The following is a 72,089-nucleotide window of genomic DNA, read 5'->3' as shown; positions in this document are numbered from 1 at the left end:
CCAATACTCTTGAAAAGTAGAAGAAAATTAAAACTCAAATTAGCTAAATGGCCAGATACCCTTGAATTTCCATGACTATGTAAATGAAGTACTACCCTTAGTTTATATGGCTTGTGGTCTTGCCTCTGAGACACTCAGAGACTCTCTCTTTAGGACTCAGTGGCAGGCAGGCCTCTGCAACTAGACATGTGACCCTTCATACTGCATTGCAACAATTTAAATGTTTATTTATCTAACCACTGTAGAGGAATAACCAAATATAATCATTCCTATCTTTAACAAGGATAGGCTGCCTTTCTTCAAAAAACATTTAACCAGCCCCTCACATGACCTCAAATTCCAGTGAACTGGTATCCTGGAGGAGATATCAGAGGGTCATTACCCTCAGAACCTGCTAAGAAAAAGTCCTTGCTAAGGGACCTTCCTGATAAGAACTTATTAAGGACCCTATGGCAGGTACAGAAGTTAAATGTCAAGGAATTAATCCTTTGATACATATTTCTCAACTAAAATGACCACGCATCTTACAAAAATTGAAACTAACACCTGTTAAAATTAAAGTGTTGTTCTTTATAGAACTTTCAGAAGCAATTGGTGCATAGAACACAAACCCAAGATATCTGGAAAACACACACAAGCACCATATAGAGTGTGCCCATGACCGTGGGAAAAATATTCTCCAAATATGACACCCACATTTGCTGTGCTTTTAAAAAATTGTCCCCTTGGTCATACATTTCCTTTTTACTGTTTTAAGGTTATATACTTCTGACTTTGCCTTTTTTTCACATTGTATTAACTACCTTCTTTAGGTTTAAGATTTACTAGAGAAAATCACTACCCTAATTTAACTTTCCTGAAATATTATTAGGCATAAATATTAAAAATAATATTAATGTAATTTCACTAACCTTACCAACACTGAAATAATATTTTTGAGCTAACACACAAATAAAGAAATGTTCTTGGATTTCCCATTGTGGCTCAGTGGTTAACAAATCCAGCTAGGAACCATGAGGTTGTGGGTTCAATCCCTGGCCTTGCTCAGTGGGTTAAGGATGCGGCGTTGCTGTGAGCTGTGGTGTAGGTCACAGATGTGGCTCAGATCCCGAGTTGCTGTGGCTCTGGCGCAGGCCGGTGGCTACAGCTCTGATTCGACCCCTAGCCTGGGAACCTCCATATGCCGTGGGAGCAGCCCTAGAAAAGGCAAAAAGACAAAAAAAAAAAAAAAAAAAAAGTGTTCTTCAGTGAGGTCCTAGACTGTAACTATATCTAGTCTCTTGGGCTAGACCATGATGGAAGATAATATAAGAAAGGGAATATATATATAGGGGGTATATATATATATATTTACATGTATATATATATATGCGTGAATGACTGGGTCACTGTTGTACCATAGAAATTGACACAACATTGCAAATCAACTATACTTTAATAATAATAAAAAAGAAATATTCTTGTTCTAGGTATGAGGAATACACTTATTCTTGGGCTATAACAATGACAGTCATGATGAGACTAAGAAACAATACGTTACAGCTCCAGTAAAATTCATTGTATCTTTTCTGAATCTTCTGGATTATCTATGTGGGAGATTAGACTCTTCAGTATTTGGGTTTAAGAACATTTTGTGGAGCTAGTAGTTAGACCACTCCAGCACCCTCACAAAGAATCTCAAGGGAAAATGACTGGGTGAAATAAACAATACCTGGTAGACATATTTCTTAGAGTATCATTTTCATCCGTAGTAATGACCATGGGGCATTAAGAATTTAAGAGGAAGGGGAAGAACTTGTTTTTCTAAAAATCATTAGTATATTAAGACTCATAGATAAGTGCTCCATGGACCTAATCTGATTGTGGAGGCTTAGGTTAGAAACCCTGCTTTTTACCAGAGATAGTGTCTGTAGTAAATATGATCATTTGACTTCTGGGTACATTTCCAGTCTTGTTACCCATCAGATCAAAGGCTGTATTCTGGAACCTGCCTGACTGACACAAGACTTTTCAAATAAGTCAAGTATTTGACCTAAAATGTATATCTTATTCTTCCTGGTAATAGTTATCCATGTGGGCTCCTGACTTACCAAACAAAATCTTACCTCTGGCCTTATACTAGATTTTTTTTTAATTTTTTAAGTTTTATTATAGTTGGTTTATAATGTTCTATTAATTTCTACTGTACAGTATAGTGACTCAGTTAAACATATATATATATATATACATTCTTTTTTTCTAATAGTATTATGTTATATCACACAAGTGATCAGATATAGTTAGCTGTGCTATACAGCAGGACCTCATTGCTTATCCATTCTAAAATGTATTCATGTAGGGGGAAGAAAAAGTCATCATAAAAAGAGACCACAATTTTTACTTTTATGGAGATTCAGAATGTCACTGGGAAAAGAAATTTGTTTAATTACTTCCTATCAAATTTGATAGCTTAAATACTTAAATAGCAGATGCTATTTTTAAAGTATGCCAAAGTTTTCTCCTGGTGTAGTTTGCTGATCATTTTAATCTGTGAAGGAAAGCAATCATAATGAAAGAAAATTTAGTTATCCTTGTGGAAAGATTTCATTGTTACTAGTTTTACATGAAGTTTTCTCTAGATAGTATTAAACTTTTAAAGTGGAAAATCATTGCTAATAAACTATAATAATGTCTTCTACATATTTTATAACAGGGACGAGCTTTGGAGAAATAGAATGGTCACCATTTCAGTGGTATCAATTATACATGCATGGCCATCCATGCATGTTAAAAGCTAAATTGTGACATTTACTGTAGGGCTTCATGGGACCATGAGATGCTTAGATATAAAGATTAGAAACCAGGAGTTCCCGTCGTGGCGCAGTGGTTAACGAATCCGACTAGGAACCATGAGGTTGCGGGTTCGGTCCCTGCCCTTGCTCAGTGGGTTAACGATCCGGCGTTGCCGTGAGCTGTGGTATAGGTTGCAGACGCGGCTCGGATCCCACGTTGCTGTGGCTCTGGCGTAGGCCGGTGGCTACAGCTCCGATTCGACCCCTAGCCTGGGAACCTCCATATGCCGTGGGAGCGGCCCAAGAAATAGCAAAAAGACAAAAAAAAAAAAAAAAAAAAAAAAAAAGATTAGAAACCATCAACTGTGTCATAATTACTTATTAAATACAAGTTAAAGAAATGAAAAAGAGGGAGTTCCCTTCATGGCTCAGTGGTTAATGAACCCAACTAGGATCCATGAGGATGTGGGGTCGATCCCTGGCCTCGCTCAGTGCGTTAAGGATCTGATGTTGCTGTGAGGTGTGGTGTAGGTCGTAGATGCAGCTTGGATTCTGCACTGCTGTGGGGTAGGCTGGCAGCTGTAGTTCTGATTTGACCCCTAGACTGGGAACCTCCATGTGCCATGGGTATGGCCCTAAAATGCAGAAAAAAAAGAAATGAAAAAGAAATTGTGCCTTATTTTCTTCTATGCAAAATGCCTTTAAAAATCTTTGATATGGTTTGCAACTTCTTTTCTCCTTTAATGAAACTCAGTAATATATTTAAAAATTTAGAGTATATTTCATGGTGTAAAAAAAAAAAAAAAAAAAAAAAGTCCCTGGCTCTTTCAGGGTCCAGTAGCATGTCAGGAGCTATTTTTTCAAAAGGTATATAATTATGTCTTGCACTTGGCATATTCTAGATCAGAAAATTCACATGGTCAATTCTGTGATCATTCCATTAGATCTTACTACATATGGTGTCTTTTCTCATCATGATAACATTACACATGGAATTAGCCATACAGTCGAAGGAGCTCCTTGAACCTGCCCAGGAGAACATCTGGGTCTGTGTTCCATTTAAAGCCAGCAGCCTTTCCTGTCACCCACCATGCAGGTCAGCCAGTCTCCTAAGTTTGAAACATGATGTCTTCATACCAGAGAGAAGCCCATCAAAAGTAGTTGCTTTTCTCTTTTACTGTGGGAGCTTCAAGACACAATAACTTGTCCTCTATTCTCCTGGGTTCAAATGGTCAGATTATTCATAAGTTTTACCACCTTATAAAATTATTATTATTAGCAGAAGTCTTGAATTCCTAATGCTTTTATAGATTTCTCTAAAAATTCCTTTCTGAAATTAAAATGGTAAAATAATAAAAATATATTTAAAAAAAAAAGTTTTAAAAAAACGACAACAGTTTCTCCATAAAATTATAGGTACACATTGCTGCTTTTAATTCAATTGTTAAGTGTAATCACTTTAACTTTCTTGAAATCAGATTATAACTGATATATTTAAGGTATATGGGTTCTTCTCATTGACGTGATAGAAGGAAAGCAGAGAGAATTTTGAAGGTGATCAAAATGCCTTATGGAGGAAACTGAGTCTTAACTCCGAAGTTCTGAGGGATATTAAAATATTTGTACTATGGAATTGGACAATATAAAAAATGAGATATATAATGTGCAATCAATTAGATTCTGCATTAAACTGCTGCTGGCAAATGGTGCAAAATAAACTGGTAGATATTGTTCCAAATTATATCTTCTGCGGATTAAGGTAAATATGATTGCTTGATGTAATTTCTGAAAATGATTGCCAAGACACAAAATATTTGGGTACTCTGGAGTAGATTTAATAATACATTAAATTCATTGATGGTTAATGCAAATACTTTTTTATTTAAAAAAGCCTTGAAAACAAGACTTCAAGAAGTCTAGGCTACTGGGTTTATGGCACTTAAGCTGAAATGGAACGACAGTCATTTCATTTGACAGAATGATTTGTTCCATATTACAGTTAAGAAAAATGATTAAAGCTCTTTGATTCAGTTGGGAAAGAGATTCTGAAAGCTTTTCAAATTTAAGTAACTGCTTTTTGAAACACCATAGCTACTTCCTATAATTGCCCACTAGATTTGCATACCAACAGGAGAAAACAGTAACAACTTTCAAGTTAAATCATCCAGGCTTCTTTAGTTTTAACCCTGTCGAATTTCCTAGTGAACTTCAAATTTTTTATTGATCATTCAATATTGATAATGTTATTGCTGTTTTCTTCTTCTACTTTTTTTTTTTTTTTTTGGTCTTTTTGTCTTTTCCAGGGCTGTACCCGTGGCACACGGAGGTTCCCAGGCTAGGGGTCTGATCAGAGCTGTAGCCGCCGGCCTACACCACAGCCACAGCAATGCCAGATCCCCAACCGACTGAACAAGGCCAAGGATCAAATCCACAACCTCACGGTTTCTAGTTGGATTCATTTCCACTGCACCATGACAGGAACTCCCCAGCTGTCTTCTTCTTAAGATAAAATTAGTCATGTATTTCAACAGACTGGTCTCCTCTTCTTGTTCTACATCGTTCTTCTCCTCCCCCTTCTTTTAAAATACCCCTGGATGCATATTTTAATGATAATTAATTAATCATAATTTTTGTTTCATAACACACTGTCATTATTAGTCTATATATAGCCCCTTTCCCTCCCTCTCTCATTCCCTCCCTCCTTCCTTCCCTCGCTCCCTACCTTCCTCTCTCCTTCCCTTTCTCCCTCCCTCTTTCTTTTTCTTTCATTGTTAAAATTAATAAGACAAATATCTGAAACCTACAATCTAACCGGCACTAGAATATTAAAATTAAATTATCCCTGGTTTCCTCCCTCTCTTTTTACTCCTTCAATTTTTTTTTTTTTTTTTTTTTTTTTTTGCTTTTTAGGGCCACACCCGCAGCTTATGGAAGTTCCCAGGCTAGGAATCAAAGCAGAGCTACAGCTGCTGGCCTACACCACAGCCACAGCAACGCAAGAATGGAGCCACATCTGCAACCTGCACCACAGCTCAGGCAACCCAGGATCCCCAACCCATGGAGCAATGCCAGGGATCAAACCAGCATCCTCTTGGATACTAGTCAGATTCCTTTTCACTGTGCTACAGTGGGAACTCCCATTACTCCTTCAATTTTTGAGGATTAGTTGAAGAGAAGGGGAGCAACTATAAATTGCTAAATTTGAGAAATTATCAAGAGTGAAAACATTAAAGAAGCAATGGATTTAGGTGAGTTAGGCAGATAAAGAAGAAATGAAAGTCAAAACAGCAAGAACAAGATGGATGGAAGAAACACAAGAAGACAGAGAAAGGAGCATCCCTTTTTTCCACCCTTATATTTCCCTTTTAGCAAGTATTTATTGAGAGTGTGAGTCCAAGAAGTAGTGAGAGCTAACAAGCCCTTTAATCTTCTGGACCTGAGGATTGGTCATTTTTAAGATCTTTTCCAGTTTAGATATTACTCTTCGCACTTCTAAATTTCTATACCTTATGAGAATGTTTATTTTGCCTTGTGTTACTTACTGATATGAAAATACTAGTGAAAGAAAGGAGTTTAAAGTAAACCTTCCTTGAATGTCAGTCTGGTATTTTCAAGATCCACCCTGAAATGGTATCTTTTAAGGCTCTTCCTGACTGAACCGTTCTTATTTTAGGACAGAATTCTGTCTTGAAGGAACACCATGGAATATTCAGCCAGGCTTGAGATAATTTAAACTTAGAATATTTTTAGAAAATTCATGAATATTGAATGAAATGGAGAGAAATGTGTGTACCTCATTTTCTTCTCCATTCATTATGGACAATCATTAATGTATGTTGAACACTATTAATTAATGCTGTCACTTCATGACATTCTTCATTCTTCATTTAAGCCTGAGGCAAATTCTATATCCTTACTTTTGAACACTGTACTTTGTTCTTCATCACCTTCAAACATACAACGTAATGCATTTCCTTGCTCTATTGCTTATTTTTCACCCCTCTAAAATCAAGGCAGAATTCTTTGTCTGATGACTAATACATCCTAAGCACTTATAACTTCTTATACATAGTGTTCCCTATATATTTGTAGAATAAGTGAATGTATTCCATTTAGAAACTATATGTATTTCCACTTTAACAAATCTAATATTGTAATAAAATAATTCATTTGGAATTTTCTCCATGAAAGAAAAATGTCCTCAGGTATTTAATAAGAGTCGAGTTGATTTACAAAGTTGTGTTAGTTTCAGTTGTACAGCAAAATGATTCAGTTATACAAACACACACACATATATTCTTTTTTAGATTCTCTTCCATTTTAGGTTATTATAAGATGTTGAATATAGTTCCTTGTGCTATAAAGTTGGTCCTTTGTGTTTATCTGTTTTATATATAGCAGTGTATATGTGTTAATTTCAACCTCTCAATTTATCCTTCCCTCATCTTCCCCCCTCCTTTGGTAACCATAAGTTTGTTTTTTATGTCTGTGAGCCTATTTCTGTTTTGTAAATAAGTACATTTGTATCACTTTTTAGATTCCATGTATAGTTTATCTCATATGATATTTGTCTTTATCTTCAGTTAATACAACAATCTCTAGGTCCATAGATGTTACTGCAAATGGCATTATTCACTCTTTTTTATGGCTAAGTAATATTCTATCGTGTATATGTGTACCACATCTTCATTATCCTTTCATCTATCGATGGGCATTAAGTTGCTTCAATGTTTTGGTTTTTGTAAATAGTGCTTCCATGAACATTGGGGTACATGTATTTTTTCAAATTAGAGTTTTCTCTGGATATACACCCAGAAGTGGAATTGCTGGATCATATGATAGTTCAATTTTAATTTTTTAAGTCACCTCCATACTGTTCTCCTTAGTAGCTGCACCAATTTACATCCTTGCCAACAGAGTAAGAGAATTCCCTTTTTTCCACACCATCTCCAGCATTTGCTATTTGTAAACATTTTGATGATGGCCATTCTGACCAATGTGCGGTGATACCTTGCCATAGTTTTGATTTGCATTTCTCTAAAAATTAGTGTATTGAGCATCTTTTCATGTGCCTGTTGGTCATCTGTATGTCTTCTTTACAAAACTGTCTATTTAGGTCTTCTGCCCACATTTGGTTGTTTGGTTTTGATATTAACCTGTATACACTGTTTGTATATTTTGGAAATTAATCTGTTATTGGCTGTATCATTTGCAAGTATTTTCTCCTATTCCAGAGGAAGTCCTTTCATTTTGTTTATTTTCTGTTTGGTTGGTTTTTGCTGTGAAAAAGCTTTTAAGTTTAATTAGGTCCATCTGTTTATTTTTGCTTTTGTTTCCATTATTCTAAGAGACAGGTCCAAAAAAAAAATATGACTGTGAGTTATGCCACAGAGTTCTGCCTATGTTTACCTCTAGAAGTTTTGTAGTATTTAGTCTTACATTTAGATTTTTAATCCATGATACTAGAAAATGTTCTAATTTCATACTTTTACATGTAGCTATTCAGTTTTCCCAGCACCAGTAATGGAAGGGACTGCCTTTTCTCCACTGTACCGTCTTGCCCCTTTGTCATAGATTAACTGACCATAGGTGTGTAGGTTTATTTCTGGGCTTTCTGCCCTGTTTCATTTATCTATGTGTTTGTTTTTGTGCCAGTACCATACTGTTTTGATGACTATAGCTTTGTATTATACTCTGAAGTCAGGGTTTATGATTCCTCCAGCTCTGTTCTTCTTTCTCAAGATCGTTTTAGCTATCCATGTCTTTTATGTTTCCATGAAATTTTTAGGGTTTTTTTAGTTATAGTTTTGTGAAAAATGCCATTGTTAATTTGATAGGGATTGTATTGAATCTGTAAATTGCCTTGGGTAGTACAGTCATCTTGACATTATTGATTCTTCCAGCCCAAGAACATAATATATCTTTCCCTCCTATTGTGTCATATTCCATTTTTCTTTCATCAGCTTTTTCAGCTATGTCTTAAGAATAAATTCTCCCAATCTTTTATTACCCATCATTCATTAATCAAAAACTGACTGATGAGGTCAAGCAGAGAATTCTGAATCATGTAACTTTTAGGAGACATGCCTTAAACAGAGTGACATTAAATAGGAGAGGTAACATTGTAGGCCAGTTACATCAGGCAAGTACAAATAATATTTAGGGCAAAAATCAGTGGTACAGACTTCAGACTTAGTCGTTTCCGAAAAGTAGAAAGAAATTTCATATATAATCAAATTTATTCTGAAAGTCTTTCTGATAAATGAAAGAGAGAAACATATAAATCCCAGCCTATTCTAAATTTAAATAAGGCATTGACGTAAATTCAGAAGTCATGGATCACGGATTGACTTCTGTCAAGTAGGCTAACGTGTAAGACATACAAAAGTCTAAATATTAATCTTATGTTATTTGGATTATGTCTGTGTTATTTAAGAATTTGTGTGTGTTAACAAAATGCATTTGTGAACTTTTATAACAGGAAACTAAAAGGAAATATTTTACTAAATGATCTCTAGCTCCCTGAGAGGGAACTGGAATCATTTTTTTCTTCTACATTCCCAAACTGATGCATCAGTTGGTAAGTTACTCCCTGAATGCACATGAGTATTTTTCTTTTTGTCCTCTTTTTGAAACTGCATCATGTCTTTCAGGCCACTAGAGTAACATACGAAAAATTATCACTTCAGTGGTTCCTCATAGAATGTATTTTTGAGTCTACTTCCTATATTATATTCTGGGCAACTGCCAGAAAATTATAAGACACTTTCCTTGTAGTATTTTGTCATTTTAGGCATCTAGTCTCAGCTGAAAATCCAAAGAGAAAATGAGAAAAAGGTCAAATCTCTTAACAATGAGGAATTTATAAAACTCTAGGTAAAATTGATTCCCAAAACTCTTGTAAGAGAAGAAGAACAGCAATGACATCTTGATATATAGGTTGCTGATGAAATAAATATGTTTATGTTGAGCTTAATTTTAATTAGCAGCCAGATTTTATAGACATAAATTGTCCATTAAATGTGATGCATTAGAAAAACTACTGTAAATCTTAACAAAAATCACTTTATAAAAATGTACATTTTCATTATCTACAAAACTCCCATTACCACTTACTTCCTAGGCATCTTATACTGTATATTATAACAAATAATATTTAATCTCTGGTCCTCAATTCCTGAAATTACCCCTGAGACTTAAAGGTAAAATGAGAATTTTGTTATTCATAACTAGCCCCTTTCCACCACAGCTGAATTTATGTTAATGAGGTGACTTTTGCAGCCACCCCTAAATAAAGGGTAGGAGCTATCAGTCCTATCGCTGATTTCTGGGAAGGGGAGAGAACATGGAGGCGACTTGGTCACCTTTGGTCAGGGAGTTAATCATCCATGTCTGTATGATGAAACCTCCATTTAAAAAAAAAAAGAAAGAAAAGAAAAGAAAAAAGAAGAAGAAGAATTGTTCGGAGAGAGTTTCCAGGTTGGTTAGGTTGGGAAACCAGAACCTTTTCACATGCTCCCATGCTGGGCCCAAACTCTAAGAGGACACAGCTCTATTGTTCATCATTCAGTGTTTCGGCCTCTATAATCTCTTCATCTGGCTGTTGATTCCTCATCTTTAATGTCTTTTGAAATAAACTGGTAAACTAATGAGTAAATAGGATTCCTGAGTTCTCTGAGCTTCTCTAGCAAATTAAGCCCAAGCAGGAGGTTATGGGAATCTCTGATTTATAGCCAGTTAGCCAGAAGTACAGGGAATAAATAGCCTGGACTTTGAATTGGCACCCTGGGTTGGAGGAGCTGTTTGAGCCTCCAGTTTGAAGCATTTGGTCTGAAGCACAGGTGACAACATAGGCTTCTGATTGGCAACTGAAATAGAGGTGGTTGGATCAGGCCCTTTTTCTATGGAGTCTGATGTTCTCTCTGGGTAGATAGTGTTGGAATTGAGTTGAATTGAGTTTCTTTGGGGTATGGGGAAATCCTTCCCACATCCGTTGGAAATTGGGTCCAGAACTTATATAACATCAGAAACATAATATTGACTAAAAAAAGAAGAGAAAATTATTTCTCAATTCATACTAGTAATTGCTTATGAGAAAATGGATGAGTCAGAAAATGAAACTAGTGTATAAGACAGATATTAGCTTGTGAAATTTTAAATCTTAATAAATTAGAAAAGGATGTAACAGGAGTTCCCGTCGTGGCGCAGTGGTTAACGAATCTGACTAGTAACCATGAGCTTGCGGGTTCGGTCCCTGCCCTTGCTCAGTGGGTTAAGGATCCGGCGTTGCCGTGAGCTGTGGTGTAGGTTGCAGACGCGGCTCAGATCCCGCGTTGCTGTGGCTCTGGTGTAAGCCGGTGGCTACAGCTCCGATTCAACTCCTAGCCTGGGAACCTCCATATGCCGCGGGAGCGGCCCAAGAAATAGCAACAACAACAACAACAAAAGACAAAAAGACAAAAAAAAAAAAAAGAAAGAAAAGGATGTAACAAAAAATTCAATTTTAACATTTAGATGGGAGAATACAAATGCTTATTTAAATGTATACATACACACACATAAATATATACAATTACTTTTCTTTATATACTTTGAATATGATCCTGTTCTGTCATGGGACTATGAAAGATCCAAACTCCTCTTATTTGGGGCTATAAATCAAGTGAGCAAATAAATTACTTCTTTCTGTATTCAAGATTTCAGGATTAAATGGAACTATCTTTGGATGAAAGCAGGCATAGATCATATAAGTTTTAAGTGCTGAGGAAGCATGTACAATTTGTTTTAACAGCCCAATGTAGAGAGCAGACAGCACTGCTTAAAGAAAATCGGGAATCAGAAATGCTTCAGGCAGAAGATTACAGTTATTCTGGGACCCGGAGGCTAATTAGGAAATCTCCAGGTGTTAAAAGGGAGAAAAAACATTTGTTCTTTTAACAAAACTGTGAAATTAAAAAGGGAACAAGTAAGAAACCTGGAAATCCCAAGTATGACAATTTAAAGGTAGTAGCCTTAGCTCGGTGGCGAGGAAGAATTCACTTTGCTCTGGGTTGCACTACCTCCAAAGGAATTGTTGCTATGGCAGAACTCAGTTTCTATCAGATCGGACTATCTGAGATGATAGATTGATCTTTTTTCATTTGATTAACAGTCTTAAAATAATATTTACTTCTCGATTATGTAAAGACAATGTTGTTAAATCTATTGACAATTACCAGACACTCTGATGTATTGTGTCTAGTGATTGTAAAAGGAGATTTTTACTTCCTTCTCTAATTAAAAAAAAAAAAAAAACTGTCTAATCTTGGTGGTTACCAAGTTATTTAAGAGGTTTGCCTACCTACTTGTTAAATTGTAACCTCCTGAGGAGTCCTTATAAACACATTAATTATATCATAAAAGCTGTATTCAATTTTAATTATATCAGCACATATTTCTTCACCTGTTATTTTGCTGATAATAATCCCCTAATAACAAGCAATCGTCAAGTTATCTGGACATTAAGGAAAAACTAAACATGAGAATGCACCATTTATATTAAATAGCATAAGTAACACCAGCTGCTGGAACAAGTACCCCTCAGATTGTGGCTTTTCTAGCTCACATCACAGATGAGTGCAGGTCAGCAGCTCTCTCCCAGTGACAGAGATTCTATGCCCTTACAGTCTTTCACTCTGCCATCTTGAAGTTCTGCACTCCCAGTTTCAAGGGTGAGAGAAAGAGAGGGGATTTTTCATGAGGATTTTTCAGGACATTATTTCTCTCCAAATTGTATGGTCCAAAACCTAGTCATATTGCTCACACCATATTCTATGGGAAGTTGGGGATGTTGAGGGATGTAATCTGATCAGTTAAAGGAAATAGAATTGGTGAACATCTAGCCTAAATGATGAAAAGGAGTAATATCTCTCTCTCTCTCTTTCTCTTACAGACGCGCGCACACACACACACACGCACACACACACACAAACGCAGTGTTGATTTTGAAAGTGGAGAGAATGGAATGGGGACATCAGTGGTGGGTCCAGACCTTATATTAGAAGGGTTTGGAATATGCACATTGCTTGGAAATAAGTGTCAGAGCTTTTGTTCATGCTATTTATTCAACAAACTTACTTTAAAAAAAACTGTTAATGTGTCTTGAGGTTGGGGGTGGGTGCTAAGGTAAACATTTTTGGCTGGCTAATCTTGTATCCTCTCTTAATCCTTTTTCTCCTCGCCTACCTCTCTAAGGAGATAAAAATAACAAATTCTCCTATTTCTAGACTCTCATAGCTAAGAACTGTCAGATACTACATTTCTGTCCAATGAGACATAATAAAAATCCTGCTATAATTTTTCTGGGAAAGATTTTGCTTTCCTGGTAAAGAAATTGATCCATCTATTGCCAACACTTCCTTTATCCCTTCTGTCCTGGGGGTGAATGTAATGTCTTGGTACTGGCAGCCATTTTGTTACCATGAGACTATGACCTGCCACCCTCACCTCACAGAATCATTGAATCACTACTAGCATCTGCCTACCTCAAGATTTTTTTATTATCTTAGAAAAAATAAATCCATATTGTAATAGAGTAATAGTAAGTAATAGACTGCTTGGAATGTCTATTACTTGAAGCTGGAAGCATTCCTAGCTCTAGAAAGCTCATTTCTGGCTGAGAAAACAAAACTTGAGAATTTCAATTCTGCTTTGGGGTCTTCTGTTAGTTAGGGAAAGAAAGGGTGGCATTGACCTGAGGCCTGATCCTGAGAAGTTCTGAGAGAATCAGCATGGGCTTAAAAACATTTTTTTTTAATAAAATAGAAATGTTCTTTGTTTTTCCACTTTCTCTCTTCCTACACAAATGTGTGTATATAGCGTTGTGATTTTGGATATTTGAGTGGTCTACATTCTGGAGTATTAAAAATAGTTTACAAATAATGGATGTTAAAATTTAATTCATCTATTTGAAAACATTCCTGAAACATAGTGAATATATTGGGATTTCTGCCATCCAGTGTTAATTTACATGTAAAACATTTACAAGTGTGCATCAATTTTGATCTTCGGTAACTAATTTTATGTTTATCTCTAAATTATCTTAATTGACTGACCCCAAAACAACTGTCAGGACTGTCAGCAGAGGCTCTTCTTTTCTCCTTAGTTATCCCTGGGAGCCCCTCAAAGAGGGAAATTGACACAGAGATACTTGCTACTGCGTCCTAACCATACACCTTCTTCTGGTTTGTATGCCACTCTCCCTATTCCCCTTGGCAACATCCTTCTGCCATTTTCTTCATTGGTTTGTAATTTCAAAGAGGACAAAACCACTCTGCTGAGGCCAGCAATCCTATGTCACTGGGCCCTTTTTAATGTCCATCGGTGAATTTGCTTGGTTCACCATTGTTGTCTCTAACTGACATTAATTATTTCTCTCAAATCATCCAGCCTCCAGAATTCAGGTGTTTACTTCCTTCAAAAATTAATGGGAAACATGTTTCCATTTCCATACCCAACTCTTCTATGAAGAAAAACCCAGACCAGAAATGTTGGGCCTTAAAGATATAATTAATTGTTCATAGCCTTCTTTTTCTCAGATGACTCAGAAAAAATAAGCTTTATTCCAGGATAAATTATACCCATAAAACAGTGATTTCCCCCTCCCTGCAGTATTTCACACACTCGTACCATGCTGATTGGGCTGTCTCTTGGGGCTCTGTTGTCTTTTCCTAGAAAATGACTTCCTTCAGCAACTTGTCTCTTCTCTGTCCCACCCCATACATCAGGCCTTCAGACATGTGGGCCATGTTGCTCCCTTACTTGGAGAGTGATTATTGTGTTTCTCATGGCCTATCTGGGATCCATATTTCTTAAGGATTCAGTTAGATTTTAGAGGAGATGTTACCAGATTCTGCCCAGTAATGTACCCAATTCTTAGTTCTGATCAAGGGGAAAGAATTACTTTACCTACCTAACTTTTTAGAATCACAGAAGTCCAAAATGAGTTTAATTATCTCCATTTTAGGATAATGAAACAAATTCATAAAAGTTCCTTGTCTAGATCAAGATGGCATAACTAAATGAGTAGAAGATCCCATATCTGGCTTTCTGGCTCAAATCCCTTCTTCAACCAGTCATATTCTTTCTTTTTCTCTCCTTTCTCCTCTCTCCCTACCCTTTTCTCTGTCTCTCTTTCTTTCTTTCCTCTGTCCACCTCTCCCTCTTTCTCCCCTTCATTCCTTCTTCATATACATAAGCTGGCACCAAACTGTTACCAATAAACTCAAAACCTGTAGATCAAATGCACAGATATGCATCTTTTCAACTCTAGAAATTTAATTGCTTTATATCCTTATATCTTCAAGAATATCCTTTTATTAAAATATAATCTTTCATCCTTAATAAGTTGTTACTATCATACAAGTATATATATATATATATATATATATATATATATATATAGAGAGAGAGAGAGAGAGAGAGAGAGAGAGAGAGAGAGAGAGTGTGTTACTACCATACTATATATACATATGTGTAAGAGTAACTACCATACTATATATATGTGTGTGTATTTGCTTAACCATACATATGGAAAAATTAAGAATTAACCTTAACAAAGACTAGTTGAAATTTCAGGAGAAATATAATTGTTATTTTAGGAGTCACTTGATTATAAGTTAAATAAATAGAATTGCAATATATTTATTTCACCGTACAATGGGTGTCATATTGACTTGTGGTTATATGCTGGTACTTGATGCATGTGATTACTCTTGCCAGCATATTCTTAATCATAAACAAACAAATTCCATTAGCTCAGACTTAACTTCTTCAGAATATGTAATACAAAACAAACCTTACCTAGCCAAAATTTAATTTATCACCACCAGTAAATAAGAGATACTTAATTAACTAGTGGAAAATAAGTTTCAAAGAATGATTCTCAAGAACTATATAAATTCAGTGTCTAAGACATGGAATTTTAACATAAGCAAACTCTGATTATACTGATGATTTGAAATCCTCACTACAGATGTCTTCATCAAACATCGAAATTGCTTAACCTAATTCAAATTACTACCATGGTTCCCTCTTTTTGCTTCAAAATTCACCGCAAACAGCAGAGAAAAGCAGATGTTGGACGGGAGGGGGAGGTTGAAGGGAGTCTCCCCTGCAGTGTTCTGTGTGGTCTGATTTTATTGTCGTGTGGTACCAGATGGTGTTCCTTCACTGATAAAAGGAAATTTGGAGGACCAAAGGAATCACTACTAATGATTGAATTAAGGTGGGAAAAGTGAACCATAGGCTCCTCTGAAGCACTTTTACATAAAGACAATTGGCACGAAAGAAGCTGTTTTCTGTGTGGCATTCAAAATTGTCTTGCTAAAGACCATTTTTCTGCTAGAAAAAAATTACCATGCTTTTAAAGACTTGCTTTGAAGAGAAAAAAATCAATACACATTTACAAAGAAAATACAGATATATTATGGTACCAAAATGTGTATTTGCGAATTAGAACACTGAATTTTTAGGAGTTCAGAAAAGGTGAGCTTCAATGAAAGAAATGTTTATGGAAGAGAGAAAGATCATGCATATGTTGGATGCTAGAAAGTGACTTGGTCTTGGAACAAAGACTAAATATTGAAAATATGTAACTACTGTGCACTTGAAGTTGATAATATTAAGCTTAATTTGACGTATTTTGTATTTTTACTTTCTAAGTAATTTAGCCTGGCTTGCTTCATCATGTCCTGTTTCTAAGCGGAGTAGTATTGGCAAAATTATGTTTTAAAAATCAAGTATAATAGCAATTGCTTATTGAATTGCACAGAGGGGACAAAAAACAAGTATATATATGGAAATGATAAAAATTTGTGGATGTCATTAAAATAAATCATAAAAGTACACATTTTTAAACACATGGAAACATACACACTATATAACATGTCCTTAGAAGAAAACTGCAGACTAGGATGATATTCTCATTTTACAGATGAAACTATGGCTCAAAATGTCCAGGCCACTTGCCCCAAGTCATACTACAAGTAAACTAAGTATTAAAATTGAAGGATACCCCATTTCTAACACCCAGACTACACAGTGCTGCTCAAATATCACCCTCACAGACTGATTATATAGACCTCCATGTTAACCACAGCCTTTCCTTTGTACTCAGAACCATTGTAGTATTACAGCGCCCACCTTAGCCATGTAGCCTCACCAGACTGTGAGGTCTTTGTGTCTTCCCGAAAAATCTGTGCATAGAATGTAGCATCTCAGTAAATATATCAATGATGGTCTTAAAAAAAACAAAGCCAAGTGTTGTAGCAAAAGGATCTTGATTTTGAGCCAGAACAACTTGGGCTTCTATCCCTGCTGACAGCTCTTTGGCTTTAGGAGACAGTGTAAATTATTTAGATTTTCTGAGGCTCCCTCCTAATATTTGAAGACAGGTTAACAATATATACCTCACTAAACTTAGAAAGCTCAAATCATCCAATATATGCAAAACTCCACACCCATAAATGTGCCAACAAGCATGATTTTGGTGCTATGATCGCCCCTTGCCCCAGGCCAGAAGAGACCTGAGGTCTGCGAAACCCTTAGTTCACATGAAAATAGCTATGAGAATTTTTTGTCTGGTTAGACTTGAATAATATCATGTTAATTCACAATTCAATGAAATTATAATTACGAGTTTAGGGAAGCAGGTTAGCTTTCACATGTATGTGTGTGCATGTGTGTGTGTATTTAGTGCTGTTAGAGGCGGGTAGAGAATGTCTCCAATCCAAATTAAAAAAAAAAAAAAATTTGAGAAGAAAGGTGATTTATGGCAGAAACTTTCATGGAAATTACAATGTTTCCATATATTTATAAATATATAGCTATAACTTACAGTCTCCTATTCCCACATTCTTATTGGACCCTATTTGTCCATTGGTAAGTCAAATCACCATGGACATAAATTGCTCTTAGGTTCAACATTCTGGCCTCAAGTTTCGGACAGATAATTGTCTCTTGTCTTCAACTTGGCAGAGAAGATAAAACAATTTTATGGACCTAACTCTCAGTCCTGGAGAGATTAATTATTAAATACAAGGAATATAAAAGTAAATAAACTCATGATTTTAATTATTTACTGGTAAGATTAGGGATATGATTTAAACCATTGGATAAGAATACATACTTGTGGTATTGAAATGTCTATACAAAAAGGCATCATCTTAGAGATTCTGAAAAATCGGCCTTGAGATTTCAATTTTAAAATGTCTAGTTAAGTAACAGAAACAAAGTTGGTATCATACCATCTAGACAATGTTTTAAGGAATATTGACATGGTTTAAAGAAATCTGGACCACTAAGCTTAGATGGTTTATTTATTAGATGTACAAAATTTGTTTAAATTTTGGGAAAAAAATTGCTTTTATGTTGGTATTTTAAATATTTAAAGATAAAATTGAACATATTGTATTTTAAAAATTAACTTAAGGTATCTGAAGAAATTTAATTACTAAGTTATAAATAAAGTGAATAAAATAATGATATTTTGATTTGAATTTAAAGCTCAGTTGAAGCATTTTTAATGAAGTGTCACTTTCATAAAATAATGGTAATTTATCTCTCAAATAACTGCACATAATTTTTTTTCCACTCATAAAAGTTTCTCTCAGATGGAGAAGAATCACACTGCTGGAAATTGATAAATATTAGTTTCTTTGCATTCCTTCCTACAATAAGATCAAGATTTAACTATTTCATATTAAAGTTGTTTTATATTATTTTGTTACTAGATAGATAAATGGTCAATACCTTACAAAAATCCATGAACAGTAGAAATAATATAAATTTTAAAATTTGTTTCCATGGGGGCAAAGTCTGTCTATCATGATTATGTTTATGGCCCCAATATCTAGTTTAATTAATATAAAGTGACACTAAAAATTAATTTCTCTACTAACCCATGATGTGAGGTATCAGTTCTGAAGTTAGGTGATTTGCCTTCTGTTTGGCATGCAAAACAAAATTTGGAGCTTTCTAGTACACCAGGGAGATAGGAGATGGGAAGAAGTTTTCTATAAGGAGACAGCAAGTTGGGATCAAGAAAAATCACATACTTGGAGTGCTCCTGTGGTGTAGTGGGTTAAGGATCTGGGGTTGTCAGTGCAGCAGCTTGGGTCACTGCTGTGGCATGGGTTCAATATCTGACCCAGAGAGCTTCCACATGCTGCAGGTTCACCCCCCCCCAAATAACAATCTACTCAATAGTTTATAATAACACATATAGGAAAAAGAATGGATATATTTATATGTATAACTGATTCACCCTGCTATACACCTAAAACTAATACAACATTGTAAGTCAGCTATACTCCAATCAATATGTTTGAAAAAGAAAAAGACAAGAAAAATAAAAGAATCCCATATTCAATTTTAACTTATTATAGGCACCATGCTATAATTCCCCTGAAATACACCAAAAAAAAAAAAATTATTGTATCACATCATTATCTTTTATGAATGGTGCATTAGAGGATTGAGAGCAGATTCTGTCCAAGTTTATGACAAATCAAGCAGAGAGAAAATATCAGCCTGGAGACAATCAGGTCGAATTAACAATTGACCTCAGGAGAAGACAGGAGAGGTGACAAATCACAACCCAAACAACAGGTAAAAATTCCAGTGGAATCCTGTGAAATCTTGAGAATATCATCAGAAATGGTTGGAGGTCACTGAGATCATAAATGTTATATGGCATCAGAAGCAAATTATACTTTTGTGCTTAAAATAGTTGTTAACCAGAAGGCTGGATAGCTTAAGAACATTTCATGTCAGTATAGGTACATCTTCATGCAAGCCCAACAATGTAGCTTTTTTTTTTTCCCAACAATGTAGCTTTAAAAGTAGTTTCAATTCTAGAAGCATATACCTTGAAGATAGTTCTTCAGTATTAGACATAGAACTAGAGTTAAGAATCAGAATCCTGAGCTCAATTTCTAGATTTTTCTAACAATGTGACATTAAAAATCCCTGAGCCTTTCTTTATTCCACTTAGAACGTATATTATAATAGCTTACAAAATGTCAGCTGCTGTACTAAAAGCTTTACATATTCAACACAACTGACCTTATAATAACCCTTTTAGAGCTTGAGGAAACTGAGGCACAGAGATAATCAGTAATTTCCCTGAAGCCATGCATTGTAGAGGCAGGATTTGAACTTAGGAAGTTTGGCTCCAGCCAAATGGAAATGACTTTCTGCTTATCTTGGTATGAAGATTTATTTATTCTTTATCTCAAGAAACCTTTGCTTAGTTTCTGAGAAGTGGATGGTCTTATCCCTGGTCTCCAGAGGAGAAAGGTCTTCTAACGCACATTTTTGATGCTTTGTTTCATTGGGAAAGTACTTTGTAATTTATAGATTCTGGTGGAAAGGAAAAGTGGTATTAGTAACACATTTATGAATGGTATTAGTAACATATTTATGAATATTTAAATAATTACTTTTAATGATTCCTCTCAATATTTCTATAGCTTAGACCAACATTCTATTTATGTATTCCAAAAAATATGTAAGGCAGCCATTAAGAAAATAAATAGATTGAAACTGAAGACTATTTGAACAAGTGGTAGAGTAGATTATTTTGAAAATTACTTCCTAACAGTTCAGTTTACTGGTATCTGCCTTGCCTATTTTCTAACATATTTGGAGATGGTTAAAATACTATTTAATATTACCAACTTTTATAACTGACTTTAGTAGGTTTCTAAAAATGTGTATTTATAGTCAAACATAAATGCTAGCTTGTTTTCACTCACAACTGGTTTTGACGTTTTGAGTGAATAAGTTGATTTGTATTTCTAATGAAATGAGGGGTCTTTGAGAGGCTGAAGGGAATGCTTCCAACCCCCTGCGGTGGGTCCCACCAGGAGAGTCTGTCACTGTGCCTGGTCACCTGCTCCACTCTTACTTCTCCACATGGGGGTAAAATTACTCCACGGTGACTCAGAGGAGATCTGGTATGCAACCAGCACTCTGTTGCCCTAAGGGTCTGTGGTTCTCTAATCTGTACCCTCAAGCCCAGAGTACTATCAGTATAGATTCCCTTGAGAAGTTTCCAGCACCACTTGAGACTGGATGGGAAACTTTGCCTATATCTGGTCATAAGGATTAGGGAGCTCCGCCTCCCTCCCTTTCAGCCTAACTCCTCCAACCTTGTCATTCTCAGTAATAAAGTCTCCATTCCAATCTCTAGTCACCTTTTCTTCTGTTAATTCTTTTTTTGCCACTGTTTCTCTGTCTGTGTCTCTCTTTCTCTCTCAGTAGAATCAACACCTAAGCAGGGAAATGGAAAAGCAAAACATTTCCTTTCTCAAAACATACCTCATCAATAAAGCTTCCTCCATGTAGATTAAACCTCAAAGTTTTCAACAGACTTTATCAACACATTTTCATAGCTATATACATCATAAACACATATTTTCATGGGGAATAGCAACAAAACTTCCATAAACATTTTCCTAGCTACCAGTGAGGCTTCTGCCTATTAGAACAAAATGACCGAAGGGTCCCTACTAGCAAGAATCTAATAATTCTTCAGCAGTGTCAGTGCTTGTGTGGGTATTACAACCAAAGTAAAATGCATGGTAATTAGAAGGACAACGCCCACCTAAGATATCCACATTAACTCTAGAACCTGTGAATATGTTAAGCTATATGTTAAAGGAGAACTAGGATTTCCTATAGAATGTATGTATGTTGCCAATCAGCTGATGTTGGGATGGGAGGATTATTAACAATTATCTGGTTGGGCCCAATGTAATCACAAGGGTCCTCAAAAGAAGAGGCTGACAGAGGAAAGAGTGAATTAGAAAGATGGCAGTGTGAAAAAGACATGACCCAGTGATAATGTCAGAAAGACAAATAAATGGGCATATGAATCAAAGAATATATTGATCTCCAGAAGCTTGAAAAGACATAGGAACAGATTCTCTCCTAGAGAACCCAGGAAGAAACACAGCTCTACCAACACCTTTATTTTAGCCCAGGGAGACCCAGGTCAGACTTCTGACCTCTGTAATTGAAAAATAATAAATGCATGTGATTTTTAAGCCACAAAATTGATGGTAATTTGCTACAGCAGCAACAGTAACCTTATATATACATATATGGTCAAACTTGTATGAAAGCACAGAAAAGTGTCTGCCCAGTCCTGATTGGATTCTTAATGAATACTGACCATAATCAAAAGTCAATCACAAGCAGAAATTTTCCATTTTAGGTATAATTTTATTAAAATTGTGACAATTATAATAAGCCTCATTGCCATGATAGATTAAAAGATTTAAATTCAAATGGCAAGAATTTATAGATACGAGGAATTTGTATAACTCATGTATCCTCTGGTTTTCTACATGAGATGATTTTATGTATAAACTACATGAAAATAAAAGCATTTTGGGCACATCTTTAAAAAATGTTTAAACAAACATTATGATTTAAAAGACTCTGCTAAGAACTGTCAAAAGAAGCAAGAAACATGAATACTTTTTAATGCCAGATGTGAAGTAGTTTCTCCTAGTGTGAAGCCAAAATATATTAGTGACTCAGCACTGTGACAGCTAGCACCCTGGAGATTAGCTCTTTAGAGTGCAGAAAGAGACTGAGAGAATTAATGATATGTTTGTCTCCGATTCAGTCTAAATGTCTGCATATAAAATACCAGAATAATATTTCCTAGCAGATAGTCACACTTTAAATTTGGTAAGATAATATGGTAAGAAATGCTAATTTTACTTTAAAATCTCCTGTCTAGCATTGCTAACTGATCAGGGCATCAAATATAGTTTTGCCCGGTACCAGAGTATTTGAATTTTTAAAATCATCTTAATACTTCCATGCCTAGAAGAAAGTATACACACACTTACTTCAGGGAATCTTGATTTTGCACATTTGTGAAAACTTACCACCAAATACAAATGTAATAGGATAATTTTAATTTAACCAGAAAAAAAAAGATGAAATCCTTTTACTTTATCAAAGTGTAACTTCAATTAAATTTATGAGATTAATGGTTGGAACCCAATACTGATTTTTTTTTTTTTTTTAGTTTAAAAAATACAAAGGCACTTTGTCAAATAAAAATGAATTTTACTTCAAATTCTTGTCTTCCTGTCCAGTCAGCATACCTCTCTCTGAGACTGGATATGAAATCAAATCATTGAGGTTAAGACAGACATTAATCTCTATGAGTGGCGATGCCATTTATCTGATCTAAATTATATAAATTAACAAGCAAAATGCAAATAGATCTGTCACACTAAACATATTATTGACAAACACAGAATTGACTTAAAATGTTCATATTGGAGTTTAATATGGGGATTGTTACTTTAATAATAACCTTCAGTTAAAGTTAGAGAAAAACAAAAATTTATAATAATAATTCCTATATTAAATACCTATTTGCACAGTTTCAATGAATAATGTGTATAGTTTTGGGCAACAATTATTTTTTTCCTATTATATATTTGATCTCAATTTTGAAATTTGTTTTTTTTTTTTTGTCTGCTGAGTCTAATAATAAAATGGTTCTGGTTTAATTTATCTTTTATATATCAGTTTTCTAACAATTTTATTTTTTTACATTTCATTTTTATTGTATTTTATACAACAGAGATCACTCACTGAGAACCAGAAATTAAAAAGCAAAACTGCCCATTACCACAAATGGTTTGAGAAACACTGCTATAAAATCCATCCCATATTAAAGATAAGAACAAGATGCCAAAAGAAAAGTAATAGGTTTTCACAGAAAAATCAAGTTGTGTTGTAGCTAGATGCCTAAAGAATATTAATAAATATCAAACTACAAAGTGGAGTAGTCTTTAGCAAAGTCCTCGAGTGTGTGTTTGTCTTAGCCCTATCTTGTTAAAAATGTAATCAAAAACTAGGAGGAAGACAGATAAAAAGCCCAGCTTTAAGATTTGTAGATGGCAGCAAGCTGGAAGTAGTAACTACAGCAGTATAAACAAAATAAAAGAGGAAAAAAATGGTTTTGACCATCTGGTATTCTGTGTAGAAACCGAGACAAAAATTTATAGAAATTGAGCAGAAGTCTGGTACTTTTCAAAATTCAGTGGTATAATTTCAAAAAAAAGGAAATCTCTTTTGTGGTAATTCCTTTAAAAAAAAAATCTGGTGATTTGAATTGGATGTATATGTACATTTTGATTAGCAGGATGAAGTTCCTAAAAATTCTAACAGAGAGATGCTTGGTTTGCAAAATAGAATTTAGTCGCTCTTCTGGTTTAAAGGGCATTTTCAAACCATATTTTCATTTCTGCCTTTGTTAGTTGAAAAGGATATCTCTTCCCATCATGATCAATTCTCAATTCTCAACTTGTCCAAATCCTAAATCTCATGGCTGAGGGGCAGCTTGTAAAGTCACACAAGCAAGCTCCATTTCTTGCTCCTCGATTTTCAGTTGGAGAAATTGTCTCATAATCGTGTTAATATTAACAATAATTTAATAATTTCACTCTTAAAACATACCTGTCTGTATCATGGAACAGGCTATGACACTTTCACTTCTTTTTGGAATGGTGCTTTAAAGAAATTGGGAGTATGTAATACTCAATTCCAAGTAACATCCTCTTCCCTGCCTCCACGTCCCCACTTCTCAGATGAGATTAATCACAGAATCACACTCCTTTTTTAATGTTCCTGTTATTGCCTTTGTTTTCATTCCTTCTTGAATACACTAGTTTCCATCTGTTTCATTACTTCTCAGCCTAAAAAAAAAATCCATTAGCCCTTCTTACAGCTCAGATGGGTTGATGATACATTTTCTCAGTTTTAGTGCATAACACAATGCCTTTGTTTCTTTTTTCTGTGGACATCTGTTAATTGTATATAGAATTCTGGGCGGACATGTTACTTTTTCAGTCAGCACTATAAAGATGTTGGTCCAATATCCCCTAAATTCCATTGTGTCATGAGTTCTTTGAAATATTATCCAGTATATACATGGTACCACTTCGCTCTCATTGCATTTAGATATTTTGTTCATCATTAATTTACGGTTTTTGAGTATGGTGTGTCTTGGCATAGTTTTATTCATATTTGATCTACTTGAGGTTTCCAGAGCTCACTGAAAATAAATTTGTATCTATTAACAAATTTGAGGAAATTTCCGTGATTATTCTTTGAACATATTTTTGTCTCATTCTTTCTCTCCTTGTAGGACATGTATTACTATTGCACCCAAATATTACTAATATTCTGTTTTGTTTTTAATAATTTCTGTGGGTCTATCTTCAAGTTCATGGTCTTTGTTTTCTCCACTTTGCTGTATCACCATTGAGCATTTTTATTGGCCTTTTAAGACTTTGAATATCGCATTTTTTAGCTATGGTGTTTCCTTTTTATTTTTTATTTCTCAATTTAAATTCTCTTTCAGGTATTATAAATTAAACTTCCTTTATGTCATGGAGCAAATCCTAGTCTGCTATTTCAAAAATCCAGATCTCCATATAGTCAGTCTCAAAAAATATCTTTAATTTTAAGAATGGGTCACATTTCTGTTTCTTTATATATTATGCAATTTTAGATTGTATCCTGTATGTTATGAAATATATTTTTGTTGAATCTGGAGTCTGTTATTTTACCCTAAAGAGATTTTAATTTTGTTTTGTTTTTAGTAGGCAACCCGTTTAGTTATTCTCAAATTGAAAACTCAATCTTTTGAGTAGCAGGTATGAAAAATAAATGCAAAAGGGAGACCAGACTTGAGAATTCCCTGAGAAGATAAAAGCATTTAAACCACATAAGCAAAACTAAACCTAGCTTATGAACATAAGGGAAAAAACTTTGGTTATTTCTTGTAAATGCCTCTGACAATCACAAAAGAAACTTAAGTCATCTTCCTAAAAAACTTTTAACTAAAAGTTTGGACACCCCCACTGTAATAACTAATCTCAGTTAAGGGTAAATAATTTCCTTCTTTTCACTTTGTAAGCCATCCTGTAACCTAATGAAGCCTTTGAGCTTCATATCAGTTTTTACTTTTGAAAGCTGTTAGGTGGCAAACTGTTCTTATATGCATGATAAACTTTTACAAAAGACTACTGATGGTTTTAATTTTACTTTTTCTGCATTTTTGACACAGGTCAAATCTTAGTTCAGTTATGTATCCAGCCAAGACTCTGCCCTTAGCACTTGTGGTTTAGTAAGAGGCCAGATATTTAGGCAGAATTTATGCATGGAATTTGTGCCTCCAATCTCTGGCACTTCCCTCTTTCCAGTTTCCACTTTCACTTTCCAGTGACATTTTTCTAGTCTATTGGTGTTTTAGCTGCCTTGTAAAGTGCAGAAGAGCCTGCTTTCAGGCTAGAAATGGTGAAAATGAGAAATCACTACTGCCATTTCCTTTTTCCAATGGTGCATTTCTTTCAAGTTTCTGCTACTTTTAGATCACTCTTCAGTGTATTCCAATAAGTGTGTGTGTGCGTTTGTTGATTTACTATTTAGTTCTAAAAATTTACTCTAGAGTTAATAGCTGCTGTCTGTGGAAAGGTTGAATCAATGAGAGCTTCCTTGGCCCTTATCAAATATGTAAATGTAAAGTCACAGTTAGAAAACCTTTTCTTGTGCCCAGGTTGAAGAAGAGATTATAAAGTAATCAGATAATTCTAATTAGAAGACAGTTATCCTAATGCTTTCTCAAATTTTTCTTTTCTCCAGTGATCATTACATTTTAATTTTTGAAAAAATATTTACAAACTATGCTCTTACATTTTCCCATATTTACTGAGATGCAATTGGCATATAGCACTGTACAATTTTAAGCTGGACAACATGATGTACATATCGAGAATATGTACATATTGAGAACCACAATAAATTTAACTTACACACCCATCACCTCACATAGGATCATTTTGTTTTTTGCGGTGAGGCTAAAGTTGCTCAGCATGAGAAGGTACTGAATTCCCTGAAGCAGTAGGCTCCAGCAGCTCTGTTGACTGAGCAACACTGGAGACAGAGCCAAAACACCTGGTTTTCGTGTTGCAGCTGCCACCAAAGGCCACCATATTCTCTTATTAACTTTTGATACAAATCCAGTTTCATTTAATTATGGGGAAAAAAGCATGAATAATTTTGTTGATAGTTGCAAAAGTTCAATCTCATTTTAATAGCCTTATGTTAATATCTAAAAAATAAGTTATCTACTACAATGCCTTATAAAATAATATTTCAGTGACTCTAGAAGATATCATAATCACCAATAGCAAATAACCCAGGTTCATGTTTATTAAAAAATTTGGGCAAAATATTATTTGTCAATAATAATCTGTGCTCAGGAGGGTATGCATACATCATGAAGCCTCTAAATTATTCAATTTGAGAGTGACTTTGTCATTTATGTGAAAGATTAACAACAACAACAAAAAAAAACCTAGGAAACATTAGGGGCAAAATTGATGATGGGACCTAGGATTCATCCCCTTCTTTTGCATCAAGTGTCCCAGTTCTTTACTGAAGGTGAGAGAGTACTTTCAAGGATGCTTGTTTAACTGGAGTCTGTTTGAATAGATATGAGCCTCCTTGATGAATGGTCCCTATATGCTGTGAATAGTTATCCTAGCATATCAAAAACCTCCCAAAGTGTTTGGAAGATTTTTTTTTTCTCTTTTATCTTCAGGTTTCCTCAGGAACAGGCTATAAGGAGGGTATCCTGGGATATGATTTTTATTTCAAGGTTCTTAAAGTATCACTAGAGTGCAGTCAAATGAAAAACTGTTGAATAATATCCAGAGGGCACTGCTCACAAGATGACTCTATAGTTTCAGGAAACTTGAGAAATGGTGATAAAGAAACACTTTATATCTAGTTTGTTGATTGTGAGAATAAAAATATAGTTCAATAGACAACCAACATTTTTGTCCGAGTTTATAAGTTGTGGCTTTGTAACTGTTCAGTTCACAGTGAACACATAACATTTTGCCGTAATAAAGTCTCAGGCTCAAGAGATATTTACTAGCACAGGTTTGTTGCCTAAAATAAAATAAATGCATTCAAGGCCATTTAGAATATTCATGTATTTTTCTTTGATAGTAAGTATTGGGGTAAATTTCAGGATGTTTTCACTACCAGTTTTATTGTTAATGATGAGCCAATTACGAGGATCACTTATGTTACCTAGATATTATTTTTCTGCAGAGCCAGACTAGTTGATCATAAAGATTCCTCTCAACTCTAAAATTCTTTCCTTCTAATTTAAGATTGTCTTCTGTTGGGGAGTTCCCGTGTGGCTCAGGGATAATGAACCAACTAGTATCCATGGGGACAAAGGTTTGATCCCTGGCCTCACTTAATGGATTAAGGATTCGGCATTGCCATGAGCTGTGGTGTAAGCTGACACTTGCAGCTCTGATTCAACCCCCTAGCCTGGGAACCTCCACATGCTGCAGGTGCAGCCCTAAAAAGACTGTCTATATTTACTCTTATATAGCGAATACAATAATTAATAAATAATCACAGAAGAAAATAAATGAAAAAGTGAACACACACACATCACACAACTTAGGAAAGTAAATATTATTTTATCTTTAGAAACCCCTGTGTGACTCTAAGCAAGGTAGTCTCCTATTCAGTAAGAAGTAGCCAGAAGCCTTTATAAATTCTGTGAAGAGGAGCAGCATTTAAAGGCCCTATTTGACCCATAATAATCCAGATTGTGTATGTATCTATGTATATAAAATGTCACTATATATAGATGATATGTGTATATATAGTAGATAGAAACTCCAGATTGAATAATTTGGTTTTTGTTTTGTTTTGTTTAGGGTTGCATCCTCGGAATATGGAAGTTCCTAGGCTAGGGATCAAACTGGAGCTGCAGCTGCTGGCCACCACAGCCATAGCAATGCCAAATCTGAGCTGCATCTGTGACTTACACTACAGCTCATGGCAACCCTGGATCTTTTAGCCCCCTGAGTGAGGTCAGGGATCAAACCCACATCCTCATGGATACTAGTCGAGTTCTTAACCTGCTGAGCCACAATGAGAACTCCTTGATTGAATAATTTTAAACAGCTGGTATTTGATCTCTGTTGACATATTAGGAACACCATTTGACATAGTTCAGTGTCCTAGGTAGATTTAAATTTTATTTAATATAAAAATAGGATCATTCTATAATTGTTTTGTGATCAATTAATTTTAAAAATTGTATCATGGATTTTTTCTAAGTTATTACACATCTCCACTGATATTTTTGCACCTTTAAGTTTTCATGTTCTGATACTATAAATGATGCTGTAATGGACATCTCTTTATATACATCTTTTTCACATTGTCTCTTTTGTTCTCTTTTGTTTTCCTATGAGATAAGATGCTTGAAGTGGAAGTGCTGGGCCAAAAGGCAAGTTTGCTGGTGGAAGAGGAGATTTTAAAATATCTCAGAAACAGTCAATTTGCTTTTAATAAAGAATATATGTGTATATTACCAAAGCAATAGCCAGTAATTTACTTTCATGTATATTTACCAAAACTGATTTTATTGATTTATAAACTAAGACACAATACTGATCTTTTTTAAATTTGAATATATGTAATTAATAATGAGATTGATAGTGTTTATATTTCTTGGTCAATTACATTTTTTTTGACTTTCCAAATTGCTTTCTATCTAGGCAGATGCGCTTTCTATGCCCATACTGTGTAAGCTAAGATGTAAACAAATGAAACACTGTTTTGACATAACCTTAAGCATAAACATAAATTGCTGCCTATTGGCTTGAGAGAAAGAAACTTTAGTGGGTTGAAATAAGTAAGTTCCTCACCTATGGCTTGGTACCAAGCTGGTCACTGTGATGACTGCTGATTTCTTTCTTTCCTAAGGGAGCCCATGACATTTGTGAAAGTGAAGTGACCTATAACCAAGCCCTCTTTTTCAAAATAAGAAGTAGACAGCCCTTGAAAGTTGGTTCAGCATGACTCCAAAAACAATTATGTGTGCAAGAGAGGATAAGAAAATACCTGAAATAACATTACCCTGAGAGGGGATTTTAGGCTGGTAATTCTGGCTCAACAGAAGCGTCTAATGGTTTTTGCAAGGGATAGGGTGTAGGGTGGGTGATTTGTGCATAATATATACCTAAGATAGGCAACTTTTCTAGACCCAGTAACAGTGGTTCAGTGGGTTGTGCTTTTGAGAACAAAATAAGTAAAAAATAGATAAATAAAAGGGGAGAGGAAGGACCAAAAAGAACTGGCCTTTTGTGCACAGGCCACCAATTTCAACTATGCAGAAATTGTATAAGCATGTGATTCTAGCCCCCACATAAAAGTGTCATTTGTTGAGTTTGAGTTGGGCATGACAGGTCACCTACAGTGACACTTTATACCAGTGAGAAACAGAGAAAGTTCTGGTCACAGAGGACTATAGCTCTTTCTTCATTTATGTTTAGAAGTACTCCTAAACCTTTTGATTAAATCCCAAGGAATTTTTTCCCTCTATATTTCTCCCCCCCCACCCCATTTATTTAGTAGTGGGAGGACAGGGTTTAAGCAGAAATAATTTGGAGGCTAAGATATGAATTGTAAAATAAAAGTGATAGTACTTGGAATTGGTAAAACAGATTATCTGCTTTATGAATGTGTATCACTTTCAACTTCTCTTTTAAAGTTGTCATCATTATTTTGCTTAGAGATTCATAGTTTTTTCTACATTAAACATATTAAATCTTTACCTGTTTATACTAAAATCATGTTTTCTAATTTTCTAATTGGTGCTCCTTTTTAATGCTGTTATTGTTATTATTTTGTTTTTTGATAGCAGAGCAAAGCTATACTGTTTAAATCCTTCTTGCAGTAACAAACAAAAAATCCAGTTCATTCCTCATGGTTTTTGGCCAGTAGAAATTGACAAAAAAAAAAAGGAGGGCTGTCATATAATTAAGTATAAAAAAGAAAAACAACAGAAGTTAGAGAAAATAAAATAAAATGAAGGAAATATGTAAGATCACGAGTCAGTTATGCAGTAGCAAATAAACATAAAATAGTAGGAAGGAGCAAAAAAAGTCCCTTAAAATTAGTATTTGAAAAGGCAATTTATATAGATGGCAATTTAACTATATGACCTATTATTGTCAGTATCCACTGGCTGGAAACCACCAGGAACAAAGAAAATATGGCAGACATATTCAATATTAGGGATGGCAAAAAAATGTGTGTGGGGGATCTGATAATTAGGCAGCAGAATGCATTTTTAGTGAATTTAGGTCAATAAAAAATTTAAAGAACAGGGCAAAATCCTTAAAAACATAACTTGCCTAAATAGGCTTCAAAATAAACACATGATATAAATAAAATAAGCCTATAACCACCAAGTAAATTTTATATTTAGTTAAAATGTTTCCACAAAGAAAACAGAATGGCCAGATGATTTTACAAATGAGTTCTAACAAATATTTTGACATTATATCCTTTCACTCCTATGCAGACTCTTCTAGGGAATATAAAAATAGAACATTCTCAACTTATTTTGTGTGACAAGTATGTTGACTTCAAAATTAGACATGTATATTATGAGAAAATCACAATTACAAGTATTGCTATACATATCTTAAATTATTAACAAAACTCAATCCAGCAACAAATATAAATATAATGAATCATTCCCAGTCTGGTTTAATCATAGCAAGCCAAGTTTGGTTTAATCTCTAAAGAAAAAAAAAACAATTTCACCTAAAATACTACATTAACAGATAAAAGCAAAAAAACATACATATGATTATCACAATAAATGCAGCAAAAGCATTGACTAAATCTCATCATGCACTGATGATAAAAAGTCACTTATTGACTGGGAGTGGAAGCGACTACCACATCCTGATTAGGTGAATCTCTGAAATACACACAGCATCCATCCATTTGCTCAGTGGTAAAATACAGAAGCACTCCATTCGCATTAGGAACAGTACACAGACATTCACATTATCAAATCCATTCAGTATTTTACAGAATGTCCTAACAAATCCAGTAAGAACATTACAAAGTTGTAAGATTAAAAGTTGTAAGATTACAAAACTACCTATATAAGTATTTCGGGAAAGAATTTATAGGTAAATTATTAAATTAGAGGGTAAGTTCCCTGATACAATATAAATACACAAAAGTTAATTGTATTTTCTATATACTAGCATCAGTTAGAACATGTAATTAAAAATAAATATCATCCACTGTAATAATAATATATAAAGTGCTCATACTTGTCTATCAAAGGATTAACACATGTAAAAGGTGAGACATATCATGCTTAGTAATAGGCATTAATTAATGTAAAGAGGTCGATTCTCTCAAAAATTGATGTAGTGCATTTACAGTTAACATGTATTTTTCTGGAGTTCTCTTGTGGTGCATTGGGTTAAAGATCTTGTATTGTCATTGCAACAGCTTGGGTCGCTGCCATGGCACAGGTTCTTCCCCTAGCTGGGGAACATCCCTGGCCTGGGAACTTCCATATGCCGTGGGTGCAGCAAAAAAAAAACAAAAAAAACCCAAGTATTGTTCTTTGTTTACTCCAAGGAACTGTGCAAACTAATTCTGAAATGCATATGGAGGAAGAAAAGCTTAAGAAATGAGGAAAAAGAAAATCAAAACACTTGCTTTGCCAGATTTCAAGGCTAATGAAAGGACTACAGTAATTAAGATAGTGCAGGATTGTCATTGGGTTACCAAATTTGCCAGTGGAATACAGTAGAGCTCAGAAATCAACTCATACAAAATATAAGGACTTGCTATATGGTAGAGATGGCATTAAAGGGTAGTGGAAAAGAAAAGGTTACTGAGTCTTTTTAGTCTAGAATAGCAGGTTATTCATACAGGAAAAAAAAAAGATTTCAGAATAGACAGCATTAATGTAAAGCAGATTAAGTATTTAAATATAAAAGAATCTGTGGCATGTAGACTCTAAAAGAACTGAGGCTTTTAGTCCAACAACCCTCAAGGAACTAAGTCTTGCCAACAACCCCATGAGCTTGGAAGGGATGCTTCTCTAGCTGAGTATCAAGACAGATCCCAGTCCTTGCCAGCAACTTCACTGCAGCCACATATAAGACTCTGAGCAAAGGACCCAGTTCAGCCATGCCTGGATTCCTGACCAACAGAAATGGTGAGATAATAAATGTGTGCTGTTCTAGACCATTACACTTGAGATAATATTGTTTTGCAGCAATAGATAATGAGAAGAAAATTAAAATGCTTAGAAGGAAATAGAGGAGAACATTTTCAGTGCCAAAACCTTAAGAAAGATTCTTTAATAATATGCAAAAAAGTATAAATAATAAAGCAAAACACTAACATATTTGTTTACATTCAAATTAAGAACACCTGTGTATCAAAGTATATCACAAAAGTCATAATACAAAGATCATGAAAATATAAGCCAAGAAGTTATTCTCAACAAATATAACCAAAAAAAGATTAGTATTAATATACTGTAAACTTCAACGAATCAATGAGAAAAAAAGAACACAATGGAAAAATGGATAAAAGACATGAATGTGGATTTTGTTTCACCAAAGAAGAAACATAAATGGAAAAAATAAGGACTACATACTGTGTGTGCTCTATGTCATTAATAATCAGAGGAATGCAGGAAAAAAAAAAAAAAGGAAAAAGGTAACATCCTTTTACCCCCACCAGACAAGAAAATATTTAAAAGTATGAAGAAGGTCAAATTCAGGAGAAATTCTGGAGCAACAAAAAATTTTGATAATGGCTGGAAAGTCAATTTGTACAGACAATCTGTAAAAATAATTTGGTAGCATCTAGAACAGTTGAGGATGTGCTTTGAGCCCAAATATATATTCTAGGCTAGAGTGGGGCTGGGTGGAAACATTCTGGGACAAACAAAACACAATGACAAAATTCATGTATATGTGCATTATATGACATATACTTGAAGTTTTATATATAATGGTTGAATTTGTAAAAATTAAAAATGTACCCCAAATCTACCAAGATACAAGACAAAGTATGGTATTTCAGATAATAGCATACTCATATAAGGGAACACTGTCATGTTGAAAATAAATGATCTCCACCTACAGACATCAACATGCATTAGATAAAATTCTGAGCAAAGAAAAGCAAATTGCACAAGAATATATCCAGAATGTTACTGTTTACATAAAGTATAAAAACATGCAAAAATATACAGTATGTTGGTAAGATAGAGACATATGTGGTGGAACTATAAGGAAAAGCAAGGCGATGGTAAACATAAAATCCAGGGTAGACGTTACCTCTGGGAGAGCTGGTCGGAGCAAGAGGACATGGTCATGAAAGGTCAGATATGTATGCTTTGTACCATATTGTAGTGTGTGAGCATAGGAATTCTGACTCTAGGTCCCAGCTTTGGCCACGGAAATTTATCATAGGGGAGGGCTTCCGATGGGGTCAGCACATCTTTTCAGTGTCAACAAATTAGCGTAATCTGTCTTGCATATCTATAATACCTACAGCTTGATAAATGGGGGGGTAGGGGTGGGGGCAGCAGAGCTGGCATAGGCAAGGATCAACAAAAGAGTGTCTTGTAATCTGCATACAGTAAACCTTAGCAAGAGTGTTGACAGCAATATCCAAGGAAAATCAATCGCAGGAAAGGAATCCCTCTCTTCAATGTTATGAACGCTATTATCAAAGGTCTGTGGCACTTGGTCCCAATGCAGAGGTGCATTCTCTCTTGCACTCCTTGCTGGAAAGCTGAGTTTCTGGCTGGAGGCTCTGGAATTTACTCCTGGGTTGTAATCTACAGCCATGGAAGAGAAAAAGTATCCAAACTTACAAAGACCAAGCAGAGGATAAAGTACTGTAAGATTTTACCCTTACACAAAGAATATATATGAATGACGAGAATTAACAGAAACAATTATTCTATAGAGATGAGATCATTCTCTATTGATATAATAATTTGTTATATACGGTATGAAGGTATATAAATATTAAATGTGTAATGCGGCTACGCTACTTCAGATTGGTTTTTTCCAACATAGCCAGCAGAGTAAATGATAATGTTCACACATAGTCTTAGACACCCCCAGCTTTTATGAATATTTCATAATAAATAAATGGAAAATTTTAATGGGAAAAATACAGTGATTACAATTACAATGTAGATTGCAATTATGTATTTACTGAAAGAAGGTATGAACATAAAGTTATGATTAATGCTATATGAACAGCACTTGTAAAATGAAATAAAATTTCAGAAATAGCATCATAGTTAAATTCAAAAGTCTCTACTTCAGTAAAACTCAGAAGGAAATAAATTCTTTGGAAAAACTCAAAACTTGACTCTAGAAATGATGAAGACATTGAAGCTGAAGTGAAAATTTGAATAAATTCTTTCTTAAAATGTGAATATGAAAAAAGGATTTTCAAATCAATATATTATTTGCATAATTGTGATTTTACATGCTTGTGCAATTCGCTTGATATAGGAAAGACTAAAATAGGTGTATATTTGGCCTATATACCAATTATGTATGCTCGAAATCTCTGAAAACATTTTAATATTTCCTTATTAGGAAAATGGTGCATCACATTATATATGGGTTTGATATATAATGAATTGGAAGTAATCAGAAAGAGGAAAGAAATAGTGTTCTATTAATTCCCACATGTGGTTTTATTTAATTCTTACATCAACTCTGGAGGAGTTTTACAGATGAAATGGAGATTTAAAATTAAGGAAGTTGCCCAAGACCTCACAGCTCTTCACTGTTTACTGACCTAGGGATCTGTATTGGCTTTTATCTAATTTGAAAATTCATATAGTATATAAAAGGGTTGTGAATATAACATTCTTAATAGAAGTATCCCTCTTCAAGTTAAGCAAGGAAATGGGAGAAAGGTACGAACAAAGTTTATGAAAAACCTACCAGTGCAATCTGTTGGTTACACACAGGAAAGCTTATAGCCTCTTCTAGTAATGGAATCCTGCCAAGTTTTCATGTGTGTATTCAAGTAAGTACCTTTCTACTTAGGTTTTCAATAATGGGACTTTCTGAGACTTTTATCATTTATGTTGAGTAAGATGCAAAGTATAACTGAATGTATGCACATTTCAGTTTATTTTGGTAAATCTAGAGAAATAACAGTTCCAGCAAGTTAGCATCGAATTAACCAAAGCACCCAGGTTAATGTCTGAAAATGGAGAGTAAAACCCACCTATTTTGTATATGGTTATCTTTTTATTAACCACATTTTTATAGGCATTTGTCTCTTCATGGGTATTTTATGGAAGCAGTTCCATCACTTCTTGGTTGTATTATGTTCTTACAAATCCCATGTTAAACTTTTGTGAAATATTGCATTAAGGCATCAAATTAAAATGGCTCAATATATTTTAAAAAGCCTTATTTTAAAATTCCAAGAACTTTAAGCAAATCTACCACAAAATTAATCTTTTGGAACAAGGCAAAGGGATAAATGAACACAATTAAAACAATAAATAAGTACCAATAAAATTGGGCAGTAATCTTTCACTGCAAGATGACAAAGGTAGACAGCATTATTTACATTATGCAATGAATAAAGTAAGATGTGCACAATACATTGTTCATAGAAGTGTGTCAGATTTTAATTCAGGGATTAGAGATTTCATATTGTTCATTTATTAGTTGAGAAAAGTGCCAGTGATGGGAGCTGAATTGATTTCCAAAGGGAGGAATGGACAGTATCATGGATGTCATGTGTGCATGAACTTCTGCTTCCTTATATCAAGACCAACATGTATACCGTACACATGGAAATAGAGGAAGACAGTATATGAGAAAAGCACATATCCAGGACATTTGGAAACCTCAGTTACTTAATTGATATTCAACATGAGTGTTAATACACTAGAAAGAAAATTTTCATCTCAAGAGAGTCAGAGCAATACAGAAATATTTTAAAGAAATAAAACAGAGCAACTGCAATGTACTACAGAAAAGATTTGCTCAGATTACAATTTATCTTCCTCTTTTTTGAAGTTTTAGCTACAACAAGATTTCAAAGAGATTCTTAAATAGTTCACACAATATTGAACACAGCTGTTACAGGATGATTCTCCTTGTGCATGTTACTTTCTCTGGTGATTTAGGTTTAGCCTTCCTTCCTTCAATCCCTCCTTCCTTCCCTTCCTTCCTTCTGCTGTTATTTACATGAAAGGGAAAAGAATAGCTTGTTTTTATCTTCCTAAAGTGAGTTCTTTTAAAATGTATTTGACTGTCAGCTCCATAGGTTTTGTTCACTACTGCATTCCCAGAATTGGTAGCTGTGTCTGATAATGTGGATCTGAAGGTATTTAGATGGGAGGGAGAAGAAAAGAAGATGCCCACTGGCCAGCTGGAGCCTAAATGAAACAGAATTATTCATCTTAATATTATTAGTAGCACCTCAGTCAGATTGCATTCACACATCCTTTTCAGGGTATCCCTCGATATACAATAATAGACCACATTTCTCTGTGACAAACATATTGGGGTAGTTAAGTGAGCCCCCTCCCCAAGGGGAGAGGGTAAGGGTCAGCACTTTTGTTGTTTGTGCTTCTCTTTGGAAAGGCTACTCAGTGATGGGACATCCTATGATAACTATAGTCAAACCTAAGACCATCTCTGTCCAAATTTACCAATAACTTGGTAACCACTCCCTTTCCTCATAACCACCACTTCAGAAATATGTCTACTACAGAACAGGCAACACTTTCTGTGCCTTTCCTTGGGTGGTAATCACTACCTGGCATGCTCCTGCTCTCCTCTTCTTGATGAATACCTACTAGTTCTGAAGTCTCTGGAGAGACCACCAATTATTCACAGGGCAGAGTCAATATCAAGCAATTTTTGTTCTTCCCTCATGCTAATCAATACCTTGACAGTAAACAGGCAAAAAGTACAATGAATACTTGAGTTGATAAACAAATTGTAAACCTGCTCCAAATTCCTTAACAAAAATAGATCCCCTATAGACACCACAGGGGCTTCAGATTTATCTGTAACAAAAGTACCAGCAAGTTGTTGTGAGGATTGTAATGCATGCATGGAAACCTTATGGTTCTGTGGATCCTTATCTTTAAAACAAAAACAAACAAACAAACAAAAAAAGCCATCACCGTGCCAACCTAGTGTACCACCTACTTAGAATCTCAAGGGACCTGCTAGAAACTTCCTTTTGGAGGTCTCATGCCTGAATGAAGATCCTCCCAATGGCAGGCGGGGCAGATGTAGAGCACAGGTGCATAGTACTAGGATGTTCTCACTGCTTAGTAAGTTAGGATAATGTATGGAGAAGCAAGAAATGGATTGAGAGCAAGTCAAAGGCAGGACTTGGAATTAAGTTAAGGGAGTAGAGGCAAGACTTGCCCGTCACTGAAGGGTGAAAGTTTTAGTGGCTGAAAATGTGGGTCTGCATTTCCCAGCTTCTACCTTCTTAGCTCCACACAAAGTCCTAAGTTAGCCAAAAACCTAAAAAAGAGGGCTACTACAAATTATCCCAATCATAGCCAATGTGGTTTTAGCTTTTATTTATTTATTTATAGGAGTGTTTTATATATACACAGTTCAAACCAACTTGTCTGCGATCTTCAGCATAGGTTTTTGTTTGTTTTTTTGCTGCATAACTGGATAGGTGTGAAAAAAAATGAAAATCAAAACCAAAAAATCCCATGGTTTGGAAGACCTAGCTGAACCTATCTTTAAAAATAGAATTAATTCAACATTTTACTTGGGCTTAATACAACATAAGCTCATATAAATTACAGCTCAAGCTTCTACAAGTTAACTATAGAGAATGTGAGAATCTATTGTTTGAAGTTCCTACCATCCTTTGTACCAAAAAAAAAATCTGTCTAGTTCTTAAAATACTATATGGATTTTTTCTGCCAACATGAAGGGAAATGATACTAGCCAAGTGCTGAAAAAAACTGCCTTAACAGCTGGTTTTAGACACACTTTAGTCTACATTTAAATAAGCAGTAGGTAGGCCACATGTTAAATTCCTGGCTCTAAGAATATTAGATCCCTTACCTCTATAAGTGCTGTTACACTTACATTGCCTTTTATTCACATTTTCTTCTATATCAGTGATCTTTTTCTAATTATGACCAAAGTTAAGTCAAACATAGCAACTTTAAAACCAGTTACTATTTATAGATAACTAAATGTGATAGACTTTTTATCAAGAACATCTAGGATCTATGATGATGTACCAAAAGCTCTGCTGATAAATGATGCCAATCAAACATCAGTGGCAGACATGAGATGGTGTTTCCATAAAAGGAAAAAAAAAAATTAAACATAACTAGTTTATGTTTGAAGAAGAGAGGTTCTTCTTCAAACATATTTGTGGCAGATTCTCTGCCATGTCTGAGAATTGGACATAAATAATTATCTCGTTCTTACTAGGCATTTACTGATTCTTCCATTTGTCTAAAAAGCCAGCCAATCGAATGTCTAATATTTGGGGTCTAAGTTGAGTATGTATGTGTTGTTGTGTCATCTGCCTAAAACTTGTGCCTCTTTAGGTTTCTGTAGAATACATTTAAGCATAATCATAGATTTATCTTCTTTCTCCTGAACAGATTCTCCCATTTCCTTCCTTTCTGGAATTTCCATTACAGTAAATTCAACTGTGGATACAGCCTGTGTCATCCAAAGTGAGAAATTTGCAATATTTCAGAACGTCTGAAAACCAGATCAACATTACCACCAGATGCATGTTACTTTTGTCAGAAAAATTAACACATTTTTTTCAGAATTTCAATATTTAAGTTGCATTATTTTAATGAATGCTTTTATCCCAACTAGGCCTAAGTTTGGGGAAGTTAAGGAAGAAAGGAATTGATTTTATGGAAAGGATATCTTTTTAATCGTTTTCTTTGGAAGTGTCACATGATAATCACTGCATTATTTTCATGATAAGAATAAAAATGAGTGGTGAATCTATTCATGCTTTTCCTAGGAAAACTCCCTAGAAGTACAGGACCTAGACGTCTGAGATTATAAAGCAGGGAGTCCCAAGCATCAACAAATACACATGTATCCAATGGCTGGGCCATCCCTCACCTGTGAAAATCATTTTGTTAAGCATGTTCCTTTTTGAAGCTATAAATAACATATTCCCATGTTGTTCCCATATCCATTCACAGAACTGCTCTTTCTGTTTCATTTTTTCCATCTCTCTCCCTTCCCCTTCACGTACTCAACCTGGCTCTCTTCTGCCTGTCGGCCTGTTTCTGTGCAATGTAAAGGAAAAGGCATGGTAAAGCTTCTGCTTTCCCTGCTGTTACCTGCACATGTTTGTAATTCTTACCTTGATGGGACCTAACATTACCACCAATCCCAAAGCCTTTTTATTTGATCTAAAATCACACATCCTGAGAGTTGAAATCAAGCAAACACTGAGACTCTGATCAATAACAGAACTAGTGTTGCCATGCATGTAGCAATGTTACATGCTTGGTGATAACCTTGAGGTAGGAAGAATAACCTTTCTTGAGAATAACAGTGTGGACTCAGGTCCTCAGTCAGGGTTGAGGGTCCTCTCAACCCTGTATTAATACAATATGATTTTCATTCATTTTGACACTGTAGAGAGAAGGCAGGGAGGGATTCCCAAGGAAGTAGATGGGGTGGGGGGGGAGTGGTCTGCTTTCACACTGTAGTGTAAGAAAAATGACGGTCCAGTTAGCTTTAGCTGGAATGTAACATATCCACAGCTTTATCACCTTGGAGGCACATTTTGACATAATAACAAACTACTGAGAAAGAACCACTTTTATCTAGGTCAGAATGACAGACTCCCAAGTGTTAAAGCCTAGAGGAGGGGGGATGGGGACTACAGTCTGAAACATCAGGAAGAAGACTGCAATCTGTACAGAGATTTTCATCAAGTCTCCACACCGCCTAACGTTTTTTATCCAACCCATTATAATTACTCCACTGGCTTCTAATGGCATAGCACTCTGATTTCAGAGCCTACTGAAATAAAACGAACCACATTTTATGACGACTACATTTATAATAAGATGCAGATGGTAAAGGAAACAGATGCCTCTGACATCATCTCCCATTCGCCTTTAACTTATGCAGACACTGGCAGTCTGTAGACTCATTCAAAGGGATGCAAGCTAAGTCAGGCAGTTTTCCAATTCTGTTTCCAGTCCGAAAAAACACTGGCAGCAGTGGCACTGTTTTCTTTGAGTCATACAGTGATAAATCCACAGGGAGAAATCTGATTCTAAGGCTGTGTCAGGCTTTGATGCAAAATTAATCATCAGGACAGAGGAAAAAAAAAAATCCCCACAAATATCAGGAGTTTAGCCATTAGTAACTACTGATTGTTTCGCATGACAATGAGAGAAAGGATAGAGTGGGAGTGGTGATGGTGAACAGGAGGCAAAAAGAGCATTTTAAACAGGTAAACAGGTCTAAAGATACTCTACCAGTCCTGGGCGCCCACTGTTCGAAGGCTGACTCCTTATTACTTCCAAGTAAAAAATGTTAAGGAGGATTTTCAGGTCACTTTCTGACCACCAAAAAATAAAAAGGTAAAAGAAAAAGAAATCTATTCTGTATTCCCATCTGTATTTTCCAGAAAGGAGCCTACAATTCTCCCAGGAACTTCCACTATACCCAGTGATATCACTTAACATTATACACAGTAAAAGGATTGTGTGTGTGTGTGTGTGTGTGTATGCGAGCAAGATAAGTGTGTTAGGACACACCTTTTAAAAAAGATAAAGAACTTTTGTGGTCCATCTTGAAAGCCAGAGACGCTTCAGTAAAGCAGCAACTGCAAGGTCTTTTGCAGTGTGTGAGGTTCCTAGACAGATCGGCCAGTTACAGATAAAGGAAAGAGTTAGAAAAAATCCTTTAAAATCTTCCTGTCTCCCCTGGCCACTGTAATATAACTTCATCTACACCTCTGCAGCAGAAACATTTTAGAAGAAAACATTCAAAAACAAAGGCAAGGAAAGTAGTGACATAAAAAATAAATCCTGCTAGGCCAAATACAGTGCCTATTTTTAAAATAATCTCTCTGTGCGTAGTAACAAACTGATCACACACACACACACACACACACACACACACACACACACACACACACTACAAGAATAAACAAACTCTTCTAATTCCACAAATTGGGTTGGAAAGTATTAGTGCAAATTTCTGCTGACCTGCAGCATTTAGTCCATAAACTTTGGATATCCTAGACGTTCCATCAGTGTCCAGCAGATGTTTTCTATCAGTTTAATTTCCTCTCTAGGCAAGTTCTGTTTCCAAACATTAGTATTAGTTGGTGATATTTCCCCTTCGTAGGGAAGATAGAAAAGGTTTGTGGAGGTGGCAAACAATATTTGGTTTAAACTAGCAGGAGACAAAGGAATTCCAAGAAAGGCAAAAATCCTTTCTGCGATTTTCTGAGGAAAATGCACGATATCTTCAAACTTGACCAGCTGGTAGCTGGTAGGCAGCAGGTCGGCGTTTATCCTCAGGGCTGCAGCGGTGTTTGCCAGCCACACGTGAGCCAGCAGGGAGACTGCGTGTGGCTTGGGTTTTGATAATTCTTTCCTCAAGGCTTCATACTCGGAAGCGTAGCCTGAGTTTAAGTTACATTGGCCTTTGCCTCCCTCTATTTTCAACAGTTTAGCTAAGTGCTCTGGTACATTCTTCAAAGAGTAAAGGCTCGGTTTACTACTATACAGCATGGAATAAATCCAAGCCCGAGGGTCCCTCACTATGTACAAGGCCCTCATCGAAGCTCCTAACACTTCTTGAAAGAAATGCAGCTTTAAGGTCCAGCTCCCACTGCTTAAGCTGAGCACAGGCCGAGCGCTGGGGTAATGGACCAGGTGTCTCCTCAGGGCCCTGATGTATTCAGCGTCTCTATCAAAGGCGCCTTTCATCCTACTTCTTTGTTCCAGCAAAGACTCTCTCCTTTTCAATTTTCTTTTTTTGTCCTTATTCGTGGTAAAATATTGGGCCAGTTTACCCCTACTGGATTCATGCAGATGGATGTTTTGCAAATGGAGTTTGGTGTCTTGAACCAAGGACTGCAGCCAGCCTCGGAGTAAGCGGAAATGCACGCTGTGGACATCTGGCGCTTTCCATTCACAGGCGTCTACAAAGGAATCAATTTCAAATTCAGTTTCAGGGATGTCAATGTAGGCTGTGGGAACCCTGATGTAGAGAAAGTCACTGCTGTTAAAGAAAAGTTGTTTGAGAATTTCGGCTCCGGAACCCGGAAGTGAGGTAATGACGACATCAGGAAGATGGACGTGGTGCCCATTGGGAGACAAAGCCTTGGCGCTCGCCTCGGCCCCCATCCTTGCCCACTTTGCACAGATGGGCTGCGTGCAAGTGCTCCACACATCCAGCAACTCGATGAACCACAAGGCAATCACAAGTATGAGGATCCACCGCATCAGCTTTCGAAAGGAAAGGTAAAACCGCCACTGAAAAGTTAAGACCACCAAGCTGATGCACAAAACCAATCCAACTGCTACATTGAATTTAAATCCAAAGGGGAAAATCACTCTATCACGTCTTATGGGCTTTGCTATTGCCTGAGTGCCCAAACCAAATCGGGTTATTTGGACCTGATCAGCCACACTGGCAAAGCCACCAAATCCCAGGTAATCGAACCTTGTCTTCAAGTTGTTGTAGTCAGTTACAATGGAAACAGTATGTTCAGTATTATTGACATTGAGAGAAATCTGAAGTCCAGAATTGGAATTATCAATAAATCTGCAGCTGGATACATTGACATATGGCCCATAAAAGATATAGGCAATTCTTGTGATTGTGGAGTCCATCTGAAATGTAACATTAACAAACTGAGTCCACCGTTTCTTAAATTCAGCGGCTTGCTCTGCTTCCTGTATACTAGCAATGGGGCTGCTGCCACCATGATCAAACCAAAACATTTTGTAATGAGCATCCCACACGTCCATCATGGCGCCATTGTACCTGTTCATAAACCTATATGGGATGTACTTAAAATCAATGTCCAGATTATGAAAGAAGGCACTGACAGATTTTATTGGGGAACTGTTTTGCCTCTCGACATGGTCAACAACTAGCAGAGTTTGAGAATTTAAGAGAAGTAGAGCACGATAAACACTTTTCAGCTTCATTGCTGAAGAGTAAGCAGACACTGCCTCCCCACTGACAAATATCATTTCCCCATGTTGAGAGGCAGTAATGATCTCCCCTGCTGCATCACCCACCTCCTCACCTGTCCACTTGAGCCACTGGGCACATTCTCCCAGCTGACCCTCCCAGGGCTTATTACACTGGCTTGTGGGTGATGGGGCAAACACCAATACGTTGTTAAGGTGGCTCAACTTGGGCCCGTAGAGAGCTTCAGAAACAAACACCTGCCCGTTGGGGGCAAAAGTAAATGAGTTCTGATCTGGATGTTCATGTCCTGGGTTAAAGCTTCTCCACCCATCAATCCATGAGTATGGCTGGAAGTGAACTATGTCATACACAGCTCGCCCTCCCAACTTCCCAGATTTAAAAGACACAAAGGTATTGGTCTGTGTATTTGGCAACCCAGCCCCATAGGTGACAACACCCCAGTTAGGAAACGTGTGCAATTTTGCAGTACCATATTCCGCAGGAGGCTGTGGGGTGAGCTGGGGGTCGTACCAGATGTATTCAGTGTGAAGAGTACTCCACCTTTGGGCAGTAGAGGGTACCATGGGTCCATCTTTAGGTCGGTGCCTTCTGATCTGCTGAGCTAACCAATTTCCAGCTCCATTCTTTAAGATGAACTTATCCAGAAAAACTAATTGGCTCTCTGGACCATAAAACCAATTATAATTGGAATCTGCTATACCCACAGTTCTTTGGAAGCCTGGCAAAAGGGTAGCATAATAGAACCAAAAGTGCATTTTTAACCAATTATTATCTAAGTTGTTGATATTAAAATGGCGCTGGGCCAGAAAGACATACTGTGTGACTGATTTAGCTGTGTAGCTTCCATAGGCCACACCTTCATCCAGAGAACCATCGACAATATGATTCAACAGAAACATTGTCTTTTCCATCACATCTACTACCACCTGTTTCCAGAGATTTACTTGAGAGCCTTTATCAACCCCAGTCACCAAGGCCCCGGTGAGTAATGCTATCATATTAGTAGCTTGGTGGTTATGAAGAAGTTGTTTGCCCCATGAGCGGACCTTGGAATACTCATACATTTCTTCAGTAATAGCCCATATTTTTCCTAGGTATTTTTGTCTTCGATGATCATCTAATAAGTTATATAAAAAGTCAAAGGCAGTGGCAAAACCTGTTAAGGAATGGCCAACTGGAACCTCATCTCCTGGTGCATTCTCCACCAGCCAGTCCTTGTAGCCAACCATCCTGTCCATATATTCCAAGACAAATTCAAAGGCAACTTTGTCTTCTGGGCACAACAAACAGTACAAAGCTAAAGGAGGCAGATTGTTACCATAAATTTCATTCCACTTGGCAGCAAAATCAGCATGCTTGGGTGGAGGTAGGTAGTATGTTGGGTTGGACAGCATAACTGTCACTGCACTTCTAATAGCTCTAAAAAGATGCACATGGCTTGTGCGAGACTTCTGTCTCATTGCTTGGATCTCTCCGGCATCAAAATATAAATGTGGATGAAGCATACTTTTCTTCAGCTTTTGGTTGGGTCTGATATCTTGCACTTTCTGTGTCTTAAACTGATCTATGTCATCTGTGAAAACTGCCCAGTCAGAGTAATTGCTCACAGATTCCTCAAAAGTAGAGAAAGCAAACATCACTAACACTAAAAATAAGAAATGTCCTGTAAACATTAACGCCATGATCCATCGGGGAGTTCCTCTCCTTAGGCGTACGTGTCACACACAGCACTCAATGTGTTTCCCATCTGGTGAGTTTAAAACATACATTTAAGGCCTTGATAAAACAAAGACTGTAAATCACATACGCTGTGAAATCCAGCTAACATTCTGCTCATTCAAAATAAGCACAGTCACCAAAAAGAAAACTTATACTGTGGGTCTGTGTCCCTGACGCAGTAGTGCTTTCAATAAAGCTTCAAGGAAGGTTAAAACCTCTAATTTTCCCATATCACACAGCAAACAGAGGTCAAACATACTATGAATTCACAATTTACTTCCTTGACATCAATCTACCTAACTTGACGAGTCAAGAAACACACGTTGTGAAAAAGAAAAAGCACTCCCAAATCCAAATTAAGAAATCATTCCTGCCGTAGGATACCACCACCTGTGATAGGATGCCTGATGCCTTTGCTTGTGTGTGTCCAGAGAAGTTGATGAAGTACTGAAATTCTTGGAGAGGATTAGGTTGTTACTCCTCTCAGCTTTTTACACTTCCTGCTTTGAGAATTTTTTCTTCCTCCATTTTTGAGATAAAAATATCCTCAACAAGTGTTCAAAGTCCTACTTGGTTTTAAAACACTCAAAATTCTTGCCCTCATTTCAGATCTGTCTTTCCAGGCTTACTTACTCATCAGCCCATTATGACCCAGAGAAAGCATTTTCCTGTCTTCGTTTATCAGCTTCATCAGTATGACTAGGAAAATCTCATCTCTTCAGCCACCTAGGTACTTCTCTTCCAATCATGAAGTAACCACCAACTGGGAAAGAAAACTCCCCTTTCACCAACAGTGAGGTCTCCTTTCTGCTCCTTTTTCATGACACTCTTTTTCTGGAGGAAAAACAAAACAAATTCTCTGAAGCTACTGGTAGGCTGGGAATGGACAAAAACGGAAGATTTAAATGCTCTACCATCCCTTCATAGAAATTTTAGAATCACAATAAAATCTGTTATTAAGTACAATCTAAGTTTGACCAAATGATTCTTTTTTCTTCTTATACTTTTCAATGCACACATTAGGATAACAATGAATAGTGGCAGAAGACAAGCGCTACAAGACAGAACTTACCCCGGAGTATTTAACTGTGTGGCTTGCTTTTAGTCTTGTAAAATGTTTTTAATTCAAGTGCAGTTAATACAAGGTGAGTCCTGCTGTCATTCTTGTTTGGATCATGAAGGACTCAGAGGCAAAAAGCGAAAGTTGAAAGGACCATTTTGATTCAGTTCGAGGGTTTAGGTTTCAAGGGATCAGAAGGTGTCTTTGCAAGGGGAACTACCAAGAACAGGCACTTTTCTCCAAGGAGAAGTCATGACAACGTGTGGGAGCTCTGCTCCAATCTCTCTCGCCTGTGCCTCGTTTTACATCCTTACAAGAAGCCACCAGAGGGAGCTCAGACCCAGACTTAAGGAGCGGCTTCGCAGCTGCCCGTCTTGGCTTCTGAAGAACCTAAGCAAGTTTCAGTCTTGGACAAGTCTCCTCTCTGTGGGAAACATTAACGCTAGGAGTTTCCTGATCCGCCCTGCCTGCCTGTTGCATTTTTTTTTATTCGCTTCCTACGAACAGGCCAACTCTATCCCCCGCTCCCCATCCCCGACCTCCGGCTGTGGACTGGGGACAAGAGACCCCTAAATGGCCGAGTCTGCTTACCTTGGTAGGTCTGGATGGGGTCTCCCGGCAGCGGTGGGCCCCAACGAGACGGAGGCGGAGAGTTCGAGAAAACTGCTCTGCACAAGGAAACGGGCCGCTTGGTCCCCGGCAGGGCTCCCCGCGCCCCCTGCCCGGCACCCCCAGCGCTCCAACAGGCTGTGGCCCCGCGCTCGTCTCCCGCCCGGCACTGGACACGCCCGCTCTCGGGAAACGCCGGACGCCCCCGGGCAGCCCCGGACCGCAGAAGGCAGATGCGCGCGCCGTGGGCGCTCTCGGGGGACGCAGTGTCCAGCGGAGCGCTGGCGTCCCCAGGTCCCAATGCCGCCGCGGCCGCCGCTCCTCAGTGCCAGCTCCGGCGGCGCGGCCCGGAGAGGGCGAGAGACGGCGACGCGGGCAGGGGGCGGGGCGGGAACGAAACGAGGGCGGGGCAGGGGCGGGGCCTCTGGGCCTGGGAGGGCGAGGGACCGCGAGTCGGGCTGTGGGCGGGGCGGGAAAAGATGGGGCGTGGCCTCAGGGCCTCGGGCCTCCGGGAGAGCGAGAGCAGGAGATCTGGGGTGCAGGTTGTGGGGCGGGGCTGGAGAGAGGCGGGGCAGGGGGGTGGGGCCAGCGGCCCCCCCCGCCCCCGAGATCCGAACCGGAGGAGTCTCTTAAGCTTGCGTGTTCCCGGCTGCAGTGGCTGCCTTGCGGTATGGGACGAGCGGGGCCCGAGCGGGCGGAAATTTGAGAGTGTGAGTGTCTGAAGACTTCTCCCGGCTGGCGGGAGGTCTCTGCTGATATTTCCCCTTTGGTTGTAAGGAAAGGACGATCAAACAGGGCTCGGAGGGAGAGGGAGATGAGAGAATGTTCTGGGTAGGATTAGAACTGTTGGGAGAAGCGGGCCGGGCAGGATGACGCTGTGGGATATCGGGAAGCACCCTTTAGGAACGACTGAGCAGTGAATGAATGTGAGTCAGCCTGGCTGAGGTTGGTGTCATTTAGAAATGCAAAATCAATGTACCAGATTAATATGACACTGACCTCCAGAGCACAGATACTAAAAATCAGAGGAAAACAAAAAAGACTAATCACCTTTATTGATTGAAATAAGTTCTCCAGCGGTATAAATATGGAAAATATGGGACAAACAGATGAAAGGAATCTCTTTCTTATTAAAGAAATGGAACCTGGAATTAAGACCCACAGGCATCGAAGAAAGTGTGGCTCAGGTACCATCATATGTGTGTGCAATTCCAGACTTTGGTACTCGTAGAGCAGCGGTGACTCCTATGTTACCGGACATAGGGAACTTCTCAGACATCTGAGATTACATTTCAGCAGGAGTCAACCTAAGGTTTGCCCTCTACCATCACAGATAACTTAGTAATAATAGGAAAACTGTGAAATATCAATTGTTTCAAATGAACAACCCCTCCCCAGTTGGGAATTGATGACACCTTCAGTTTCCTCCTATTCCATCCCATTTTGGTAAAATGGACAGATGTGCCTATTAAAAAGTGAGTGCCTTAGATCACTTAGTGGTAAAACCAAGCAGTAGATGTTGCTGGCAGAATAAATTTCAAAATAATTCACCTGGGAGGTGAAATGTGGCCTCTATCTCCTCATCGGTCTTCTCTTTTATCTCCTTGGGGACCCTCCTCCAGTCCAAATAGCCAAACTGGCTTTTGTTTTGGTGCTTTCATAACTATGCTTATCCTGTTCCTTCCTGCATAGCATTCTCTGCCCAACATCTCCATTTACTAGTTGAATTTTTTCTGACTGTTGAACTTCTCTTATCATACTTGTCTCAGCACAGATGCTTAAGTTTGTCTGTAAATACACCCTAGATTTTCCCTAACCAGAATGAATTACTCTAGCTCTCTATGATTTGTATCTATATTCAGCCTTTAGATCATTTGTTTTATGCTTAGTATTTTCCCTGGCTGACTCCTGTGTTCTGTTTAAATCTGTTTCAGGTCATGAGCAGTCTCTTAGTGCCCTTCATAAGGGCAGTATCTGTGTTTGAAATAAGTTGAACCTTCAGCAGTTGGACTCACATAGAGCATTGTCTCCTCCACTGAGGTCCATTCTGAAACAAGGATTCTCCTTGGAACTCCAGGGACAGAACTTCCTGTAAACATCTGGACTGTCCCCCCTGTGTGACCCAGATGAAAAAAGATGACCAAGGGCTTTCAGCCTCACTTATGGGAGAGAGTGGAGTTGGGGGTAAGAGGAGTCCAAACAGAGATTCTTATAATTTTCTGCAAAGAGGAAGCTTTGGAAACTGACTAAGAATCTGTGTAAACATAGTGAGTAAACATGCAGACCATTTCTCAGAACAAAATGTGTGGACAGGGTTCCTCTGTTCTGTGGATCCAAAGTGCCTCATGATGCTAAGGCAAGGTGGATGGTGGAGACTTAGAATGAACACAGACATTTTCCAGGGGAATATTTTAACTTCCAGCCAATCCTTTTCTTTTTAGGATTTAACATCAATATGATCATTTTCACTTTACAGATGAATGAATTCAGGTGCAGACATTGTGGCTCTCAGGTTTGCCCCATGCATCTGTGCTAAAGCCGGGGGATGGCCCTCACCTCTCAGCATTACCAAATGAGCTTTCAGGCTAATGCACTCTGAACTGGCATCGTCTCCCAGTTGTGAGTGCTTTGAAATAAAACAGAAGCTATGCTACAGCTGAACAATTCAAATCATTGGCAGAAAGTGTGGTAGGTAAATGGCACTATGAAAAATGAAAAGCATCTTGTTTCCTGTGAACTAAAAATGGATAGGTCCAATTATTGCCCCTTCCACACATGAAGACTGCACAAAGTTAGTTAATTATAAATAATTCATCCAACCATAGAAGGGATGAGCTATATGTTATATTACTGAGCTTTAAAAATCTTTATGAGTGTAGCAAGAGACACATATACCAACAGCTGCTAAATTCAGAATCCTGGGGCAGTATCTTATTTTAATATAAGGGAAGAACCACACAGTCTATCGCTCTAGGGATTTCCTGCTATATAAAAAGACCTTAAATCTACATGAGATTTTACTCGTGATTTCAAAGCACTTAATAAAAAGCTGTTTTGTTTTGTTTTTTAATTTGAATATCTTTTAACTCTACCCCCAGCCACACTATTTACAACACAGATAATGCTTTCTGGACTAGATTGCCCAAGGCAGAGGCTTCCTTTTTTCCTCCTGCCTATTTCCTTCTTTACTTTTTTCTTTTCTTTTCTTTTCTCATCCTTTCTTTTGTTAAATTCTTCAACACCTAGCTCAGAGCCCAGCACTTTGTGTTGTGTGTGCATTGACCGTTGAGCATGAATGATCACCCTCACTGCCAGAAGAGTAAAAAGTCATAAACATCGGAGTGGGTTGCTGAGCTCTGAGCAGAATCAGAAGCTCTAATTCTCCCAGTGGCTCTGCGGAACTTCTGCCTACTGCACAATCAGGAGTTGGAGCTGTGTCTTGGGGTGACTTAATTCAAGTAAAACCTCAGACTGGGATGTCAGCCAGCATTCTAAGGAGAACTTCTGTAAGAATGTTATGTCTTAAAATACGTAAATTCAAGTTCTGAGCCTTAGAACATAAGGCAAATAGTACCTTGCCTTACAGAAGGATAAAGTACAAGCAATAAAACAAGCCAAGTTGCTGCCTAAAGTCCCTTGACTGAAATCATATTTGTCCATGATCTCTTATTTTGGTGGACCTTTAATAACTGGGACAAGGATATTGAAGAACTAATTGCTGTGCATTCAGCAACTGACTGTGCGTGGGTCTGCAAGGCATGCAACCCATGCTTGTGCAGAACTTGGAAACTTGAATCTGGGGAAGACTTAGTTTTTCAAACTCTTGCCATAGCCCTTCCTTGATAGGGTTTTACCTATGAGAGCTCAGATGCAGATTTCTTGAGCCACTTAATCAAGGCCAGATGTATACTCTATTCATCCACTAGCACTGTTAGGATGAGTTTTGCCCCAGAGTTTGGGGAGAGATAAGCAGCTGTGATTGTACAGAAACAGACACCAAACTTAAGCTGAAAATTTTACTGCACAATTGGCCAGCAGTAGTAGGCCACACCAATAATAAAGACAAAACCACCAATTTAAAGCAGCAGTAGAATCTGGGAAATGCTCTTTCTGCAATTGCTTTGAATACAAAACATCTCAGAATTACAGGGATTTTGCCTGCAGAGTTGCTAATGAAGATGTGGCTGGCAGTGTCCCTCGAGTTTGTTTATCCAGCTGTACAAGAGTCTGTATGACAGTAACTGGATTTATAAAAATTTAAAAATACCAAAGCCAACTTCTGAAGAAAGAAGTTTCCCCTAAGTCCACTAAAACCTTGTATTTATAAATGAGAAGCTTTATTGCTACCACATCTGCTTATGTATAGGTGTGCTTTTACTTGAAAGAAAATTGTAGACAAGGTGAAACTTAAAAGGGGAGAACAAGATGGGCCCTTCTTCTTCCTCCCCCTCCCTGTACCAGAGGTCAACTATGGGGTGGGGGATAATTTTGCCCCTCAGGGGACATTTGGCAGGGTCTGTAATTTTGATTTTGATTGTTACATTGTGGGATGAGGAACTGCTGGCATCTAGAGGCCTGGAACACTCTTGAGCATCCTAGACTGCACTAGACTTCACTAGACTGCCCCTAACCCCAAACAAAGAATTTCCAGCCCAGAATGTCAGTACTACATTCTGCCCTAGCCCACTGACTCCAAAAATTGAGTATGTGCAAATTGTTGGTAGTTGTTTAAATCAGATCTTGAATTCTCCCCTGGTTTTTCAATCAGCTTTTGGCCATTAGTTCCAGAGACAGCTGTTACCAGATTTGTTCACACAGGGCCTTCTGTTTAGCAGATCTTGGGTCATTTATCTTCCCTTGACCAAAGACACCACTAAACCTAGCTATTTCACCTCAAATGAAAGCCTAGGCTAGGTTTCCAGGTACAACTGGCAATAAATCAATGACTACAAAACAGTAAGGGGAAAATGTGACTTTAGGGTTATCAGAAATCCCCTGCCAATGTTAAAAAAATCATAACCCTTCACAAACACACAAACCCCTCAAACGTTTTTTTTAATTAGCTGAGTTTTTTTCCCTTTAGGACAATGTTTTTCAAATTAAAATCCTGAACCCTCCAGTATCAGAAAGACCAAGGTGTTATTAAAAATGTCAGTTTCTCAAATCTGTCCGAACCCTCTGGATTGAGAATTCTCGAGTGTATGAATTTGGTAATCTCCGCCTTTAAAATGCACCTGAGGTACACACCAAATTTTGAGTTACTGTTCTAAGGCAAGGATTCTCATTCTTTTCTTCCCTACACAACTGTGTGTGTGACTTTGGGGGTCTCTTTGGATGTGTACCCAAAACATCCCCAGGCTGACAGGAGCACAGAGACCAACGGGATAGAAGTTGGTGTTGTAGAATAACCCAGAGACATGTGGGTAACTATTTCACAGCTAGTTTAATTATTTTATATGCTAATTGTTTATTCACACCTGAGAGGGTGAGGCAAATAGTATTTCTAAAACAAAAAGGAAAGAAAAGACAATCTAGTAACGGTGGAACTTGTATTACATGTTTTGGGGGCAAATTGATTTAAGTGAAAGGTAGCAGAGAAGTTTGTACTGGGGCCTTGAGTGGCCAACTGCAATTCTTTATGGATTCCCCAGAAAGCAGCTGGGAGCTGGGAGCAGATGTGACAGGCCATCCCTATGTGGTGTCAGCCAGTGACCTCCCCCAGGGCTGTCACCTTAGGTTTAGCCTGCACCATGTCCTCACTGAAAAGCTGCTAGGAGGTAGGGTCCCTCTTTCCATCTATCTAAGGCCAGGAGTCATCTCTTTGCTTCTGAGCACTTGCTTCATTTTTGTCTTTTCTGAGGATCAGCTTTATCAGATCCTTCATGGGGACATGACTAACCATGGCTGCTCTTCAGCTCAAGTTTATATCATCTTGATTCTACCAGTGGGCAGGAATAATTTTTTGAACTCCACATTCAAAGTCTCAGGAGACAAAGATGATTGCACAGCACGGCTAGGGTTCCATCGCAACTCGCACAGTGATGGAAAGCCGTTCAGGGTCAAGTCGATCGAACATAGCTTAGGGGCTGACGTGTGGGTTTAAGATATCAGTCATCATAAGAGAACAGAACTGGCTCACATCTAAAAAGTATCTGCTAGAAAATGACCCACCAGGGAGTTCCTGTTGTGGCGCAGCAGAAATGAATCCAACTAATAACCATGGGGATGTGTGTTCGATCCCTGGCCTTGCTCAGTGGGTGTGAGTCGCAGATGCAGTTGAGATCCCACGTTGCTGTGGCTATGGTCTAGGCCAGCAGCTGTAGCTCTGATTTGACCCCAGCCTGGGATCTTCTATGTGCCACAGGTGCAGCCCTAAAAACCAAAAGAAAAAAAAAAAATGACCCACCAAAGAGCCATGCTCCCCCTTAGAGATAAATGGAAAGGGTAGGCTGTTGAGGTGGTGATGGTTGAGGTGGGCATGGGAAGTGGAAGGCAGGGTGGAAGGTTGGCATCAGTCCTTCAATAATGCCTATACATTGCCTAATGCAAGCTGACTCCTCTTTCTTATCCCTCTTTGAAAATTATGGCTTTGATAGAATTTGTTAAATTTACCTGGTTATAAGAATCACCTAGAAGCCCTTGTTAAAAATATACAATAGGAGGAATTCCCATTGTGGCTCAGTGGTAAAGACCCCAACTAGTATCCATGAGGATTCAGGTTTGATCCCTGGCCCCACTCAGTTAAGAATTCAGAGTTGCCATGAGCTATGGTTTAAGGTCGCAGGCATGACTCAGATCCCATGTTGCCATAGTGGTTGTGTAGGCCAGCAGCTGCAGCTCCAATTAGGCCCCTAGCCTGGGAACTTCTATATGCCATTGGTAAAATCCCAAAAAGCAAAAAAAGAATATATATATATACACACACACACACACACACACACACACACACACGTGCACGCGCACACACACACACACACACACACACACAATAGGAGATCTGAGGCCCTACTCCAGAATCATGACAATAGAGTAGGGAAGGGGATCCAAGGATTCATATTTTTAAATGCGATTTTGATCATGCAAAACTGGCAGACTACCCTTAATGGTATAATACTTTTAAAATATTGCCAGGTACTTACAATAGAGCATAAATTATTTTCAGATCTAGAGAGCAGAGTTTGATAGAGACAGAGGGAAGGAAGAATAAGTTTTGTTTGAGTGGAGCTTTAAAGCTGTGCTGTCCAATATAGTAGCTGCTAGCCATGTGTGGTTAAATTAAAAAGAATTAAAGGTAAATAAAATAAAAATTTACCTCCTTAAGTGTACCATATACATTTCCAATGTTCAGTAGCCACTTGTGATTAGTGGCTATAATATTGAGTAGCACACGTATAGAACGTTCCTGCAGGAAGAAACTGCAGAAAATTATATTGGATAAGATACAGAGAAGGAGTCAAGGATGGAGAAAAATAGTCTAATATTTATTTCAGGGCTGTCATAGGCCTATGCAGTGTTGGTAGGTAAGCATTATGATGTTGATTATGTCGGTGTACTAATGCTGATGATAATAATGACACTCATTGAGCATGTGTTACTTACAAAAGACTTTCTGTTGTAATCCTCAAAATAACCTAAACGCTAACCATGGTACCACACTGTCTCACTAGGTAACATATGGCGGTAACAGTTGATTGTTGTCATGTGGAATTTAGGATCTCATATAACCAGCTAGGCTGTTTTTGCAAGGAAAGCCAGAAACCTAGATTTTTATGTGATACAACCTGATTTTTTTTTGAATGACTTAATTTTTTTTTTTTTTTTGAAAACACGGTGAAGTCCAAACAAAATATGTTTTCAAAATGGATCCAGTTCATATCATGCACGGTTTTGACTTTTTAGAAGCTGGATGCCCTGAAAATTAATTTCCTGATTTTACCTATGTTAGCCCAATTCTGCCCCAGGAATTCAACTTCCACTTTAATGCTGGAAAGAAAAGTTCCAGTCCTTCTCTCAAGTTATCTACTACTGCAGCCCCTTTCAGCCTGGAACAGTCCAACTGATGCTGTATTCAAATAATCTTATTTATATCTGCAGAAATGTATTAAGAGTTATTTTTCCATTTATTTAATAAATATTCAATAGGTGCTCTACCAGAAAGTGTTTGGGGAACCTAAACAGGAAAAAAATAATCCCAGCCAAATGGAGTTTATCTAACCTTAGGGACAGAAAAGGCATAATGGAAAGTCAAAATAGGTATGAACTGTTACTTCGTTTTCTGGATTTTTTTTTTTTTTTTAGATTTTATTTTTTCTACTATAGTTGTTTTACAATGTTTTGTCAATTTCTGCAGTACAGCAGAGTGACCCAGTCGTGTGTGTGTGTGTGTGTGTGTGTGTGTGTGTGTTGCATACATATTTTTTTTCTCACATTATCCTCCATCATGTTCCATCAAAAGTGACTAGATATAGTTCTGTGGGCTACTGAGCAGGTCATTTTCTGGATTTTAATCACTACTTCATGAGATTTAAATGTCTTTTGAAGGAGCCTCTATATCTTGCTGTCCATTATTTTGAAATGCACATTTAAATTGACAAGGAAGGAAGATTAGCAATGACTCAGGAACTGGGAAAATGGATAGAAACCTTAATTTTGTAAGAACTCTCTAGGCGGTTTGCATTTTTTTCAGAGCTGCACCCCTTCTGTTATAATACCTGGAGTCCAGCCAGGCACAAAGCTAGCTGGCTGACGACTGCAGAAAGGAATCCTGACCTGGTTCCAGACTTTCCAGCACAGCTAGCCAGGGACATCCTATAGACAATGAGGGAATTCAGAAACAATGAATGTGGTAGTTTAGCTCTTTATCCAGGGACCTTTGGGGATGAGACTGAACCATTTTCCCTGCAGCTGGCTTCAGAGCAGGCCATGGAGAAGGCTCAGTATGAAAGAATAGGGCCATGCTGTTGGCATATGTCTCATCCTGGGCTAGAGCTTTTTATCATAGGATTCAGTCAAACCCAAAATGCAAGAAGAAAATCATCTCTCTCATTGGAATGCACAATAAATAGAAAAGAGATGGACAGAACCATATTTTCCAAAGTCTTTGATGATAAGGATCACCAAAGGCACTTAGTAAGTCCCTGTGCTGGAAATGCAGATTCAAGAGCAGGGATGGAATCAGGAATTTGGTATTCTTAGGGCACATTACAATACAAATGATTGTCATCACCAGAGAAGTTTAGGAAATACCAAAGTGGAGGGATAAAGGATTCTCTCCTGAAATGGTATTATTCCCAATCATCCATCAGCTGTGTGCCAGCTTTCATTGGCTTACGGTTACATGTCTAGACTTTGTAATGATGTGGTCCTGAGTTTTAATTCAAGCTACGAGATTATTTTGTAAGTTGCTATGAGACATTGAGCCACTTATGTAACTTTTCTGAATATAGATATTCTCGTGTAAAAATGGGGTTACATTATTGCTAACTGCATGGTAGAGAGTTGGAAATTTTAAATGAGAAGAAGTAGATAAAGTCTTGAGTTTTGGGGGTGTTCAATGGGGGCTCTTCACGATTAATAAAAATTTTACATACATTGTCTCATTTAATTCTTTTAACAGTCATGTAAATGTTCTATGATTAACTCAGTCTTGTATACTAAAAACTGAGGAAGAGAAATTCCGGATGGAAAACATCATATTTTTCTATATTGTGACCAAAATAGCACACTGGTGTCTAGCAACTTGCTTTCTGAATTTGTCTAATTTTGAAGACTGAGAACATTTTTAGGAAACATTTAATTCATCTCCCTCACTTTATAGGTGAAGAATCTGAGGCTCAGTGAAATAAACTAATTCGTTCAATATGAGAGAGAGAGAATGGGGACCAGAACTCAGGTTTTTGATGTACATCTGCACCTTTGCCATTGCATTGTTGAGGATGTGATTTATCTTTAAGGATGTCCAGTGATACATATTTTAGATTTGTGTCTTTTATATTTAAAAAATAACTCCTAAATAACCATTCTATGTGCATCTTAAAATAGAGCTTTTGTTTCAAGAGATTATCTAGTGTACAGTTGTACCAAAATTCTTTCAGAAGTCTTTTAAAACTACAGGTTTCTTTGTCCACCAGAGATCCTTTTTTGAATCAGAGTCTTGATGGGGAATGAGAATTTGCATTTTTATCAAGTTTACTAATTAAAGTTTGAGAACTAGCTAATTAAACTACTATGTCCTTGAAACCAGAAATTGAGTATTTTCCTTCTTTTGTATTCCTATCAGTTACAGCCAGAATTTTAGGCAGACACTTTGCACTTGGTTAACTCTTATTGAATTGAACTGTGATAGAACCAAATTATGGTAAAATGTTTTGATTATATAAAAATCTGTGAAGCACCTATATGGATGAATCATTTCCAAAGATATTTATACAATTTGATCTAATTTAGAAGCATAAGTCTCTTTCCAGATATATTTGTTTGGAGAGATAAGTGTGTATGCTCTTTCTTTATATATACATATGAAAGAGAGAGAGAGAGATTGGAGAAAATTAGCCTTCAGACAAATGGAATCTAGTTTAGTAGAGAGAGGGAAAAAGCCCAAATATCATGCCAATTTTGAGGAATGTTACTTTGGATATTAGTTATCTATTGCTGCATAACAAATTATCCCAAAACTTGGCAGCCAAAAATAAATGTTTATTTTCTCCTGCAATTTTGGAGGATTAACAGCTGATGGCTGGCCAAGGTCTCTCAGGAAGCTGTAGTCAAGAGGTCTGTGTTTTAACGACATTATCTTGGATGAGATATAGTAAGACCAGACATGGATCCAGATCTGGACTGGAAAGAGCTTTACACTTTTGTTACGGCCATCTCCCTGGATAGAACACAGCATGACACACATCGCCCCTGGGGAGCAGCAGAGTGGGTCCCAGGGAGAGGGAGAACAACCCTGGGCCAAGGCTTTGGGGTGTTTTCAGGGGAAGGGATGGGTGAGGCTTGGATGGCTGGTTTAGGATTGTCCAGTTGAAATCATTTCAGTGGGTTCTGGGCAGAGGGGCTGTCTCCAGCTGAATAGCCTTGAGGTGATTCAGACAAATGCATCATGGCCCTAAGTGTGAGACTCCAAAAAGGCAGGTGGTTGGAAGGTGGACTTAAGCTGCTGCATAAGAGAAATCTGGCCTCCAGCCAAGACCTCAGGAGTCAAGACAGCATTTTACAAAATTGTATTCCAGTTGCCCAGAGCTTCAGTCTTCTGAGGGCTTGAATGGCACTGAAGGGTCTGATTTTAAGAAGGCTTTCCCACTTGGCTGTGGACATGAAGCTTCAATTCTGCCCTGGCTAATCCCAGGAGGTCTCAGCTATTCATGACATGGGCTTTTCCACAGGGTGCTTAAGTGTCCTCACCACAGCAGCTGAAGTCCTTCTGGATTGATGATTCCAGATTGAGAGGCGCCAGGAGGAAAGTACATTCCTTTTATGACCTAGTCTCAGAAGTCATACCCCATCCACCTTACCCTTATCCTGTCTTTCGAAGCCACACATTTAGTCTAGCACATACTATTTTATTATTTTATTTTATTTTATTTTATTTTATTTTATTTTATTTTATTTTATTTTATTTTATTTTATTTTATTTTATTTCATTTATTTTATTTATTTTTTGTCTTCTTAGGGCCACATCTGAGGCATATGGAAGTTCCCAGGCTAGGGGTTGAATCTGAGTTATAGCTGCCAGCCTACACCACAGCCATAGCAATGCCAGATCTGAGCTGTGTCTGTAACCTACACCACAGCTCACAGCAATGCCAGATCCTTAATCCATTGAGCGGGGCCATGGATCAAACGTGTGTCCTCATGGGTACTGGTTGGGTTCGTTACTACTGAGCCATAGCAGGAACTCCCAGCACACACATTTTAAACCACTATAACTCAACTGGCAGAATTCTTTTGGAAAAAAAAAAAAAAAGAAAAACTGACAAGAACATATTCTCTCATATTCTTAAGGCAGTGTTAACTGGGGGAAGAAAAATTGTTCAATTTATTCTGTAGATATTTTGGTCAATATTATGATTCCATTATTTTTCTGGTATTAAAAAGTCATGGTTGCCAAAAACAAAGGTTACTTCTTTTCAGAATTTTCATTTGTGATCATAAGGTAAACTCTAGAATAACAATGTGGATTGTCATATTAAAACAGCCATTTTAAAAAGCCATATGTGAAATGACTTACCCAAGAAAAACGTGAATACATCATTTTTATTCATTCATTTATTCAAGTATCAACTGAGTTCCTGTGATGTACTTAGCTCTGGGCTAGTGTTGGATGTGAGACAGTAAAAAGAGATCTGTGGTTCCAGTTCTCATTGAGTTTATGTTCTAGTGGAAGAGAAGCAGCTCTGTGGAAATAGACTAAAGTACATATAATCAAAAACCGAATTACAATGAAAAATATGCATGATGCTATGAAACTTGGAGTTCCCGTAGTGGCTCAGTGGAAACGAGTCTGACTAGCATCCATGAGAACGAAGGTTCAATCCCTGGGCCCCACTCAGTGGCTTAAGGATCCAGTGTTGCCATGAAGCTGTGGTGTGGGTCAAAGACACAGCTCAGATTCCACATGGCTATGGCTGTGGTATAGGCTGGCAGCTGCAGCTCCTATTTGACCCCTAACCTGGGAACTTCTATATGCCACGGGTGCCATCCTAAAAGACAAAAGAAAAAAAAAAAAAAAAAGAAAGATAGAAAAAAAGGAAAATGGACAAAGAATGTAGAACAATAATTAGAGAAGGCCTCCTCAGAAACTGGCAATTAATCCTTAACCTGGAACCTGAATAATGAGCTGTGAAGTGGATGAATTGGTTTTTACGGCATGTATTCTAAAAGGTAAATAATCTCAACCAACAAAGACATTCTGAGGGCTTATTATCTCAGACAAATGATAATACCCTTTTCAAAATCTGCAATATTTTATTCTTCTGTATCTTGTGTAATCTACTTATAAATCTAAGGACGTTACTGGAGGAGTTCCCGTTGTGGCTCAGTGGTTAATGAATCCGACTAGGAACCATGAGGTTGCGGGTTTGGTCCCTTGCCTTGCTCAGTGGGTTGGGGATCTGGTGTTGCCATGAGCTGTGGTGTAGGTTGCAGACACAGCTTGGATCCCGCGTTGCTGTGGCTCTGGTGTAGGCCAGTGGCTACAGCTCTGATTCGATCCCTAGCCTGGGAACTTCCATATGCCGCAGGAGTGGCCCAAGAAATGGCAAAAAGACAAAAAATAAAAAATAAAAAAGTAAAAAAATAAAGATGTTACTGGACAAATACCATGGCCTCTTTTCAATATATATCATACATCTCTCCTTCTCAGATTACACTATGGAAGGGATTACTGCTTTTACCCAAAGCCAATAAACCTACCTCTGATTTAGATACTGGAAATTATCCTTTTCCTCTGAACAGCATGTCTTGGCTTTCTCAACTCTCACTCACATTTTAATGCATCTTATTCTTGCTGTTTCCTGAGTTTTCTCTCTAAGGACAAGCAATGGCATCTGTAGATCTTTTCCAGGTCTCATCTTAACTTCTTTTCAGTGGCAGATGATGTTGCTGTTCACTCCCATTGTAAGTGAACAACTGGCCTAAATTTTTACTCTGTCTCTTTGTAGTCATTACATGTCAGAGGATCTCAAGGCTCCTGGACCATCTTCTTACTGGATCCCCCTCACCTCTACAATCTTGTACATGTCCATATCTTTAATAGATTTTCATAGATTGTTAATGTCTTACATTTATACATCCAGGTCATGGAAATCAAATGCCTCCTCAATTACATTGAATGTCTTTCAAGTGAAACAAACATTCATATAGCCAAGCTCAAATTTGTGATTTCCTCCTACCCTCAACCTATTCATCTTCATCACTTGTGTTTTAGGGAGTGTCACATATGTCTAGTCACATAAGTCACAATACCAGTCATCTTTTCACCCCATTATTTTTTTCCCTTTCCTCCTTTTTCTTTCTTTCTTCTTTTTCTTCTTTCTTTCTTAACTTTCTTTCTCCCTTCCTTCCTTCCTTCCTTCCTTCCTTCCTTCCTTCCTTTCTTTCTTTCTTTCTTTTTTCTTTCTTTCTTTCTTTCTTTCTTTCTTTCTTTCTTTCTTTCTTTCTTTCTTTCTTTTTTCTTTCTTTCTCTCTCTCTCTCCCTCCCTCTCTCTCTCTCTCTCCCTTCCTTCCTTCCTTCCTTCCTTCGTTATTGTTAGTAGAGTTTTTTGTTTTGGGTTTTGTTTTGCATTACATTTTTTTTTTTCATTCTTGTTGGTTCAGTGCTAGTTGTACCTTCAAGGGTATAAGAAACACTTAAACAAATAGACATATGCTGTTATGATGTAATAAGCCCTAAGAAGAATATAAAGCAGATTAAGGAGTAACAGAAGCACTAGAATGCTAATTTAGAACTATCACCCCTCTCTGAGGAGTGATATTTGATCAGAGACCAAAATAAGGGATGGAACAAGGAAAGAGAATTTCCAATGTTGGGTCAGCTGGTGCCCAGGCCTGGAGGAGGGGGAATACTGAACAAAACTGGGGTTCTGCCAGAAAGCCTGTGTGGCTGGAGGCATTTAGGGGGTGTGGGGTATGGGATCCAAAGACTGAGCACCAGATAGATCCTGTGGCTCCTGCTCAGGCCCCCGGATTGCATTCTTGGTATAATGGGAAGCAATGAGGATATTCTGAACAGGGACGGGAAAGATCTGAACTGTGCTTCAAAGGAATTTCTCTGACAACTCGGGAGAACGGGCTTTGGTGGAATAAGAGTGACATCAGGAAAACCAGAACAGGATGTGGAAATTAGTAATTCTGTATGATGAGAAGATCCAGAACATGACCATTGGTGGAGACAGTTGCTACACCATTGTTAGTACCATTTATTTAGATACTCAGAGCTGAACCACAGGTTGAAAAATAATTCCAATTATGCTACTATTTTGTCAAGTACATTTACTAAAGTTTTACATTAAATAGTCCTTTTTTTTTTAATAATCCAAATAAAGCTTTTTTTTTGGCTGCACCCATGAAAGTGACGGCACGTGGAACTTCCTGGATCAGGGATCGAACCTGAGCCTCAGTTGCAACGTGCACCACAGCTGTGACAAAGCTAGATCCTTAACCCGCTGCACCACAAGGAAACTTCTTCAACAGTCCATTTAAATGAGACTAGGTTTTGCATTTCTCTTTTTCCTTTAAAAGGGGGAAAATATTCTTTATGTAAAAGGATCTTTGATAAAGGATGTTGCAAATATTAGAAAAATTTGTCAACTGTACTCCAATACAATTAAATATAAATACATATTAGAAAAATATTAGACTTCGAATGTCAAAAATTAATTCAACTCTTTTCTCTAAAAAAGGGATAAATGTTTAGGTTTAATAACTGCTTTTCTTTTGTAATTAATGCTACTTTTAAAACGTGAAGTTCAACTTCATGTAGATTAGCATTTAGTGTTTCCCTGAACATCAGTTTTAATGCTATCCTTAATGTCATTTCAAGTCAACATTTTAACTTCTGGCACATATATTTAATATTACCCTTCTGTCATAAATTAATGCTCTGTCTAAAGGAATAGACATCACAATTTGACAGAAAACATGAAGACCACTGAAGTTTTCTTAACTTGTGAAAAGGAAGTTGCCTTGGCCTGCAGTAAATTATCATTAGAGGCATTGCCAGAACCCAGGACCCTGTGTTATGTGTTATGAGAGACAGGATGCATCCTGATTTAGAGCATATGCTGTTGAGAACCTCTCCACGCTGAGGTCAACAGCATGGAACAAAAGGTCATTCTGAATCCTAAGTTTTGAAATTTTTTTTCACATATCTCATATTTATATTCTCCTTTTGGCAACTTAAAATTTTTTGTGCTCTCTCTCTCTCTCTTTTTTTTTTTTTTTGGTAAAGGAATAAACAACAGTCATAATACCAAGAACTCTACAACAACAGAGAATTCTTTCTTTTGAACTTTTCTGTAAGTTAGAGTTTCTAACTCTCATGAAAAACAGTGCACTTCTTTGAATGAAGATATATTCTTATCCTGCTATCTTTGTTCTTCTGTGTTACAAAGTAATTTTAAATCAGAAATTAGAAACTTCTTATATACATAATTTAAAAAGAAAGTTGGGGGATTTAAAAATAAATCCAAATGGTCACTTCTTTCCTATTCATTTAGTTAACTTAATTTCTATTACTCTTTCCAGATGCCATTATCTTTGCATTTCATACTTGTGCTATGAATAGCATTGTTCAATGTGCATTTAATTTGGACTGATTTTGCTTCTTGAATGCATATTATTTTTTAAAGTATAAAACCCAATATAGTTCAATAGCTTCAAATATTTCATTTTAGTTTTTTGTAATTGCTGTTTAAAATTTTAAAGCCTTTTCTATAGTCAGAGGACTGCAACAAAAGAGAAAAGAATAATTTCCTAATTTTCTATAAATATATTGATTTTCTATATAAAAGATTTGTTAATCTGTAATCTACCTGAATCACATGTCCTTTGTATTGTTGACTTAATTACATTACTTGCCCTTGAGGGGGATCTAAGAGTTTTAGATATAATGAAATTAAATAGATTCAAAAAAATCAAGTGAGGACATTGTGGCTCAGTGGTAATGAACTAGACTAGTATTCATGAGGATGCAGGTTCAATCCCTGACCCTGCTCAGTGGGTTAAGGATCCAGTGCTGCCACAAGGTGTGGTGATTACAGACTCAGCTGGGATCTCACGTTGCTATGGCAATAGTGTAGGCCAGCAGCTGCAGCTCCAATTCAGCCCCTAACCTGGGAACTTATAGATACTGCATCTGTATCCCCTAAAAAGCAAAAAAAAAAAAAAAGGTGGAGAAAGGAAGTCAGAAAGTCAAGTGAATTAGAAACAAATCAAATAGTTCTTCAGAGACCTTGAAGAAAACTGCATTCAATAAACACACACACACAATCTATCTATCTATATACATTTTTTTTTTTTTGGTCTTTTTGTCTTTTCTAGGGCTGCACCCACGGCATATGGAGGTTCCCAGGCTAGGGGTCTAATCGGAGCTGTAGTCGCCAGCCTATACCATAGTCATAGCAATGCCAGATTCGAGCCGTGTCTGAGAACTACACCACAGTTCAAAGCAACACCGGATCCTTAACCCACTGAGCAAAGCCAGGCATCAAACCCGCAACCTCATGGTTCCTAGTCAGATTTGTTAACCTCTGAGCTACGATGGGAACTCCGTAATCTATATATTTTTAATTAAACAAAACTCTTTACTTGTAAGAGTATGAGCTGATTCTGCAACCATATAGATTATTTGGAAGCTGAAGGAAAGAGCTTTGTGTAAATAGATTTAATTTTTTAGGGGCTATGTATAATTCCATGCTTTGGTTGGCATTATATGATTACTGTTTTCAAAACTTTGCACAGACAGTGAACTAATGGTTTAAAATTAAAGTAGTTAAAAATTAAATTTACAATGAATCATGCTAATGTTATAGTTTACCTATCAAAAATGAAAGAAACTTCTATATATATTTGGTATTCAACCAGTTGTTAAATAACATAAGGATATGTTTAAAATAGTTTTGTATCATTATTGAGAAACTTTTACTTTGCAAAAAAAAAAAAAAAAAAAAAGTTGTCTTATTCACATTACCTGAAGTGCTGAGACCCTAGTTCTAGGGTATATATAAATGTATAGAAGTATAAAAAGCATTATGTGAGCCCCATAGGAAACTAGACTTTTGTTCAAGATCCTGTGATGATCTGGAACTTAACTACAGTAATAATTCTGATCTCCATTTACTGGTTTTCTGCCATTGTTTTCCTATGATTCTGCTTCTATGATTCTTGACTCTCGAAGCTAACTCAATCCCCTATAGAGGCTCCTACTTAATGAACTCCCAGCCGCTGGATTTCACTGAGTCATTCTGTATAGAGACCCCTGTAGCCAATGCTCTCACCAGAGTCTTACTCTAACTATACTGGCCAGACTGCTGTGACTGGGTGGACAGAGTTCTGTGGTCCAAACGATGAAGAGTTGTTTGAGGGCCCCTTGAACGGAATCTGTGTATGCAAGCTTCTTACATGATTGTGTCATATAGTAGCCCTCTCACTTTTGCTGATTCCAGATTCCCCAAATTTTAGAACAGAAAGAGACTGTCGTGATAACATAAGTTAACCCCTTATTTTCACTGTTCCACTTGCCCATCTTACCATCTTTGCAGAAGTCAAAAATTCTGAACTATCATTATTTCAGAGGCTACTCTTGCGATATAAAGAATGAAAGAGTTTATAAAAATAGAGAATTTAGGAATAATAACAACAGTAACTTTTAACCTGGCAATTGTTAGTGATTAAGGGGAATCAGTACCTGTGATGTAAACAGCACAGCACAGTTAGACATTGGGGGAAGAAGAGCAGCAAAGAAAGGAAGGACCTAGACCCCTGGATACCCTTGGATTCAGCTGAATGCATTGTGCTTCTGGACAAAACACTAGACTTGCTCAAAATCCCATTTATATCCTTGCCCAGTTAATATTGTTAGGAATAATAGAGGTCAATCTATTATAGAAATGTGTTCCTTTGGAGCTAATTCAATTACAAAGGGAGGTCATGCTAATTATTGCAATTTATGAGGTTCCAGAATCATTGTGAAGTTGGTAATATTTTTATAGCAGATCCATTTCTGAGCAAGGCAAATTCATTTGCTGAGTGAGATTAAAGAAGGAAGGGGAAAGGAGACAAACTGCCATCTTACTTGCATAGCAGCACTTCTTTCTTTTTTTTTTATAATGTCCATTTAAGAGGAAGAAAAAAAGTGGAGAACACATAGGCAGTTTTGCATCAACAGTGTCAACTTGTGTTGTTGTTTTTTTCTTTTCCCCCACCAAATTGACCAGATGTTTTTGTATTCTGGAGAAACTATCTCTATAACAATATACATTCTAGTTGGATTTGTTCAAACAAAACTATATCCATGCAGATGTTTGATGTGGGGGCAAAAGGGTGTGTGACTAAATTGATTTAACAAATATTTATTGCATGGCTAAGATTCTAAGCAATGAAGTATATTTGTTAAGTGTAGAATAAGAGCAGAGAATCCTAAAATGAATAAATCATAGCTTCTGTCCTTGACAAATTCACTGTTTAGTCAAGGAAGTGAAATATAAACAAATAATTACAATTGTGGTTTTGGCTTTTTTTTTGTTTGTTTTTTGTTTTTTGTTACACCCAAGGCATATGGAAGTTCCAGGCCTGGGGCTGAACCCACACCTATACCAGCAGCAACCTGAGCCTCTGTAGTTACAGTGCTGGATCGTTAACCCACTGCCACCACAAGGGAACTCCTAATTACATTTGTGGAAGTGTTATGTTACCAAGCTAGACCCAAAGTGCTGAGTTAACCATTGAGTTTGGGGATTGAATATATGATACATGAAGAAGGAGGATGCAAAGATAGTAAATGCAAACACTGGAATTAATAATGGCTTTTCAGAATTTATAAGCATAGTAATATATTCTATTAAGTAAGAATTCATTGATAGAATCTATAATTCCTGATGGAGTTAGAAAACACAGCCCTAAACTGAAAATCATTCTGAGGGAAAGAATATTGATCAGCCAAAGAAATGTACAAATAAAAGAAGAAATAACTAAAAATTATTATTTGGGGACAGAAAGAAATTAAACATGATTTAGTCACTCATTTACTCATTCACACTTCGTTGATTTAATGTTAATAAAATGCTTTAGAGACTTCATATACTTTCAGGGGTCAAATAATTAAAAGTTCTAAGAACTCATACTTCATAAAATTGTATTATTTTTCAAGTTCTCTGCTGGCCAGTCTGAACAAACAATATTTGATCGGTCGGGTAGCAAGTTTTATCCTCAGATGCAGAATCAAATGTTTAAATACTATAAATGCTATACACATATAAATCTAACAAAAGTCCATATGCTAAGATTCTATTTGGTTTTATCAATGACAATAAGGAATGGGAAGACATGATTTAGGTTAGTATAAGGAGTTTCAGAAAAAAATTAAAATCTAAAGTCCTTACCTGTTTACAGTGATGTCATATTGAGTGCTGAAAAATATCCTGGGGGAAGCAGATAAGGGTATAAGATTTAATACAAATGCCTAAATTGTTCCCTCTTGATAGTTTATTGAAGTTTAGAAATGAAAATTTTTTTACAACACAAGATTGGGGGGACTAGAGAAAAGATAAGAACAACAAAATACTGGAATCTGGAAAAAAAAAAAAAAAAGATGACTTATCAGGCCTGAAAAAGCCGACACTTAAAGGGCAGTAGAAAAGCTGAGAGCAAGTGATGTTTACACAGCAGAGTGCAGAAAATGCCAAGAATTCAAGTCACTGGGGACCTGAGGGAGTGGGTGTAAGGGTTTTAGCAAGAGAAGAGTCTGTTATTTAAGGTGTTAGTTAGCTGTGTAAGAAAGAGTCAGTTAAAACCTGTGTTCAACAAACTACCTTAGCCAATGAGGAATTGGTGTTTTGACCAAGAGACTTCTTTATTATAAAGCAAAAACCAGTTCATCAGTTCTGTAGGGAGTCAGGCTTCTTTTTGGCTCCAACAAAGACAAACTGGTTAACGAGATTTAAACGAAAATATTTTAAATGGTAATATTAAACATGATTCCTGTCGTGTTAAAAATAGCATGTTATTTTTATCTGTGATAAAATTTGTTAAAGTTTCAACAATTTTACATCTACTAATAATTGGGTCATTTGTGAATTTGCTTTGCATGCATTCCCAGTAGTAGAAATAGATAATAATGACTTTCTTACTTATTGAACTTTGAAAGCACATTTATTCACATATCCAATGAATGCATGTTTGCTATCCAACACACAGGAAATGGGGTGACTTTTGGAGAGATGGAGATATGTAATAAAACATGGGCCAAATTTTCAAATTGCTCTCAGTCTAAACAGAAAGGCAGAGTTCCAACAATAACTACTATGAAATATTGGAAAAAATGATTTTAGGTGCATATGTCTACTTCAAGAACGCTGGGGAGGACGGATAATTAACTCTGCTTGGGAAGAAATTTACAACAGTGACTTTCCTTGTGCTCCAGTCTCCACCCACATCTGCCCACACACCCAATGTTTCCAACCACACCAGCGATTTACCCTATAGTTTGCTTTTGATTATCCTATTTCTATGCTTGGAATGTGGTTTTCACTCACTTAGTGGAATGATGCCCCAGTTCTCTTTCAAAGCTCAGATTAAGTATGTCCTGAAAAAGAAAAGTAAATGAACTCAGGGACACATCTGTATTGGGACAAGGTGGGTTTCTTGCAGCTCACAGCAAGAGGGAACCCTCACCTGGGAAATGTGGGGATAACACTAAGGGGGTACAAGAAACCACAGGATTGGGCTTTGGTCACGTGCTTTGGAGAAAGCCAGGTTCTAGGGAAGCCAGACTTCACTCTAGTCTGGATGCTCTCAGGAAATGGGGCAATTTTATGCTTGGTTATCTCAGTAAATCCTGCCTGTCTGGAGGAGAGACTAGAGTGAGGCCAAAGCTTCATTTGTTAAGGAAGCAGCAGTCACTCCTTTTGGCCAAGAGAGGAGATGACTGATATTTTATAGTTGTCAGGAGTCTTACCTGTGCTTAGATAAGATAATGAAGTGGCCACTTGTCAATGCATTTTTATCATAGTCTCAGAGCAACCTTGTCTAAGGTTAGTATTCTGTGAGATTATGTTTTATAGCAGAATAACTTGGTCTATCTCAAGCAGAAAGAAGTGAAATGCACACTCCAAGTATAGGGATAAGATGAAAAAGGTAAATATTCAGGTAACTCACAGGTATGATTAGAAGCATAGGTTGGGAGTGGATGAGGATGTGAAATCTCTTCACAGGTAGATTGACACATGGTTGAGGTGGCCTTTGGATCTCAGATCAGAGATTTGTATTCTGTACACACTCAGGAATCCAAACAAAGCTGAAGGACATGTTGATATATTCTATCTGTGTAGCTTTTTTATATATATAGGATATACTAGAAAAATACTTTATGACAAAACATGCAATTTAGGAGTAGTTTATATGCAGCTTTAGTATTCAGTAAGTATTCCATGTTTGCCTACTACACCTGCATGTTTGTGAAATATGTCTAAATCTTTGAAGATAAAATGCTAAGATTCTGATGTTATTCAATATAAAGTTTGTTAGATGGTTCACCTGGAATTTGGTATTTCAAGATAGAGAGAAAGGTTATTTTTGTTTAGTCAAAACCTTAACTATGTGGAAATGTCTTTTCTTTAATTTAGTTTCTATTAAGCACTTGACATCAAGTATGTCGCTTGATTCACACAATGCCATAGGTTAAAAGAGCAGAACTTTTTCTGCCCATTTCACAGATGAAGAGCTTGAGACATGGGAACTGACTGCCAAAGCCACACCCATAGGACATAACAGCATAAGAATAGGGCCTGGGTCTTGAGACTAGTGCGGTCATCTTTATACTATTTCATGCTACCTAACCATTAAGGGGCATGCTGTTCTCTCAAATGTTGAGGGTCATCCTTTCTCTTTACCTGAAAGAAACATATTTACTATCTTTCCAGAAAGCTTTCACGTTTGCTCTTCATGTTTAGATTTAGGTGAGGAGGCACACATTCAATATAGCAATTGCAGTGACACTTCAGGAGATGAGAAACACGTTAGTGTGGGGCAATCAGAGGTAGCTTCCTGTAGGAGAGGAGGTGAGTCCTGAGCCTGGAGGACTGTATAGGAATCAGGCACATGGAACAGGGTGAGGGCAATGCAGACAGAAGGGCAAGTATGTGCAATGTTACCAAGCTGAGAAGTCACCAATAGTTTTGAGGAGACACGGATTTCCAACTGTGAGAAGAACAAATCAGGATGCTGGAAAACGAAGAAATGGGCCAAGCTCTGGAGGGTCCCTCACCAGTGAGTGCTTTTCAAACTTAAGTATGCATCTCCATCACCTGAAGAACTTGCTAGAACACAGGCCCACTTCCCTCCCTGAGATCACATGTAACTCCATGGAAGTATATCATAGGAGTTGTTAACAAGTTAGCCCAGGATGGTGGACCCAGCACTGGCATTTCTAGCAAGCCCCTGTTGACTCAGATGCTGCCTTTCCATGGACGACGCTGCTGTGCACGTGCTGAGAGCAGAGACGTGGTCCCATAGAGGACCAGGCCTCAGAATGGCCTGTGGGCTTTAAAACACACAATGCTGGGGACCAAATTTTCTGTTTCAGGGGATCTGGGATGGGGCCCAAAAAGTAGCAATTCTAACAGGTTCTCGGGTGATGCTGAAAAGGCTAATCTCAGAAACCCTTTGAGAACTACTGCTACAGACAGGAATGCATAATTTCGAATGATGTTAAGCAATTCATGTTTTAGATAGTTCTTCCTCTCTGGCTTCAGGGTGGTAAGTGTGGAGGAGAAGAAGGGTGTACTGAATGGGGAATGTTAGGAGACGAGAGACAGGTAGGAGGGCCTAGCGCTCTGTCATTAGTGGTGAAGGGATAGCGATTAATACGTAGGATTCTTCCTCAGGGAGGAGGATAATGCAAATCAAAACCACAGGATTTTGACAAAGGTAAGAAGGCAAAAGTAATGCATACTAAGTGAAGAAAGTAATTTTAGCAGAAGAGTTGGTTTCTGGGAAAAACTAAAAGTTCAATTTAGTGATATATATGAGAAGATCTGTATATATACATGAAAATAACGTGCTCATTCCAAATATTTTTGTAATTTCAAAAAAATTACAAAATATTTATATTTGGTATTTGTTTTTATGGGAAAGAAATCATCCAAACTGTTGGATTTTTTACTCTGAAATAAATCATTTAGCATTTCGTGTGTGTTTGTATATAACAAAATTAAATCAGATAAGATGCATTCCTAAGGAGAATGTTACTTTATTAAACCCAGGAACTCTGTGGAACCTTAATATAGAAGTCTGGGAAGGGAAAACCATGTGATAATGCTAAGAGGCAGATTCAGTACCAGCGGTGTGTGATTTTATACATAAATGGTAATTTCCTAGCTGTTCCTCAAAAGTAGATTTGGGGTACTTTAAAGGGGGAAGATAAATGTTGCCACGATCTATTTTTGTCCTTTTGTTTACTCTGTTATTGGGCAGCCGCTCTGTTACTTGTTCCCTACAAAACTAGTCAACTACGGAAATGCTAGTCTTAAGTCCCCCTATTGACACTGATAGGAAATCAGATTCTTGTTCAAGAATCTCAGTATCTCTGTCTCATTTTCTCCTCCTACAATTCAGCCTTCCTCCATTCCCCTCCTCCTCCCTCTCCCCTGTTTTGTACTGAAGAAAGCTAAGTTATAGATTTTAGAGCATTTAAAAATATATACTTAAAGTTATTGCTTATCAACTTACTAATAAATTAGTCTTGTTTTTAAATAACTTAAACATCTGGCCTTTAAAAATTAAATTTGCATACCTATGGCGGAGTAAGTCGGTGTGGCAAAGAGTATTCCCAAAATGAGTGTGTGTGTGTGTGTGTGTGTGTGTGTGTGTGTCTGTCTGTCTGTCTGTCTGTCTTACCAGAAAGATTCCTAAAACAGTGAGATTCACTTGTCCTGAATTCTGTCTTCTGGTACATTGATTCCTTGGACCTGCAAAGTTGAGAACAAGATTTTGGACCACAGTGCAGACAGCTGCTCTTCCTAGAGAAAATTCTTGCCTTGT

At 37.3% G+C, this 72,089-nt stretch overlaps 1 protein-coding gene and 1 long non-coding RNA gene across 3 annotated transcripts; one reads left to right on the top strand and one right to left on the bottom strand.

Moving 5' to 3' along the window:
- Nucleotides 1-31,134: 31,134 nt before the first annotated feature.
- DSEL (dermatan sulfate epimerase like) lies at nucleotides 31,135-47,668 on the bottom strand. Of its 2 annotated transcripts, none has more exons than XM_021099387.2 (3): nucleotides 47,316-47,668; nucleotides 41,980-46,498; nucleotides 31,135-34,569 (listed from the first exon to the last, which is right to left on the bottom strand). In XM_021099387.2, exon 2 carries the CDS (start codon nucleotides 45,625-45,627, stop codon nucleotides 41,989-41,991), a length of 3,639 nt encoding a protein of 1,212 aa, XP_020955046.1. In that variant the 5' UTR covers nucleotides 45,628-46,498; nucleotides 47,316-47,668; the 3' UTR covers nucleotides 31,135-34,569; nucleotides 41,980-41,988. The 2 variants fall into 2 exon arrangements, with proteins under 2 accessions (XP_020955046.1, XP_084874328.1); XM_085018202.1 differs by lacking the exon at nucleotides 47,316-47,668 and adding an exon at nucleotides 46,737-46,932.
- A 138-nt stretch (nucleotides 47,669-47,806) lies between these two features.
- LOC110261617 (uncharacterized) lies at nucleotides 47,807-52,858 on the top strand. The gene is made up of 2 exons (XR_014841127.1): nucleotides 47,807-48,043; nucleotides 49,268-52,858. It is a non-coding gene; the product is annotated as an uncharacterized LOC110261617 (long non-coding RNA).
- Nucleotides 52,859-72,089: the final 19,231 nt, after the last annotated feature.

Source organism: Sus scrofa, chromosome 1, assembly GCF_054392235.1.
Source record: "Sus scrofa isolate SSC_HxYL_T2T_F1_AM1 chromosome 1, Sscrofa_HxYL_maternal_Yorkshire_Landrace_v2.0, whole genome shotgun sequence".
NCBI lineage: Eukaryota > Metazoa > Chordata > Mammalia > Artiodactyla > Suidae > Sus > Sus scrofa.
This window is presented reverse-complemented; position numbering and strand designations above follow the sequence as displayed.

Coding starts and splice junctions, on each gene's coding strand:
- DSEL (XM_021099387.2), bottom strand. CDS start 45,627: ATGGCGTTAATGTTTACAGGACATTTCTTATTTTTAGTGTTAGTGATG.